We start from the raw sequence: 72,089 nt of genomic DNA, 5'->3' as shown, positions 1-72,089 counted from the left end.
ATTAGAAAAGCTTTAGCATACGAACTACATGATCTTGTGCTAGGCTTAGGATTGGGTCTTGTCCATCACATCATTCTCCTAATGATGTGATCCCATTATCAACGACATCCAATGTCCATGGTCAGGAAACCGTAACCATCTATTGATTAACGAGCTAGTCAACTAGAGGCTTACTAGGGACATGGTGTTGTCTATGTATCCACACATGTATCTGAGTTTCCTATCAATACAATTCTAGCATGGATAATAAACGATTATCATGAACAAGGAAATATAATAATAATCAATTTATTATTGCCTCTAGGGCATATTTCCAACAGTTATGAATGAAGAAGCTGCTAGGGAAATCTTTGCTTGCAATGATAGATATGATCTTAAGAAATTATTAGCTAAATGGAAGCAGCAGTCTCTTAATGCTAGAATGAAACCTGACCCTGCTTTTGCTACTTCACCTATCTGTGTTACTGATAAGGATTATGAATTCTCTATTGATCCTGAGATTATTACTTTAGTTGAATCTGATCCTTTTTATGACCTTGAATCTGAAACTATTGTGGCACATCTTACCAAGTTGAATGATATAGCTACCATGTTACTAATGATGAGAAGTCTCGCTATTATTATATCCTTAAGATATTTCCGTTCTCATTAAAGGGTGATGCTAAGACTTGGTAAAATTCTCTTGCTCCTGGTTGTGTGTGTGGTCCCCAGGATATGATTTATTACTTCTCTGCTAAATATTTCCCCGCTCATAAGAAACAAGCTGCCTTGCGGGAAATATATAACTTCATGCAAATCAAAGAAGAGAGTCTCCCACAAGCTTGGGGGAGGCTTCTCCGGTTACTTAATGCTTTGCCCGATCATCCTCTTAAGAAAAATGAAATACTTGATATCTTTTATAATGGACTAACCGATGCGTCCAAGGACTACTTGCATAGTTGTGCTGGTTGTGTTTTTAGGGAAAGAACAGTCGATGAAGCTGAAATATTATTGAATAATATGTTGACTAATGAAAATAATTGGACTTTTCCTGAGCCAATTCCTAAGGCAATTCCTGAACCAATTGAGCCAACTCCTGAGCCTATTCCTAAACCCACTCCAAAGAAGAGAGGTGTTTTATTTCTCAGTCCTAAAGATATGCAAGAGACAAAGAAATCAATGAAAGAAAAAGGTATTAAAGTTGAAGATGTTAAGAATTTACCCCCTATTGAAGAAATACATGGTCTTAATATACCGCCTGTTGAAGAACCACATTGTCTTGATAACCCTACACAGGTAGTAAAGGTAAATTCTCTCTATAGATACGATAAAGTTGAAATCCCCTCTACTAAATTTCATAGCCCATGCTTAGATGAATTTGATGACTTTATGGCTAGACAAGAAAGTTTTAATGCTTATGTTGGTAGAGAGTTAAAGAATAATGCTTTCGAGATAGGACGCGTAAGCGATAACTTGGCTAGAGTTAAAGGTGAACTCCAACTCATTAGCAAATATGCTTCTATGGTTACTACTCAAGCTGAGCAAGTACTCAAAGCTCAAAATGATTTGCTTGATGAATTAAATAATAAAAATGACTTTGCTGTTAGAGTGGCTACTAGAACTGGTAGAATGACTCAGGAATCTTTGTATCCTGAAGGCCACCCTAAGAGAATCGAGCAAGATTCTCAGAGAAATAATTTAGAGGCGCCTAGTTCTTCTAAAAAGAAGAAAAAGAAAAATGATAGAACTTTGCATGCTTATAGTGAACCTACTATAGACACACCTAAGAATCCCAATAATATTTCTATTTCTGATGCTGAAACACAATCAGGTGATGAAAATGAACCTAGTGATAATGTTAATGATAATGTTCATGTTGATGCTCAACCCAGCAAAAACAATGAAGTAGAGGTTGAACCTGCTGTTGATCTTGATAACCCACAATCAAAGAATCAACGTTATGATAAGAGAGATTTTGTTGCTAGGAAGCACGGTAGAGAAAGAGAACCATGGGTTCAGAAACCCATGCCCTTTCCTCCTAAACCATCCAAGAAAAAGGATGATGAGGATTTTGAGTGCTTTGCTGAAATGATTAGACCTATTTTCTTACGTATGCGCTTAACTGATATGCTCAAAGTAAATCCTTATGCTAAGTATATGAAGGATATCATCACAAATAAAAGAAAGATACCGAAAGCTGAAATTTCCACCATGCTTGCTAATTACACTTTTAAGGGTGGAATACCAAAGAAAGTTGGAGATCCGGGTGTACCAACTATACCATGCTCCACTAAAAGAAATTATGTTAGACCTGCTTTATGTGATCTGGGAGCCGGTGTTAGTGTTATGTCTCTCTCTTTATATCGTAGACTTGAATTGAATAAGTTGACACCTACTGAAATATCTTTGCAAATGGCTGATAAATCAACTGCTATACCTATCGGTATTTGTGAGGATGTGCCTGTTGTGGTTGCAAATGTCACTATCTTAACGGACTTTGTTATTCTTGATATTCCCGAGGACGATAGTATGTCGATTATCCTTGGTAGACCTTTTTTTGAACACTGCAGGGGCTGTTATTGATTGCAACAAAGGCAATGTCACTTTTCATGTTAATGGTAATGAGCATACGGTACACTTTCCGAGGAAACAATCTCAAGTTCATATCATCAATTCTATTGGAAAAGTTCCAACTATTATTATTGGAGGTTTTGAATTTCCTCTCCCTACTGTCAAGAAAAAGTATGATATTCTTATTGTTGGGGATTTTCATATCCCCGTTGAGGTAAATTAGTGTTATTCGAAATTTATCTGGTTCCGTGTTATTCGGAATGAGTTTGTTAACAAGACTTGATCAACCTTGTTAGTGGATCATTTTGATGATCATGAGATGGATGAAACTAGAAGGCACAACCTTCTGTGCCCTCTTTTTACTTTCTGTTATTTAGAATAAATAAAGCAAAAATAGTATTATCCGTCTATTTTCTGAATTATCCGTGCATTAAAAAATATCCCAAAAATAAAAGTGCTCCAAATGCCCTGCAAATTTAGTATGTTTTTTATGGAATATTTGATGGTTTTAGGCACTGAAAACACTGCAGGAGGGGCAAGTACCAGGCCACGAGAGTGGAGGGCGCCCCCCTATAGGGCGCGCCCCCCTGTATCGTGGGCCCCTGGTGGCCCCCCCACACTTATGCCAGCACCCGCACACTTCATCTTCTACCCAAAAAAATCCCCATCCAGCTCAAGCACGAGTTCTAGCTCGTTTTGCTGCGATTTTTTATCTCCTTGCTCAAAACTCCATTCACAAAACTACTTTGGGAGATTGTTGCTTGGTATGTGACTCCTCCATTGGTCCAATTAGTTTTTGTTCTAGTGCTTTATTCATTGCACATTTTTGCTGCATAGCTAACCATGTTCTTGAGCTTGCATGTTAAATTTATGAGGTCCCACGCAATTCTAATGCATGATATAGGCTCTAGGCACTTGTAGGAGTAGTTGCTACCAATCTTGTTTAGTTTTATTCACTTTTATTTTGAAGTTACTAAAATTTCAGAAATTTTCAGGAAATGTTAAGGAAATTTTTGAGGGGCTCTTCTAGCCAAGGCTCTCGGGAAAAACAAGCCAAAGAGAAGGAAAAAGACAAGTATAATCTTCCTCGCTTAGCGGAAGTGCGGTCGTGTGAATGGCCATGCAATGATTTCTTGAAAGAAGCCGGAATTCAAGAAGATTTTTATTCTTTGATCGAGACTGCAGGCCTCACCGGTTTCATCAACGACCGGATCGATCAGTATCTCTTACTCACTAATACTTTCGTGCAAAACTTTTATTATTATCCTAAGAAGTCACCGCCTACAGTATCATTTCATTTATATGATGAATTCAGAGAAATGTCTTTACGTGATTTTTGCGCGGTGTGTAGGATACCTTATGAGGGAGAATTAGAGGAACCCCATCGTAAAGATGTGGATGGCTTTGTTAATAGTATCGATGTAGAGGAGCCAAAGAAGGGTTCCGAGGCAAAAGTCTCTAGCATACACTTTCATGTTTTACGCTACTTTGCCATATTTGCTAGTAGATGCTTGATTGGTCGTGGAAATAGTAGAAACTTAAGTGTTCCTGATATTATCATTCTTCAACATGCCTTGCTTGCAGACAATACTTCTAGTATGGGTGACGTCGTTGCTAAACGGCTAGCCTTGAATCGTACAAAATGCCTCATATTTGGAGGTATCTATGATGCACGTCTTACTAGGCATTTTCAGATACCCATTAGGCATCTTGAGAAAGAGGAGACAACATTGCCTCCTCATATTTTAGATTACAAGAGCATGGTAGCACACAAGTTTATTGTTGACAATGAAGAGAGGATGCTCTTGTATAAACTTAGATTTAATAAGAAACACATTGAGATTATTATTTTGCCTGCGCCTCTGTTGTTTGATTTGCTTGCAGAATATTTTTTTGTCACACCGGAAGCGGTGAACAATCATCGAGCCCAAGCTTATACTCCAGAACCTGAACCTGAGACGGAACCTGAACTGGACCCTTATCGTGCATCATCTGTCCAGTGGGATACGGAGATGACCAGCCAGTGGTATCCTGATTACACCTCCCATTACACCGGGGAGAATAGCGGCGGTCCTTGGTACTAGACCAACTTAGGCCAAAAGCCTAAGCTTGGGGGAGTACGCATTTCTCACCGACTTTACATTCATGTTCACACACTAGTCGTCGGTGCTCATACTCTTTCATTATATTATCTATGATAGTTAAATTTCTTTTTCTAGTTTTCTTCTTGTGTTCCTGATAAACCTTAAGAAAAACCAAAAAAATTAGTTAGTTTAATTTCCATGTTTGTAGTAGAAATTAAAATGAAAACCCAAAAAGATTTCTAGCTCTTCTTCTTACTTGTTGGGAGCTTTCCCATGTAAATAGTTTTCTTTTCTTTACTTTACTTTGGGGGTCGAGAAGACCATATTGAAAATTTTTAGTGGCTCTCAGATGCATGATTGTTTATTTAACTTAGAGCCCATATTACTTGTCTTGTCTCTTGAGTTGAATGCTTGCAGATTTCAGCTTAGTCCAATGCACGTGCACTCTTATTATTATACACATCGTTCGGTCGTGCAAGTGAAAGGAAATAATGACGATATATGATGGACTTATTGAGATGAGAAAAGCTGGTATGAACTCGACCTCTCTTGTTTTTGTAAATATGATGAGTTCATCATTTCTGACTCAGCTATTATGAGGTAAACATATTTGCAATGACATTTAGAGATTATAGTTGCTTGTGCCATGCTTGATTAGCTATGAGTTATAATGGTTTACCTTGCGTGCCAACATGTTATTAGAATGATTATGATGTGGTATGATAGGATGGTATCCTCCTTTGAATGAATTGAGTGACTCGACTTGGCACATGTTCACGCATGTAGTTGAATCAAATAAACATAGCCTTCATGATATTTATGTTCATGGTGGATTATATCCTACTCATGCTTGTACTCGGTGTGAATTAATTTTAATGCATGTTTACGACTGTTGTCGCTCTCTCAGTTGGTCGCTTGCCAGTCTTTTGCTAGCCTTCACCTGTACTAAGCGGGAATACTACTTGTGCATCCAAACTCCTTAAACCCCAAAGTTGTTCCATATGAGTCCACTATACCTTCCTATATGCGGTATTTACCTGCCGTTCCAAGTAAATTTATATGTGCCAAACTCCAAACCTTCAAATGAAATTCCGTTTTGTATGCTCGAGCAGCTCATGTTACAACTAGGGATGCCTATATCTTCCATGCTAGGTGGGTTATTCTCAAGAGGAGTGGACTCCGCTCCTCATTCACGAGAAAGGGCCGGTAACCGGGTTGCCCAGTCCCATGATCTAAAAAGATCAAAGCAAATCAAAATAATTAAACAAAACTCCCCCGGGGCTGTTGTTAGTTGGAGGCACTTGTTGTTTCGAGAAAGCCATGGATTGATACTTGTTGGTGGTTGGGGGAGTATAAACCTTTACCATTCTGTTTGGGAACTTCCTATAATGCATGTAGTATGGAAGATACAGCCATCTCATAGTTGTTGTGTTGACAGCGAAAGTATGTCGCTCAAAATGTTATTCAATCTCTATTTTAAAATTGAGCTCTGGCACCTCTACAAATCCCTGCTTCCCTCTACGAAGGGCCTATCTATCTACTTTTATGTTGAGTCATCACCCTTCTCATTAAAAGCACTCGCTGGAGAGCACACTGTCATTTGCGTTCATTACTATTGGTTTATATTGGGTATGACTTGACTGAATCTCTTTTACCATGAATTACAATGTTTAGTCAGTCCTTGATCTTTAAAGGTGTTCTGCATTTATGTTTTGCGGTCTCAGAAAGGGATAGCGAGATACCATTTTGTTATATCATGTTATGATTGTTTTGAGAAAGTGTTGGCATCCGAGTTTTATTATTATGGCTCGCTAGCTGATTATGCTATTGATATGAGTAATTGTGAGACCTAAGTGTTATTGTGAGTATGGTTAGTTCATAATATTTGCTGAAACTTGAATGCTGGCTTTTCATGTTTACAACAACAAGAGCAAACAGAGTTTGTAAAAGTTTTTCTTTATCACCTTCAGTTTATCAACTGAATTGCTTGAGGACAAGCAAAGGTTTAAGCTTGGGGGAGTTGATACGTCTCCAACGTATCTACTTTTCCAAACACTTTTGCCCTTGTTTTGGACTCTAACTTGCATGATTTGAATGAAACTAACCCGGACTAACGCTGTTTTCAGCAGAACTGCCATGATGTTGTTTTATGTGTAGAAAAGAAAAGTTCTCGGAATGTCCTGAAAATCCATGGAGGCACTTTTTGGAATTAATAAGAATTTCTGGGCGAAAGGAATACACCAGGGGACCACACCCTGTCCACGAGACAGGGGGCGCCCCCCTATAGGGCGCGCCCCCTATCTCATGGGCCCCCTGGACCTCCACCGACCTCAAATCCAACTCCATATATTCACGTTCGGGGAGAAAAAATCAGAGAGAAAGTTTCATTGCGTTTTACGACACGGAGCCGCCGCCAAGCCCTAATTTCTCTCGGGAGGGCTGATCTGCATTCCGTTCGGGGCTTCGGAGAGGGGGAGTCGTCGCCGTCGTCATCATCAACCATCCTCCACCAATTTCATGATGCTCACCGCCGTGCGTGAGTAATTCCATCGTAGGTTTGCTAGATGGTGATGGGTTGGATGAGATTTACCATGTAATCAAGTTAGTTTTGTTAGGGTTTGATCCCTAGTATCCACTATGTTCTGAGATTGATGTTATTATGACTTTGCTATGCTTAATGCTTGTCACTTGGGCCCGAGTGCCATGATTTCAGATCTGAACCTATTATATTTTCGTGAATATATGTGTGTTCTTGATCCTATCTTGCAAGTCTATAGTCACCTATTATGTGTTATGATCCGACAACCCCGAAGTGACAATAATCGGGATACTTCTCGATGATGACCGTAGTTTGAGGAGTTCATGTATTCACTACGTGCTAATGCTTTGTTCCGGTTCTCTATTAAAAGGAGACCTTAATATCCCTTAGTTTCCGCTAGAACCCCGCTTCCACGGGAGGGTAGGACAAAAGATGTCATGCAAGTTCTTTTCCATAAGCATGTATGACTATTTACATAATACATGCCTACATTACATTGATGAACTGGAGCTAGTTCTGTGTCACCCTATGTTATAGCTATTACATGAGGAATCGCATCCGGCATAATTATCCTTCACTGATCCATTGCCTACGAGCTTTTCATATATTGTTGTTCGCTTATTTACTTTTCTGTTGCTACTGTTACAACTACTGCAAAAACCCAAAACTATTATCTTTACTTTTGCCACCGTTACCTTTATTATCATACTACTTTGCTACTAAATAATTTGCTGCAGATACTAAGTTATCCAGGTGTGGTTGAATTAACAACTCAACTGATAATACTCAAGAATATTTTTGGCTCCCCTTGTGTCGAATCAATAAATTTGGGTTGAATACTTTACCCTCGAAAGCTGTTGCGATCCCCTACACTTGTGGGTTATCAGCCATCTGCATTGTTGTGAGACTACCTCCGGACTAGCCGGAGCTGGAGGAGGAGGAGGAGGAGCAGGCGGAGGAGGAGGAGCGAGAGGAGCAGCATTCGGCTTCGATGAAGGTGGAGGAAGAGGAGGAGGTAGACGAGGCGGGGCAGACATAGCAGGAGCTGGCGACGACTTTGGCTTCAACATGGAGGACGCGGAGGCGGAGTTCGTCGTCGCCCGAGCGGACGAGATGGCGGAGCAGTAGGCCATCCTGGAGTCCATCCAGGATGAGGCCTATGTGGAGGCCAACCAGTAGTTCATCCGACAGGAATGGGCAGCGACCGATGCACTCTTTGATAAGGTCGGAGTGAAGATTGATGTGGAGGCCGACGCGGAGGAGCCGGAGCTGCGGTTGCGCCCATATACCTAGAGCCGGGCACAAAGATAGTGGACATCTCCAAAGAGGATTAGGGTAGTTGATCTACGTAGTCTGTAAAATTTATCTTGCATTCTTTTATATGGATTTAAGATTTCTCGTATGAGGTATCCGGATGTAGATGAGCAAATTTGATGACTGGCCGTCACTGCCAGATTTTTTGCCTAGTCCGGCTGTAGATGCTCTTACTCTCACCGTAAAAAGATAAGTTAAAATATAGGCTAGAAAATCTCACGTTAATAAACACCCGGCCTTTCATTCAACCAACACAAGCATACCGTATTTCAGCTTCCACAAAAAGAATAAGAAAAAGTAAACAACAAATAATCATCCTCTGTTTTGCAATGTTTTTCCAGTACAACACTCAACACTTATTGAGATGAGAAAAGCTGGTATGAACTCGACCTCTCTTGTTTTTGTAAATATGATGAGTTCATCATTTCTGACTCAGCTATTATGAGGTAAACATATTTGCAATGACATTTAGAGATTATAGTTGCTTGTGCCATGCTTGATTAGCTATGAGTTATAATGGTTTACCTTGCGTGCCAACATGTTATTAGAATGATTATGATGTGGTATGATAGGATGGTATCCTCCTTTGAATGAATTGAGTGACTCGACTTGGCACATGTTCACGCATGTAGTTGAATCAAATCAACATAGCCTTCATGATATTTATGTTCATGGTGGATTATATCCTACTCATGCTTGTACTCGGTGTGAATTAATTTTAATGCATGTTTACGACTGTTGTCGCTCTCTCAGTTGGTCGCTTGCCAGTCTTTTGCTAGCCTTCACCTGTACTAAGCGGGAATACTACTTGTGCATCCAAACTCCTTAAACCCCAAAGTTGTTCCATATGAGTCCACTATACCTTCCTATATGCGGTATTTACCTGCCGTTCCAAGTAAATTTATATGTTCCAAACTCCAAACCTTCAAATGAAATTCCGTTTTGTATGCTCGAGCAGCTCATGTTACAACTAGGGATGCATATATCTTCCATGCTAGGTGGGTTATTCTCAAGAGGAGTGGACTCCGCTCCTCATTCACGAGAAAGGGCCGGTAACCGGGTTGCCCAGTCCCATGATCTAAAAAGATCAAAGCAAATCAAAATAATTAAACAAAACTCCCCCAGGGCTGTTGTTAGTTGGAGGCACTTGTTGTTTCGAGAAAGCCATGGAGTGATACTTGTTGGTGGTTGGGGGAGTATAAACCTTTACCATTCTGTTTGGGAACTTCCTATAATGCATGTAGTATGGAAGATACAGCCATCTCATAGTTGTTGTGTTGACAGCGAAAGTATGTCGCTCAAAATGTTATTCAATCTCTATTTTAAAATTGAGCTCTGGCACCTCTACAAATCCCTGCTTCCCTCTACGAAGGGCCTATCTATCTACTTTTATGTTGAGTCATCACCCTTCTCATTAAAAGCACTCGCTGGAGAGCACACTGTCATTTGCGTTCATTACTATTGGTTTATATTGGGTATGACTTGACTGAATCTCTTTTACCATGAATTACAATGTTTAGTCAGTCCTTGATCTTTAAAGGTGTTCTGCATTTATGTTTTGCGGTCTCAGAAAGGGATAGCGAGATACCATTTTGTTATATCATGTTATGATTGTTTTGAGAAAGTGTTGGCATCCGAGTTTTATTATTATGGCTCGCTAGCTGATTATGCTATTGATATGAGTAATTGTGAGACCTAAGTGTTATTGTGAGTATGGTTAGTTCATAATATTTGCTGAAACTTGAATGCTGGCTTTTCATGTTTACAACAACAAGAGCAAACAGAGTTTGTAAAAGTTTTTCTTTATCACCTTCAGTTTATCAACTGAATTGCTTGAGGACAAGCAAAGGTTTAAGCTTGGGGGAGTTGATACGTCTTCAACGTATCTACTTTTCCAAACACTTTTGCCCTTGTTTTGGACTCTAACTTGCATGATTTGAATGAAACTAACCCGGACTAACGCTGTTTTCAGCAGAACTGCCATGATGTTGTTTTATGTGTAGAAAAGAAAAGTTCTCGGAATGTCCTGAAAATCCATGGAGGCACTTTTTGGAATTAATAAGAATTTCTGGGCGAAAGGAATACACCAGGGGACCACACCCTGTCCACGAGACAGGGGGCGCCCCCCTATAGGGCGCGCCCCCTATCTCATGGGCCCCCTGGACCTCCACCGACCTCAAATCCAACTCCATATATTCATGTTCGGGGAGAAAAAATCAGAGAGAAAGTTTCATTGCGTTTTACGACACGGAGCCGCCGCCAAGCCCTAATCTCTCTCGGGAGGGCTGATCTGCAGTCCGTTCGGGGCTTCGGAGAGGGGGAGTCGTCGCCGTCGTCATCATCAACCATCCTCCACCAATTTCATGATGCTCACCGCCGTGCGTGAGTAATTCCATCGTAGGTTTGCTAGATGGTGATGGGTTGGATGAGATTTACCATGTAATCAAGTTAGTTTTGTTAGGGTTTGATCCCTAGTATCCACTATGTTCTGAGATTGATGTTATTATGACTTTGCTATGCTTAATGCTTGTCACTTGGGCCCGAGTGCCATGATTTCAGATCTGAACCTATTATATTTTCGTGAATATATGTGTGTTCTTGATCCTATCTTGCAAGTCTATAGTCACCTATTATGTGTTATGATCCGACAACCCCGAAGTGACAATAATCGGGATACTTCTCGATGATGACCGTAGTTTGAGGAGTTCATGTATTCACTACGTGCTAATGCTTTGTTCCGGTTCTCTATTAAAAGGAGACCTTAATATCCCTTAGTTTCCGCTAGAACCCCGCTGCCACGGGAGGGTAGGACAAAAGATGTCATGCAAGTTCTTTTCCATAAGCATGTATGACTATTTACATAATACATGCCTACATTACATTGATGAACTGGAGCTAGTTCTGTGTCACCCTATGTTATAGCTATTACATGAGGAATCGCATCCGGCATAATTATCCTTCACTGATCCATTGCCTACGAGCTTTTCATATATTGTTGTTCGCTTATTTACTTTTCTGTTGCTACTGTTACAACTACTGCAAAAAACCCAAAACTATTATCTTTACTTTTGCCACCGTTACCTTTATTATCATACTACTTTGCTACTAAATAATTTGCTGCAGATACTAAGTTATCCAGGTGTGGTTGAATTAACAACTCAACTGATAATACTCAAGAATATTTTTTGGCTCCCCTTGTGTCGAATCAATAAATTTGGGTTGAATACTTTACCCTCGAAAGCTGTTGCGATCCCCTACACTTGTGGGTTATCAGCCATCTGCATTGTTGTGAGACTACCTCCGGACTAGCCGGAGCTGGAGGAGGAGGAGGAGGAGCAGGCGGAGGAGGAGGAGCGAGAGGAGCAGCATTCGGCTTCGATGAAGGTGGAGGAAGAGGAGGAGGTAGACGAGGCGGGGCAGACATAGCAGGAGCTGGCGACGACTTTGGCTTCAACATGGAGGACGCGGAGGCGGAGTTCGTCGTCGCCCGAGCGGACGAGATGGCGGAGCAGTAGGCCATCCTGGAGTCCATCCAGGATGAGGCCTATGTGGAGGCCAACCAGTAGTTCATCCGACAGGAATGGGCAGCGACCGACGCACTCTTTGATAAGGTCGGAGCGAAGATTGATGTGGAGGCCGACGCGGAGGAGCCGGAGCTGCGGCTGCGCCCATATACCTAGAGCCGGGCACAAAGATAGTGGACATCTCCAAAGAGGATTAGGGTAGTTGATCTACGTAGTCTGTAAAATTTATCTTGCATTCTTTTATATGGATTTAAGATTTCTCGTATGAGGTATCCGGATGTAGATGAGCAAATTTGATGACTGGCCGTCACTGCCAGATTTTTTGCCTAGTCCGGCTGTAGATGCTCTTACTCTCACCGTAAAAAAATAAGTTAAAATATAGGCTAGAAAATCTCACGTTAATAAACACCCGGCCTTTCATTCAACCAACACAAGCATACCGTATTTCAGCTTCCACAAAAAGAATAAGAAAAAGTAAACAACAAATAATCATCCTCTGTTTTGCAATGTTTTTCCAGTACAACACTCAACACGTTATTTTGCTTAATGACCCAAATCCTTTTTTGGTTATCATAATTGATATTTCTTGGTTGTCTTCAAACTGCCAGCAGTTCATTGTCAAAATCGGTAAAGTTTTTCTAAAATTGACCAACTTTTTCAAATTTTGGACTTTTTTCCCAAAATCGACAAACCTTTCAAATTCATGAACTTTTCTAAATCATGAATTTTGTAAATTTGCAAACCTTTTTTCTAATTCTTGAGTTTTTTGAAACCCACGTACATTTTTTTGTTTCACAAATTTTTAAATACTTCCCTAGACCAGATTTCTGTTAAATACTAGAAAAACCAGTCATGTTTTTTCTCCCTAGACCAATAGATTTCTACAGAACGAGTGAAAAAAGACAAGTTATGCCCCTGTGCCGCTGTGCGAACGAACAAACGATAGATGCGACGCATGCGAGCGAGGAACTGGCTTGGCGATTCATTGGCCGGCTCATGCCGTCGCGCCCCTATGCGCCGTAATGCTTAGCAGGTGCTAAAGGCGCCGATTAGGAGCTCTCATGTTTGCAGTCCAACTGTCAATGGAAGAGTGTGCTCTTTGGGTGTGGCAACATGATCGCCATTGGGTGTGGAAGGATCCATTCACGTATTTGTTTCTTTCCTGATGCCTCCCAGCCATACGTGTTTGCTAACATCATTATGATTATGTGTCCACCATCATGTTCTATGTTTATGTGTATTGAAATCTACTTATTGTACGAAAATGGTGAAGAGAGAGTTATGTGCAAATGTGAAATGCATGGATGAATGAATGCGAGACGATGGGCTTTCCTACGCGTTCATGCGAACATGGTGTAAAATATATAGGAGTGGGTAAGTGTAGTTTAGGCATGTCACATGAAGAGGTAGGTGGCGAAATTAATAAAATGCACAGGGTAGAGATGACAGCCCGGCTTCTATATAAACACATGCCATATTCCGCCATTCTGTTTCACTTATCATGAAGTCGGGCTTTGTGATCCAGAAAACTAACTCGACAGATTAGTTTCAGCAAGACATCCGATAAAATTGGAACGGTACAAAGAAGATTAGCATGGCCATAAAATTGGAACGGTACAGAGAAGATTAGCATGGCCCCTGCGCAAGGATGACACACAAAAAAAACAATATTTACATTTTCTTAAGAAAGGGCAACCCCAGTTCCACTAACATAATAAACAGTGTTCAGCAGTTCATGTACCCAAAAACAAAAATAAATAATAAAAACAAATTAAAAACAACGAATAACCTCCTCTGTTTTGCCGTGTTTTACCCGGTACAACATTCAACACGTGATTTGGCTTGGTGGCACAAATCCTCTGACAGAGACATCCCCAATCACATCCGAGTATAAAAGTGGAAGCACGCTCATCACCTTCTCCACCAAACCAACCCAATCACCATCGCCATCGCGGTTCGCGGACCACAGACCAGCGCAGCTAATTAAACTGCCCCATCTTCTAAGTTTGCTCCTTGCTAGCTTGCTTGCTCCCTGTCCACGCCAGCCATGGCCATGGAGCTCTCCAGCCTGCCGCTAGTCCTGCTGCTCTGCTTGCTGGCCGGCTCGTCGACGACGGCCCTACCGGCGCTGCCCGGGATGGACAGGGTGAGGCAGCAAGTCGACAGGGCGAACCGGCGTGGCCCGTCCATTGGACTCGTCATGTCGTACGTCGCCGAGGACACCGCGCTCCAGGCCTCCGGCTACTTCCGGCCCTGGCGTGTCCAGCCCTTCGTTGACCTCTACGGTGAGTCTCCGCCTCCCGTTTCTGATCCGAATCGCTTTCGGCTTTCCTGTAGATTGAGCAAAGCAGTGGGTGAGTTTTGGCATTCCTAGTTGACTTTTTGGTTGTTACCAGACAGCTAGCAGTGAGTGCTGAACTGCTGCTAACTGAACCAGACACCAACACACAACACAGAACAGAGTGGGGCAACAGGTAGAAATGATAGTGTGGTGTTTATCGACTTGAAATTTAGAGATGCCTGAAGCTGTGCGCACACGACGAACCTTACTGGCTCTGCAAATTTGCATGATCTGCGCTCACAAAGACCTGGACTCCCTTCCAAGACCAGAATGCAGATTGGCCCATTCACTCGTTTTGGATAACAGCTATGGAAAGGGGGTCCAGAAAGCGACTAGAAGGAAAACATGACACACAAGAAGATAACATACTCCATTAGAAAGAGAAAATGGAAAAGGAAGATACAATCATAACAAGTTCGCTGCTGTACCATAATCTTTTTTACATGTTCACTGATTTTGCTATTCTCCTGATAGGACTGACCTCTCATTCGAGCTCCATGACTAAGTATTTCAGTCTTTAATGCATATGTGTATTTATCTTCCAATTGCCTCAAGAATAGTCTCGCCTCATATTATTTCAGGACGGAGGTTTCACATCGGGAGTATTCGAGGTGCGAATGTTATATACGCATTGACAGGACAACGCAGGGTACTAAAACCTGAACTTCTGCATGTACACTCCTGCTGTTATATGGAGGAGCTCCTTTTGATTTATAAAAAGAAATCAAGAAAAATTACTTGTAGGCAATAAAGCAACAACATATGAATTCAAATATGAATTGTACTATGCTTACCCGTTACCACTATTTCTTTGTTCTTCCAGTTGAATGCAGCTGTAACTGTACAAACTCTCCTCGATGTCTTTACTGTGTCTGGTATTGTCCATTATGGCACAGCAGGAAGCTCTAATGATTCAATGTCATTTGGCGATGTCAGTGTCCCAAAGTTAGTTGCTTATACAGGTGCTTGGACATGGAAGGTACTCTCCTGTAATTAGCTTTTATTCCCCATTTCTTGTGCACTTTAAACTGTATGGTACACTAAAACAAGGGAATCACATTAGTAGAATGTAACACATCTGGAGTCGAAAGAGGAGATAATTTAAGAACAACTTGCCATTAAAATTTAGAAGATAATCTACCATCAACCATCTCACATGTTGAGCTCACTACTTAACAAGACCTCTGCTATTCTGATTTTGATTTTTCCAGAAGTTCAAGTCATTAAAAGAATCATCAACAGAACTAAACTTTGGACAATTTAACATCCCGGATGGAGGAGAGAACCTGCTAGGGTCTCTGAAATACAGAAATGAGGAGCTATATTCAGTTGGTAAGCCTATGGAAGAAGTCTTTTGGTTACCTGTCGACTCAGCATGGTTCAAAATAGCAGAAGGACTTAAGGTGAAAAATACACTATATTTCAGCAGTATAGCAAGGACAGGATTATTCGTAGTGACCACAGCCTAATACTTGTAATGTGGAATTTTTGTAGGTCAACCTTGAAAGATGTAATGACACTTTTTGCTTACCAAAAACGCCACAAGTGGTTCATGGGCTAAAAGGAGCATCAGCCGACATGTTTCTAGACAATGCAGAATACCGGAAGTTCCTTTTCAGAGAATTTGCGGTGTCAACAATAGATGAAGAAAGCGCAGCAGTGGTGATGGTGGGTTCCATATCTTATCTCTCATAGTCTTTACTTAAATATGTGGCAACATTTGCGCTGCATCATATCGGCTCAATCATAAAATTTAAGATATCACTAATTAAGAGCACTTAATGTTTCAACAGACAACAACATCTCCTGGCGTACCTGTGATTGTGTTCCGGGGAGTATCTGATCTGGCTGGAGGGGAACCAACATGGTCATCAACAAGCCTGATGAACCTGGCATCTATTAATGCACTCAAAGTGGCAGTGGAGTTCATCGCTACAATTGGCAGGCAGATGTCAACACCATCAGCACAAAGTTCAAAAAACTGAGACAAAAGAGAGCTGCCATGTCCATGGAGCAGAACTGTAGAATAGTTTTAAACAGCAATTGGAAACTAAATTCAGAGTGAGAAGTGATCCTTAGCTTCGAAGTACGCAAAACTTACAACAGAAGAATTAAGTATTCAACGTATACTCAATTGTAAACATGCATATGTCAATCCATTTTTAATGGGATTTTGGGATAATGTGGGAACAAAATGGTGAATAAAGGACAGAATGTTGTTACAGTCCTTGATATTCATTACAGAATACAAGATGTTGTTACATACTCATCTCACAGTCTCAAGTATGCAAAATGGTAAGACTTAAGTGTTAATTAGTTATCAACAGTTTGCACTCATCATGTACATCATCTAATTCCAGACGAGAATAAAATAGCAGTGTTTTCTGTGGTTAACAACTTCCATGTGCACTATTTCACATGAAGGTAGAAACATCATAATTGTTAAATGTGTTACAATACCAATGTAAATGGACTGGGATCTACAGAATGTTCCCTGAGAAGGTTAGATGATCATAAGAGGCAAAGAGCTGCCTGGTGCTTCAGAATTTGAGCCCTGATGCAAATACAAAAGGCACCTGCTAGACCTGTCAAAAAGTGTGGCAAGGTAATTCTGATCATCAATAACGAAAAATCATTTCTAGAGAGTGATGTGGTCACACAAAGTGTGCCACAAATAAAACTTAGTGAGTGCCTTAATATATGTTCCAATTAGTATAGTCCACATTATAGTCCAAATTCATAGGCTTACTTGTATAGTAGCTGGACAAAGTTTTATCATCTCAAAATCCATATTCAGACTGCCTTCAACACTTCACTACCAGTAGTCTCCACATGAACATTTACCATCCTTAAAATGGTGAAATCGTTGAATATCTCTCATGATTATTTCCCGTCCTGTCACCAGAGATATTAACTTGGTTGCATTGTGACAGTCGTTACAGACGCGGAGGTTCTTCTTTATCTGAATTGTTGTACCAGGGGTTGTGCGAATGAGCCCATATGCAATCGCAAGTTTCTCACTGTGTGTGTTGAGTAACTGTGCCTTGACATCATCTTCTACATCATGTATCGAATCAGTGTCCGGCACATACCCCACAGCTTTGATCTCTTCTATTAGCTTAGCCAACCTTGCATAAATGTCCTTTGCCTGCTGGTGATTTGTGCTTCCAGAATAGAAGGTATGAATCTCATTCTTGAGCTGCACAATACTCCATCCAGGAGTCTTTTGGAGGCCTTTCTTCTCCATAGCAGTTCTAACCCTTGCAACATCCTTCAACATTGAGGCATTTGCATAAATGTTAGCTAGGAGGACATGATACACACCTTCATCTGGCCCTAGCTCAAAGATCCTCTGCGCTGATTCTTCTGCCAATTCCACATTCTTGTGCAACTTGCAAGCGCCTAACAATGCACCATAAACACTAATGCCAGGGTCCATAGGCATCTTTTGGATAAAAGACCATGCTTCATCTAGCTTCCCAGCTCGGCCAAGAAGATCCACCATGGTACCATAGTGCTCCATCCCAGGTTCAAGCCCATAGCCGTCCTTCATGCTCGAAAAATATTTCCGCCCTTCATCAACCAAACCAGCATGACTGCATGCCGAGAGGACCGAAAGGAATGTTGTCTCGTTGGGCACTCTGCCAGAACTTTTCATCTCTTCAAACAGGTCAACTGCAACCTTGCCAAAACCATGTGAGCCGTACCCATGGATCATCGCATTCCATGTGATAACATGCTTCTCCCTTGCTGAGTTGAAGAGACTTCTAGCTATACTGACACGGCCGCATTTTGCATACATGTCAATAAGGGCTGTCAGAACATACACATCCTGATCTAGGTGCATCCTGATAGAGTATCCATGGATCCATCTTGCCTGCAGTGGATCTGAGATGTCTGCAAGTGCAGGAATGACACTGACGAGAGTGAACGAATCAGGCTTCACATTTTTCAGCTGCATCCTAGAGAAGAGCCTCACTGCATCTTCTGACCTTCCATTCTGTGTGCACCCGAGGATCATGGCGTTCCAGGAGATCCGTGTCTTGTAGCGCACCTCATCGAAAACCTGGCCAGCGAGGTCGGTCCTCTTGCATTTGGAGTACATGGTGATCAGCGCATTCATCACCGACACATTTGACTCCAGCCCAATTCTCATGAGTAGCTCATGGACACGTCTCCCCTCATCAAGATACCCAAGCTCACCGCAGGCGTGCAATGCTGCCAGCACAGATACGTCCGTCACATCAACACCCTCCCCCACCATCCTCTTGAACAGCATGAGAGCCTCAGTGGCATCCCCATTCTCAGCATACCCCTTGATCATGGCATTCCAAGAAACAGAGTTCTTGTCCGGCATCCGATCGAAGACAGACCTGGCAACCTCAACCGCCCCGCACTTGCAGTACACATCAAGGATCGCAGTGGAGACATTGACGAGCTCGTCGAAGCTAGCACGGACCGCAAACCCGTGCACCTCACGGCAGGCCCCGAGCGCCTGGGCGTCGGCGCAAGCGGGCAGCACAGACACCAGCGTGACGGAGTCGGGCCGCTCCCCGTCCTCCTCCTGCATCCGGACGAACATCTCCATGGCGGCCCCGGCGAGCCCGTTCCGCGCGTACCCGGCCACGAGCGCGTTCCAGGCGACGCGGTCGCGCACGGGCATACGGTCGAACACCCTGCGCGCGTCGCCCGGCCGGCGGCACTTGGCGTACATGTTGGCCAGCGCCGTGGCGGCGAGGGACTCCGCGGAGAGCCCCCGCGCGGCGAGCTGCGCGTGGACGGCGCGGCCGGTCGCGAGGTCGGCGCGCGCCGCGCAGAGCTTGAGGAGGGAGGTGAAGGTGCGGAGGACGGGGCTGGCGGACGCGGAGGAGGACATGGCGGCGAAGGCTGCGAGCGCGCCCGGCAGGTCGGAGCGCGCGGCCGCTGACCTTAGGCGCGCGTGGTGGTCGGCGGCGGCATGCCCGCCGGCGGGAGGAGTCGGCGACGAGGCCGAGCACAGCATGTCCTCTTGTATTTGTTTTTTTCTCAGAGTTATCCCGTCACAACCTCAGTCACAGGGCAGCTAAGCATCCGCACGAATCTCAATGCCTTTTTTTTTTCTTCTACTACTATTTCTTCTTTCTTCAATTGCATTGTTGTTGTTGTTTTTGCGGCAGTGTAGGAGAATTTTTCGTGTAGTATATAAATTGCGGTGGTGAAACTAAATGACTCGCGGAACAATTAGAGAACCCCTTTGACCGATGTTCATACAACACGTTGGTGAGAATATTCATCTCGTGTTGATTTTATGAAATGTTTTCTCACCATCCAATGCAATCAAGAGCAAGAGGGCACCTTTTATTTTAAGATTGGTCCGAACTTACGCTTGTCATTTCAGATTTGAGAGCCATAATCACCTAATTCTTTTCTTGGTTAGTGTATTTTGATGATCTTGTCCAGTGCAAGAGCCCGTCCTACTACCTGGGTGTGGGTGACATGTCCTATGGGCAGAGCTTGAGTAGGGAGGTGAAGGTGCGAAGAAAGGTCGGAGGATGTGGCCGCAATCCTCGGGAACGCGAGGGGCTGGATGGCAACATGCCTGGTGGCAGGAGGAACAACAATGGGGCTAAGCAAATCATCCCACCCGCGCTCATGTTTTCTGTCTGCAAGCACGCATATTCACATTCTAAAACATTTTTTATGATAGGTTATCCACGTATGTTTTCTCATGTCTATATAGACAACAATGCATGACCTCAATGTCTCAAGACAAACCTAAAAGTCAGCTCAGAGTTCGGTCTGAGGAGAAAATTGCAATAATAAGTAAATGTGCGAATGGTCCATGCTACACGTCATGGATTCATTGTACATCTTTTCGCCATAGAGATGTCATTGCTTCCGAGTGCCTAACTTGACAAGGTTATGGTAACTCGGGAGAGTAGAAAATGATGTCACGCCTGAGCAATACATGTTGGGGTACCGACTTTTATTATTTGTTACTAATTTTTTGATTAATATTTCACTAAGGGGAACATAGAGTCAGAGTAAATAAAATTGCTAATTACGATTAGAAAAAATAGAATAAATATCAAGCGTTATAGTATAATTTTGAATACTACAAAAAAGTAAGACAACATCATTGATGCACTCAAAGTGTTCCCTTCCTATTGCCTCCTATTCTCAAGCTACCTATTCTCTCTTCTTTATTTCTTTTCTTCTTCCTTGCATCATTTTCTGCTAATGAATGGTGTAGGGGAGAGAGAGAGAGTCAGTTAAGGCGGTGAAACTCAACGAAGCGAGGAGTGTGGAGAACACACAATCGATAGATGTGTGTGTATGTGCGCGCGCGTAAAGGGTTCATTATCTAGAGATGTTCTTTCAAGGAATGTCTTTATCAACAGTTTCCATATCAAAGCTACTCTAAGCACTATGTACACTTATCCTACGAGTTAAGTAGGCATACCCTGACGCCCGTCCCCCGTGCCGCTCCCGCGAGCGGCCCGGGCGGAACCCAAGATCGCTGCCGCCGCTCCCCTTTCTCGCCTTCCTTCTCCCTCGCCGCCGCCAGGGGATGCCGCCGGGCAAAGCCCGCGCGTGCGTCGGCGGCGGCGGGGCTCCCTCCCCCATCGCGAGGCTCCTGGGCGGCGGCGGGGCTCCCTCCCCCATCGCGAGGCTCCTGGGCGGCGGCGGGGCTCCCTCCCCCATCGCGAGGCTCCTGGACGGCGTGGGACGGCCGGCCCTCGCAGCGGCGCTCGTCTCGGTGGCAGGTCGGGCCACCGGCGGATCTGGGCGGGACTCCCATGCTTGGTGGCGGCGGCGTGGTCTGCGCGGGGCTCGAGCACGCGGGCTCCTCCTCATCCCGATCTAATGGCGCCGGCGCTCGGGCGTGCGGCGGGGTCCGCGAGCGTGGTCGGCGCGCGTCTTCCTCCCCGATCTGATGGCTCCACGGTGGCACCAGTGCTCGGGCGGTTGGCTTCGGCAAGCGGTGGCGGGCGCTGGGCTCTTGGCGGCGCTCCGGCGTGTGCAGGTGGCGGCGGTCCCTGTGCGCTGTCGGCGGCTCCGCCTCTGACCCGGACGACGCGGGGGTGGCGGTGGCCCGGCGTGGCCGGCGATCTGGATGCGGTGGTGCCGGCAGCTCGCTGATATGCCGGTACTCCAGGGTCTGCCTGGTGGTGCTGGTGGTGAGGGCGGCCCGGGCACGAGAGTTGGATCCCTTCGAACTGATCTGGGTGAAAACTTGCCTTCAGCTCCTGCTAAGGCCGGAGGTGGCGGCGCTATCTGCGTCGTTCCCTTCTTGAAGGCATCGCCATGGAGAAGTTCAAGGCCACTCTCTGCTACCTCCGGGGGAAACCCCAGATCGGATGATCGGATGACGACGGTGCTCTGGTGTCGTTCCTCCCTTGGGGGCGTCATTCTTGGAGGTACACGCGTGATCGAGGGACCAAAGGACGGATTCTTTGGTGGAGCGGTGCTTCATCCTACACATTGATGGCGATGGACCTTGACGGCGTGGCGCAGTGCAGTTTTGGGGTTCGCTGTGGGAGGATGGACTCGCGCAGGAGGACGACGTTGTCGGGCGTCGTGGTGGCGTCGATGGCAGAGAGAGCTGGCACACGGTACATGCAACAATACAGCTCTAAAGATGGTTTGGTGGCAGGTGGCTGCGGCGACCTCATACCCGGCAGGCGTCCTGGTTGAGGAGTGCGCCGGACTGGTAGGTGCCCCATACCCGGCAGGCGTCCTGGTTGGGACCTCAGGTCTCAGATGTTTAGGTTTGGCTGCGAAGTCTGTTTGGTATTAGGCCCAGACTATCTGCGCCCCTTCATCGATTGGATAGGTGTAGCGACAATTGTTGCTTAGACGGTGGCTTTAGTCTTGCTGTTGTATGGCTTTGTACGGTCTTGTGAAAATAATTAATAAAGCTGTTGTATGCATCGCCCAGATGCAGAGGCCGGGGGTCACCCTCCTTTTCTAAAAAAATGGAGCCAACTCATAAATGGAGTTGCTTTAGACACCATCATCAGGGGCCCTAGACACAAAAATGCCCAAAGGATTGAAAATAGATATATTAGAAGCACTTGCAAAAGGTGGTAGCCTAGCTAGAACGTTTGGTTCAAAAATGATAGCCTACTATGAACATTTTATCAAACTGGGATTGACGAAGCAACGATCAATATTTTTGTGGAACACAATCGAAGAAGAGCAAACAAAAGATCATACTAGCATAGAAGGGGTGTCTCTCAAAGACCAAAAACTGACATACTCCTCAAAGCAACATCGGAGGAGACAAATCCCTCACTTTGCATGAATAATCCTAAAAAGGCAAATACAAACTACCCAAAGGCTATTCTACCCTATTGCATTAGATTGTTTCCCTTTTTCTCCTATGCTTCTATGTGTTCACAGAGCCTTTTCTTGAGTAATAAATGCGCGCGCGCGTGGGGGGTGTGGGTGTTCCCCACCTGAATATATTTATCAAAGCGTAATGCAACCATAGCTGATTACATGTGTAACAGAATTACATAGGCATACAAGCACGTGGGGAGAGGAAAGAACGCCACGAGAAAGTGTGTTCCTTGTCAATAGTCTTACATGGTCTATGAGACCATAAATCCAAATCAGAGACCATAAGTCTGAGAGTATTTGCCGAGTGAGTGTTCACGGAGCGAAATGCTTGGGCATTCCGGATATCCCAGATCTTCCAAAGAAGAAGCAGCAGGATGAAGTGACATAGTGTATCAGATCATAAGCACAAAGCGTGGGCACAATGATAACAACATTGACAACATACATCCAGTAGATGCCTCGCGATGCTTGAATAAAGGAAAAGGCACCGCGAGCCTTATTGTGGACTAAAGGCATGGAATAATGTCGCTACTCTTTGAAGTGAAATATTCAAGGAAAACAACAAAGCCAGTGTTTATAGAAAAGGCCTTAAAAATAAAACATTAGATTCGAGGTCAATAGAATATAATTATATTTGATATATGAAATTAGCAATGGGCAATACAATTTTAGAAGAAAATTCAAACCAAATTATAGATCCAAAAAATTGTTATTAGGTATAACAATTTTAATATAAGAAATAGATGGTCTCCACATAGAGTCCATAAATAGCTAAAGTTTGCTTGGTAATCTTAATTAACATAGACATGTTTCATTATACAATAATAAACGGCATGAGTAAAATATAGATGAGTGGAAGCACTCATGAATTGTGGTCGGTGATGGAGTACATCATATACGTGCATATATAAAGGTCACATTCATCAGAACAACGAAAATGTTCTTTGTTTCCAAGAGAGTGTTCCTGATGAAGAAAGTAACATGGTTTGTGGTGACAATCACAAAGTGTAGAAGTAAAATTTCATATGTAATATCTCCATTCAGATGCTCAATTAAATAATAAAAAACAACATGTGCAAGACCGGGAACAGACAATGTATGACCGAACTGATGAATAGAGAATCATTTAGCAATTTCAATGATAAAATACATTACATTAGTTTCGTATACCATACAATTGAACGTTATTTTTTTCTTGAACCATAGAGCATATTACAGTAGAATGAGTGTTGTGAAAGCATTTGGATGCATGCCACTTCATTACCCAATAGTGTGAGATTAGTTCCACATACTGATGAGGAGATGAATGAAGAAAAAGGACGCAATGTTTATGTGTGAGGCATCAACATTTAAATTTAAAAGAATGTTGGTAATCGAGTGTTCCTTTGCTTGCCAGGAGATAATCAAGCGTTCCTCACATTGGCTTCTAATATATGAATGGAATACTACATGATAAAGTGAAGTACTAATATTTAAGTTAAGATAAAAATCAAGTGTGACATGATCGTTACGTGTAAAGTCTAGCCACGGAAATGCGCAGGTCACCCCGCTAGTTATATAGAACATACTAGCTGCTAATTATGCTAATTATGCACACTACTAACACATTTAGCCATTGTATCTAGCCAGTAGACCACGGTCTGACACCCAAGCAACAAACTGTAGGACCCAACACGCCAGCATCATCCTACTTCCCGATGTCTCCTAATCTTGAAGTTAGTTCTTCTTTGTATGTGTGCTAGCATTATAATTTAACTCTTGCTAGCTAGCCAGTAGAACTCACTTTCCGTTTCTTGCTAGTTTGGGTAGTTGTGAAGCTGGACTCAGCGTAAAATACGAAAAGAAAAAAAAACTTATTTGGACACAGTCACACAGGTAGTGAAGCGGGTAGTACTACCTCTTATATATATGCAGGTGTAGCTAGTTCATAACTTCATACTTCTAAACTATCAATATATATGGTACTAAAGATGGGCTATATATGGTTGTTGGAAACCCTTACCTCAAATCCAATCTTGGTAGCTAGGATCATTACTATAGCATAAAGAACACAGTAGGATCATCAAAGATGGTTATATCAAAACCCGTCTCAAACATATTGTAGATGGTTTATTTTTCATTTGTTTGCATAACTTACACAATCGGTTGTTAACAAACCCCGTTCTAGACATTGGACTCAAAGTAGCAATAGTTATGCACTCAGTTCATAAACAGAGTCGCCCACAGTAAACTAGATATAGCATGCGATTCTATTCAGGAGCCGTTTGGCGTTCTCTCCAAGGTGTTCTCGGCAAAAGCTTTAGAAACACAAACAACATGGCAAGTACAATTTGCCAACAGTAGCCAAATAAGTAAACAACTTATATTATCAGTCATCAGCTGCATCTTGTTTCCTTTCTCCTTCCCTCTAATGACTTGGAGTTCCTTTTCCCAGCCACGAGCACACAAAGAGTTTAGCAGGAGACATGTATTGTAGGCTGAACAATGAGTGTGCATCATCTAGAGTAAGCGGCACACTACTAAACAATAATTATGCTTCTCTGTTCTCTCTTATCTCGAGGAGAAAAAAGAGGAGTGAAGTGTAATTTTTCCTATATGAGTCTAATATACTGTCTAAAAATGTATTTGAATGGCCCGACTAATTACTATGATCAAGGAAGATGAGACTTTAGAGAAACAATGTGATATATCCTGCACTGATAAAGGTTATATATAAGGTAAACCACCGTTTGTCATAAATGAGAAGCTATCTCAAAACCAATCAACAATATATAATAAGGTAAACCAATTGCTTAAGGTTGGACGACCTACAGGGACCCACTAGTGTGGGGACGAGGGGGCACACGGTGAACAACCAATGAGGGTATGGGTGCATTATTTTTTTACCATGTTTATTAATCGTCAATCGCCTAAAAATTAAACCGATGGTCACAGCGTTGCTGCCGGAGGGAAGACCGAGGGTTGACAGGTGCATGTGCGGGATAGTCGCCGGCACTGGAGAAGAAGTGTGTGTGTCGGGGGCACGGGGGTGGGGGGGGGGGGGAGGTAGACACAAAGATTAAAATTGCCGGAGAGAGGATTTTGTGGCGGCCTCTTCTAGCAGCTATAGCGGCCGCTGTAGCGGCCGTCATAGTGGGCAATCATGGCAACAACATCAATTTTTCAGGCGGGAGAGATGATTTTTCGAGGTCTTTGCATATTTTGGAGCTCCTTACAGGGATTTGCGGAAGATTTTGTGGCGGCAGCCATAGCTTAGCGCAAGCCTCCCATGCAGCAGTAGTGCAGCTATCATAGCTATTTTTGTAGTCATTTAATTTCGCAGGGTAGAGGAATAGCCAATATGACAATGGCAAAGTAAAGGAGGCGGCTCGGGCAATGCGATACTAGCCGTGGTGGGTTGGTTCTAGAGGTCGGGTTGATGGGGACGGCGGCGGTAAATCGGCTAATGTGGATTTATTTATTTTTCCAAGGCAAAGCCAGACCTGTTTTTTACTTTTGGGGGGGGGGGGGGGGGCATGGTTATTTCACCTCATCTCTAACCCTGGATCAAATTGTCCTCCTGGAAATAAAATTGAAATAGAGATACCCAAAGGTGAATCGCCCAGAAGAGCAGTATAGAGTATCAACATATGATATAATACTACTACGGTACCACATACCAACTGCACTTTAAGAGATCCCCAAATCAGTACATATCAACGGACGGGCACAAACGTGACACATTTATGTAAGCACAACCGGTCACATACACATTATTATGAGAACCATCGCTGCACGCCATGGTTATCCGCTTGTCGTCGGCCTGACACTCTAATTGAAGGACTGTGTACACACGTGGCTAATTAGTCGTCAGGTCTCACTTTCTCCCTTGTCGTCGGCCTGACCGCCAGTTATTGTACCCACTCTTAGCAATCATAAAGAAAGGATTTTTTGTAAAAAAATATCATTATTACCCTCACACATTGGTACTGTGAGCTATCATAACAAAAAAGAAAAATTCTTGTGCAGTGACCGTACAAATAAAATTTAATCTGACCCGTCCTTTCTAAAAAAGTTGATCGACCTCCACAATGAATGTGGTCCCTTTCTTGGCCCGTGGGTGCGGCAAGTTGTATCACAACGACTGACCAATCGAAAACACTACAAATCGACAATATTTTATCATTATATATTTATATACTTCTCCGATCCATATTACTTGTCTTAGATTTGTCTAGATATGTGTAGCTAGACAAATTTAAGACAAGTAATATGGATTGGAGGGAGTAATATCATATCCTAAATTACATAGCTAAATGGTCGCTGGTTGTATCTAACTATAACAAATTCTTGGAGAACCATATATTTACAAATACGTAAAGAACGGAAATTTTTGAACACATTTCTATTCACTATATGAGGAAGGACACTATAGTGTTTGATCTACCCATGTAAAAAAGGACCGATATCTTGTTTCATCTCGCCAAAATTGAAAGACCAACTTCGGGATGAAGAGAAAATGCCTGCATGTCTTTATGGGTAAGATTTATAATATAATATAATTTACGTTCTGCAATGATTATTTCCTTTGAAATTGTTTATAGATATTAATTGCAGCACATGTGTATCATACATATAGGTCAGCCATCCGGATCCATTGTTGATAATACAATTATGTGCAGATGGAGTTGGTGTCTCTTGACGATGATGTTGTACGTACCTCCAGAGAGGGAAAAACTACGCATATTACTACAGTCAATTTGTCGTAAATGACACATCAATCTAGTGATCACATGAGCATATCACTATTGACACATTAAAAAGATTAATTTGCTTTTCTAGGCCATAACTGCAAATAAAATTTGACCCGTCCATTTTTAGACAAGCAGATGGAAGGACACAAATGTGGAGCTCTTTTTCAGCTGTATTTGACGGATGGATATACACAGTAAACAAAATGTCGCCTGAGCGCGAAAATCCAAATCTGATACCGAGCTGATATGCTCCCAGATGAACAGTGATTCAAATAAAATACCAAAAAAATCAAAAGAATCTGAAATTTGTACACATCAAAGATGAAATACTCTTCTAAGTGCTTGCCATTTTCGCACTGAAATGACATCTGAGGAGCTGGCTACAAAAAACAAACAAGCCGTGCATTTATTGCACGCACGTATCGATCTTGAATGCATAATCTTTTCTATAGCTAAGATTAGAATTGCTATATGCTACGCGTACGTCTTCAATGGTTGTGACAAATCTGCATCGGCGCTTCCAAGAGCGGACGCAATGGCTATGATCAGTGAGCGTAATGCGATGCATCTATAAATTGAAGTATTCAATAGGAGTCCGTGACAACATACCGGTAAAACATCTAAACTCGCACTTACTAAAAAGTGTCGTGATGCAGTCCAAGTAGGTCAAATTCTCGATGGGGTGCTATTTTGTGTAGACACATCTCTACTGCTGAGATATCGTAATTTTAGACTCATAAATCTCCACCATCCTTTTTTATTGGTTTAACAATATACAATAGATAATAATTTTATTTAGAAGTACATTTAAACCCATTTTATTACAAGTATCTTATTGAAGATTACGGTGATATGATGGACTACTCTGATCTTGCAACAATGCAATTCAGCAACCGTGTCCATGATTCCATGTAGCGCATTCAGACGTAGGCAGCTCAGTTAAGAGCTAGCTGTTGTAGGCAGGCTGCTTACTATGGCGTTGAGCCAATCTTCAGCAATGTAGTGGTAAGCTGCCTCCGTCAGGTGGACACCGCCCCAGAATAGATGAGTGGACGGATCCTCGCACGTTGTCGCGGCTTCATCGCCACAAGCGACCGAGAGGTTGTAGTGGTACCTCCCACATCCTCCACAGCAAACTCTAAGAACATCATCTTTTTTAATCCCTGCAACCACCGCATAACTGAACTCATCAACTTTTGCAATGTTCACCACTACTCTATTTTCTAAACCTTACGAATCAAGATTTGCATCAAGATTTATGCTGAACAATGAATTCAAAATGGTGTGCAATATGTCTGGACAAAACTCGAAGTGAAATGAATCTCAGGGCACTTCCAACAATGAAGAACATATAGACAGAATGATACCGACCGAATTTTTCAGGCGACTTGACCATCTCCATAACGTGGTTGAACAGGTCGGTGTGGATGATGGTCACATCGGGGTGCTCCGCACGCAGCTTCTGGATGGCGTCTCGCAGCATAGAGTTGTGGAGCTTCACGATCTCGTTGGGTTCCTTGAGACAGCCGGTGGTGGCATCGTATTCCGAAGCATCGGCATCCTCGAAGGTGACCAGGATCGGCGGCGCGCATCCGGATGGGATCATCCCAGGGACGACCAGAGTTTTCGCCCCATGCTCAATCACTCTCTGCTTGTTGCATTAGTTTTCATGATGTTAACATGCATGTACGCTGACTAAAAACAGCCGGAGTGACACGAGGAGCATGATGAGTCAAGTAGTCTTGCCTCGGCACCCATGGAGATGGTCTGGATGAGATCTGGCACGAATGCTCTGATTTCTTGCATGCTCTTCTTCCCGAAGGAGTAGTGGTAGTCGTTGATCCCAAACTCACCCACGAAGAACAGCGACCTGCCAAAGAAATCCTTGCACTCTGCAGTGAAGCATTTCTCCTCTTAGATTATATGTACGCGCATCAAGTGTTTGGTTAATGGTACAACGCTGTCCCGCAAAAAAAAGGTAGTACAACGGTTGGAAGATATATCATTACCATGCGTACTCAAACCCACAATCCAACTCATTATATGTCAACTTATGTTGACATATTCACCTTAGTGATTTATCTATTTCAAAACATTTTTTTCTCTGCACTTTGTTTACTGTGTATGTTCATCACGTTTGATATTCATCCATAAGATCTTGAATCCAACACTGGCCTGGGGTAGTTCTCCACACCCGGGTGGCAGCCGTTATGTAGTACTCCGTATTAATTTATGCACATTTTCAGTTCAATCCGCTGTGTGAAGCTAAGTAAATATATCACCTTGGTCCGTTTGGCACAAGGAAGGCTTGAGCTCCTCGAACCAGCCAAGCTGCACTTCGAGGCTGGTGTTGAGGGGGAACAGGCTGGCGCCGGGAGGGTCACCGATGTGGAAGAAGCTGGAGTTGAGAGCGGTGGCGCCACCAACGGCAAAGTTGGCGCCCTGCTGGAAGCTCCCCTTGTGCGACAGGTATGGTGGCACGAGAGGCAAGCCTAGGCCTTGAGCTGGAAATCATATGTCGATCACCTTGAAATACACATATATAGGCAGGGAGGGACGCTACTAATGATTGATAGATTAATTACCGATGAAGTCAATGATGAGGCGGCCGTTGCAGTTGCGGCCAGTGGGGAGGCCACCGAAGGAGGTCATGCCATAGGGAGGGCGCATCACGACGTCAAAGATGTTGTACCAGCCGAAGACGATGGGGTTGTTGCCTGTGTCCGTGAAGGAGTCGCCAAAGGTGAAGATGGAATCGAACGGCCCGCCACCGTGGAGGGAGGCCGCCTCGGCTGATGGGAGCAAGATGGCGAGCGCCAACGTCACGAAGGAAGCCAACACCAACCTTCCACCACTACCCATCTTGATGCCTCAAGCTCAGTGTACGTCCTTCGTGATGATGAGCTATGTATTTATAGGGAAGCCACCACCAAGAGCGCGCATGCATCGTCTCATTTGGCACGTTGCACGAGCAGGTTCACGTCTTTGTCGCACCATCTCATCCATTGTTGGCTTTGCATCACTTTCAATTGCGCAAAGCTATCAATGTTTTCAATGTACCGAGAGCGATACACTCATACAATCTGTAGATTAATTGTTGTGTCATATATAAGGAACCTAACATGTACTATATGGGTAGCATGTCTAGTTTGTTTGTCCCTATCTATATGGGACACAACGTCATCGTCAAGATATAAAGTGCTCCAGTTGCAGATAATTGCACCATCAACAATTGATCGGGACAAAATCGGTAGGATGGTTGGCCTATACATATCATACACACATTACTACGATTGATTAATATCAACAAAGATTATTTTTTAGGGAAAATAATGATAGGTAAAAATAAATTTATATTTATTATAAAGCATGTTGTAAGACATTCAGGCATATTATCTTTACAACTAAAAATTCAGTAGGAAGTTGGTTCCTTATTTTTTTTTTACAAGAACAAACATGGTATCCGTCCTTTTTGAGAGGGGAAGATCGGGCCTTCCTTATACATTGGGTAGAGATGTGCTTAAAGCATTCCGTTCTATCACGTACTTACTTGAATATATATCGCGTCAGAAAGTTTGGGCATATACCATCATTTAACCGTGCAATTTAGGATATGTACTATTTCAGTGTATACGGATGAAATGCCATCCATCTGCAGCGATTTCTACAGATCGGTCATTGTGATAAGATTTGCTTGATCCTCGCTAGGCCACGAGGCCAAGGAGATCAACATTTATTGTGTCTGACAATTAACTCGTTTACAACAGCCAATTCAACTTAAATTTATTGGTATGATAGCACACGGTAACACGAATCTGGCGACAAGAGCTCCACACTGACAGTAATAGTAGGCAAAATAACTGGCAACAAGAGTTTCACGTTGACGATAAGAGCAGGCACAGTAACTGGCGACAAGAGTTTCACGCTGACGATACGGCATACAAGCGTAAGTGCACCAAATAGTCACGTGCGCACACAGTTCTTCGAGGAAAAGCAATTTATGAGGCTGTGGGTGGGTAGTAGTGATGTGTAGAGATGCACTGATGGTTCTGGTAATAATGTGTATGCTGACCGGCTGTTGGTGCCTGAAATCCATACGTGTCATGTTGGGTTGGAGACTTGGAGTATACTGTTACATGAGAGGGATTGAAGAAGATGCGATGGACAAATGGTGTATTTGTTTCTATTGCATCCGTTAACAAGTGTTGAACTTGGTCTGTCCAAGTGTTTTCTTAGTTGTTTGCGGTGTCTTGTGCCTGGTGTTAGATGATTTTGGTTCATGCCCTGGTGTACGCCTTGGCTAGACTCATGGTCCTATTGGTTCTGTATGATGCGATGTTTTGTCCCATGGACAACAATGAGCATTTGAGAGTTAAGTTCAGTAAAATCATTTGTTAAATATCCACCTCGAGAATTGGCAAGCATCAACATGTCAAAAAAAAAACAGATGTGAAAGATTGCTATAAAATTACAGTATCTCCAGCCATTGGATCAATGTGGAAGCATTCTCATCTTCGTCTCACCATATTTATAGCCAAAGCATATACCATATGTTACTTGAGAACCATAAAGCTAAGATCGGTGGCAGCGACAAGATAACGTGTAGATATGATCATGGAAATGAAAGAAATCTGCTAAATTATGCATGTCTGCAAAGTGAATCAAATTGGTCATCACAAGAAGTTGGATGGGAATAAGGATGGGGCATCACTGGCAAAATTTACAAGTTTCGTTGGTTCCCATAGATAAGTCCAAACATAACTACTAGGAGAATCTGTGAAGTTAATATTTTTAACATTGTTTGTCACCCAAAAGGCTGAAGACGGTTCACGATCTCCATTTGCAACTCATTGTCCAATTCCTTCAAGCGGGCCTAATTGACCAAAAGACTATAAATCCTTAGTAAAAAGGGAATAATGTTATGTTTAGACAATATCAATAAATTATGTATGATCGGAAAGAAATAGGAAAGTAGGGAAGTAGATGAAATACGAGTGTCGTGGTCATTGGCAAATGGCAAGCAATCACAATGAATTTGTATAGAAAGTTACAAACTAATAACCTAATGTTTTCCCCTCAGATATGACACATTCATGGTATCAAAACTCGGAATGTAGAAATGATTTAGTTGAATAGATATGGTTTTGCCATTCTTTTAAACTGCCGACATAACAAGGTGTGTACTAAACTAGTGCTGCTTTTGAGGTAAACCAAGAGTGTGCCTTTCCTTAAGAACTGTGGAAAAAACTGCCGCCTAGAGGTACAGATGCACATGCAAAAGTGGAGTGCATGTTTCAAATGCCTATATATCATGGATGAAAAAATAAGCAGAATCTTGCACTGCTCCCACTCCAAAAAAATTACAATTGTTTAATGCCTACATGTAATCAACTAGTTTGGCGGATATAGAAATTTGGCCAGGCTTTTTTCCATGTTCACAAATGACAACTAACTGCAATGTAGGAAACAGACTTAAGTTGAGGTAGATTAAATGATAATTAAACACAAGTTTCACAATTATTTCAGCGATGTGGGCTACCACGCGGCAAAAGATGCTTAGAAATAAACTTTTTCAAATACTCAATTCAAACTTCCAACTAATATTGACAATAATATGAACAACTTACCTGCTCTATGTATCTCACTCTCACACCCTCAGCAGTCGTTATTCATACTATGAACTATGTCTGATAATGTGGACCTGCATCATTAACATAACAGAGGCTCCATTGTTAGTAGTGATACACATGATTACGTCATAACAGAGGCTGCATTCTTAGCAATATAATAACAGAGGTTGCATTTCATAATATTTCCGAGCTGTTAGTCCTTCAATGGATTGCTTCCTATTCATCTACAATCACAAGTAGGCAGCAGGAAACACGTATTTGTAAGCATTGTATAGTCTGCTTGGAATGAAGGAATATCCCAGGGATCTTGTTGTATAGTAATGCTCCCAACAAAAAAAAACATGTCTAGTTTCCCATTCTGATCAAATAATTCGACATTCTTTGCAAGTTTCACATTCGTTTGTAAATATAACTATGGCTCCACTAAATAGTTTAGTTCTTTAACATTTTGGTCAAATAATTACACACACTTTGGATGTTTCACATTCATTAACAGATGTGCAGCTCAACTCAGCGGTTTTATTCTTAACTGCTCGGGCGTACACATACTCTGGAACATTCATGAATATGCATCAGCAAACCACCAGACCAAGAAAGCTTCAAGATTTCCTAGAATCCTAAGATGCCATTTGGCGTTCTTAAGTAATTTGTATAAAATGTACAACCATTCTCATTGGACACAACGTTCAATAGATAGACAAAGTTCCAGACAACGGAATGAACCATACTAAAGGAATGTAAACATGTTAAAATCTCACCTTGAACTTTGTCCCGTGGATGCACTCGAACACCAGGCAGTCACCATGCACCAGCTTGTGGTTGATGGCGAACGCTTTCCACTCGGTCATGAGGCCACACTCGTGTGCAAGGTAGTACGAATCGGACTCGGTACCCTTCTCATCCACCAAAGTGATTCACTCATCACACTTTGGGAGAGGAGGCTACTACAGATCAACCGGGAAATCAGTCGGGTGTCGAGCCGTTGGATCCATCCCCTCACAGCTATTGGATCGATCAACGCATCGGCATGGTCCTTCTCCTTTCATTGCAACCGCGGCAAAGAAAACAAGCACGTCGCCGTGGGGAAGCAGCACTGCCCCGGATCCCAGCAGGAATTGCGTCCCCTCGCTGCTAGCGCGGAGATGTTCCATCGATGAGCAGCGGTGATGCTTCACAGGAGGACCACAATAGTGCGGCGGAGATCCATCGCAACAGCCCGGCAGCCGCCGCACTGCTTCACTTGAGCACCACCACCAGCAGGACAGTGCTCCATTACAGCACCCCAACGACAGTCGTATGCTTCATCGCAGCGTCACCGCCGTCGTGGCCGTGCTCCATGCCAGCACCCCGACGGCCGACATATGCTTCATTGTAGCGCCACCGCAACTGCCGCATGCTTCACTGCTGCGCCACCGCTGGTGCGGCGATGCTCCGCCGCAACACCCCGACGGTCGCCGCAAGCTTCACTGATGCGCCACCGCCGGCGCGACGGTGCATCGTTGCAGCATCGGCTGCCCGTCATAGCTCCATCGCAGCAAGTGATGCTGCACCGGCAGGTTCACTGCAGCACTCCCCTCTGCAGCAGCGAGGTCCTCGAGTAAAAGGTGCGCCGACAAGACGCGAGCTGCCGGAGCGGAGAAGCGCCGGGTGCGAGATGAACGAGTGGAGGAAGGTAGGGGATGAAGCACCTGACACAGTGCCGATGGCTTCACTGCATCACTCCCTCTTGCAGCAGCAAGATCCACGAGCATCAGTGTGACGATGAGACGCGAGCTTCCGGAGTGAAGAAGCATTGGGTGCGTGACGCACGAGCGGAGGGAGGTAGGGGATGAAGGGCCAGTTCTTTTGGGCAATTCTCCCATAATTGACCCCCTCCCCAGCTTCTCCCAGAATTGCCACTCCATCTTTTTTTACAATTCCTAGCTAATTAGACCTTAACTATCTAGGAATTGTAAAAAAAATATGGAGTAGCAATTCTGGAAGAGCTGGGGAGGGGGTCAATTCTGGGAGAATTACCCAAAAGAACTAGCCCAGAGTAGAGAAGGAAAATGTGTGGCTCGTGTGAAAGGATAAGGAGAAGTGGAGGAAAGGTGTGTGGGGCCCAGCGTGACGTGTGTCGAGCGGAGGGAGCGGTTTACGCGAGGAAGAAATCATCCGACTGAACACAAATGTTTTCCTTTGGGAGATGCTTGGTGCAGAACTGCTTGGGGAGGCCCTGCAAGTAATCCAAATCGGCACCCAACAATGATTGTCCGTTTGAATCAGGGAGTGAACTGAATGCAAGTATGCAGTGTAAAAAATTGTGTTTGTGGGAAACTGCTCGACACCCAATACAGGTGTGGCTATATCATATATATAGACGTACGTCAAGCGTACAAATACAAGATTACATACTATATGCAGAAGCTATGTAATATTGTCTAACACCCTCCCTCAATCTTAATTGTGGCCTGAAGTACAAAGCAAGTTAAGATTGCGCCTACAACCTTCAAACTGAGGTTGTGGAAGTGGCTTCGTGAAGATGTTAGCAAGTTGATCTTTGGAGGAGATAAACTTGATATGAAGAAGCTTCTGTGCAACACGTTCCCTCACAAAGTTATAGTCAACTTCGATGTGCTTGGTACGAGCATGGAAAAGTGGATTAGACGAAAGATACGTCCCACCAATATTATCACACCAAAGAACCGGTGGCTACTCTTGAGAGACTCCCAACTCTCTCAACAGAGACCATACCCAAATGAGCTTAGTTGTGGCATTGGCAACCGCCTTATACTCTGCTTCAGTGCTACTCTCAGACACTGTGGCCTGCTTGCGTGCTCTCCAGACGATCAAGTTGCAACCAAATAAGATAGCATAGCCCCCCGTTGATCGCCAGTCATCCTAACTCTCAGCCCAATCTGCATCAGAGAACGCCGAGAGAGCACTCGAAGAGGTAGACCAAAGATGCAAGCCATACGAGACAATATGAGAGATATGGCGCAGTATACGCTTCATAGCTGACCAGTGTGAAGTCCGAGGAGCATGAAGATACTGGCACATGTGATTTACCGCATAGGAGATGTTCGGCCGTGGGATAGTCAAGTACTGCAGACCACCAACAATACTGCGGTACTCAGTAGCATCATCTGAAGGAAGCAAAGCATCATCCAAGGCCTATAACTGATCAGTCGCAGACATAGGAGTGGTAGCATACTTGCGCTACAACATGCCAGTGTGTCGCTGCAAGTCCGAGGAATACATATGCCGAGTGAGAGTCAGGCCAGCAGGGGACCGTAGAACCTTCAGACCAAGGAAGTAATGGAGAGCACCCAGATCCTTGACAGCAAAAATGACCACTCAGAGCAGACAGCAGATGATCAGCGGAAATCATTGAGGAGCTGATAAGAATAATGTGATCAACGTAAACCAGCATGTACATAGTAACCTCAGGATGATGGAACGTGAATAGAGATGTGTCAGCAGTGGACGGCGCAAATCCAAGATGTCGAACAACCGAGTCAACTCGGGCATGCCATGCACGAGGAGCCTGCTTAACTCCATAAAGCACCTTAACAAGACCACACAAATGATGTGGACGAGTAGGATCAACAAAACCTGGAGGTTGCCGCATGTAAACCTCTTCCTCCAAGACCCCATGAAGAAAAGCATTCTAAACATCAATCTGACGTAGAGACCACCCTTTGGCAACAACCAAGGATAGAAGTAGGCGAATGGTGGTAGGTTTGACAACTGGACTAAAGGTATCCTCATAATCAAGACCATACCATTGTTTAAACCCTTTGGCCACCAACCGTGCCTTGTATCGCTCAATAAAACCACCAACATGCTTCTTTACCTTAAATACCCACTTGGAGTCAATGATGTTGACACCAGAAACAGGAGGAACCAAGTGCCAATTATCATTCCTCTGCATTTCCTGAAACTCCTGCTCCATGGCACTGCGCCAATGAGGAATTTGAAGAGCCGCCTAAAAATGCCAAGGCTCAGCAGTGGGGTCAGCATCTGTCTGTGCCATACATGTCGCAATCCATGCAATGTGCCTTCAATGCGCTCCTTCGGTCGAACAATACCACTCTGACTGCGCGTACGAGGACGCAGAATAGCGGGAGGCGGCGGAGGTGGCGGCGGAGACGGGGTTGATGAAGATGGCGACGACGACGCAGACCGCTCCCCAGATGCAGAGCCAGTCGCTCCAGGCGACCGGCCTGTTGAGGAAGGCGTGGATGCCGGCTAGGCCAATGCGGGCGGGGACGCCGGTCCGCCCCGCGGCAGAGGCTGGCTCAACTAGCTCGACCAGCGCGTGGCCAGCGCCATGCTGGACTGAAGTGGCAGGGGCCTGCTCGGCCAGCCCCGTTGGCAAGCCAGGTGACGGAGCGACGTCGCGAGCGGGCTCAGCTGACATCCGGGGGGACGCGGGCGGCTGCTCATCCAGAAGCTCGAGGCGTGCTCCACACCTAGTACCTGCACCATGGTTAGGTAGCAACAAGGGGGTATATGCAGCATCAATAAATTGACCAGGCAAAGGTAAAACAGATTTCTCAGGGGCAGTGGGAGTGGTGGAGGTGATCGGAAGTGCGGAAAAAGGAAAAACATTCTCATCAAACACCACATCACGTGAGATGTAGACGCGGTTAGAGGGGACATGAAGACACTTGTACCAATTATGAAGAGAACTATAAACAAGAAACACGCACTGTTTAGACCGAAACTTCAACTTGCGTTGGTTATATGGACGAAGATGTGGCCAACACGCACACCCAAAGACCTTGAGAAACGTATAATCAGGAACTTCATTCAGCAAGAGCTCAAGTGGTGTTTTCATCTGATGGAGTCGTGTAGGGAGTCTCTTAATTACAAAGCATGTGGTGGAAAATGCATCACTCCAAAATCGGAAAGGAACGGAGGCATGAGCAAGTAAATCAAGACTAGTCTCGACGATATGACGATGCTTACGCTCAGGTACATCATTTTGCTGATGTGTGTGAGGACAAGACACACGATGTGTAATTCCAAGCTTATTAAAGAATGCATCGAGGTTGTGATACTCACCCCCCGATCGGATTGCACATGAATGATTTTATGACTGAGTAGACACTCAACATGCGCTTGGAATTGTAAGAAAACATTAAACACATCAGACTTGCGTTTAAGAAGATAAAGCCAAGTGAACCGACTGTAAGCATCAATAAAACTGACATAGTAATTATGACCACTAACAGAGGTTTGGGCATGGCCCCATACATCCGAAAACACAAGTTCAAGCAGTTTTTGACTACACGACTCGAGTCATAAAAAGGAAGCTGATGACTCTTGCATTACTGGCAGGCATCACAAACTGCATCAACATGTTTATTGGACATGACTGGAAGCTCATTACGATGAAGTACATGGCGAACGATGGGAGTGGCAGGATGACCAAGGCGCGCATGCCAATGTGATGGTGACACACGAACGCCGCTGAAAGCAGTAGGAGCTGGTGGCACATCAAGTGAATAGACACCATTATGGCGCAGTCGACCTCTAAGGAGTACGTCCCTCGTGTCCCAGGCCTTAACAAAAAAATGAAAAGGATGAAATTCAGCAAGAAAATTATTATCACGAATAAGTTTAGGAACTAAAAGCAAACTACGTGAAACAGAGGGAACACAAAGGACATTAAGAAGACACAATTGTGTGGATCGATGTGTAAGAAGTGCTGCCTGACCAATATGTGAGATGTGCATACCTTCCCCATTAGCAGTGTGAACCTGATCGTGTCCACGGTACGGCTCCTGTGTAGAGAGCTTGCCCATCTCACTCGTCAGGTGATTGGTAGCTCTCGTATGCATGTACCAAGATGCATCAACTGGATAGGAAGGAGTATGCCCCTGCTCATGACTCACCAGGGCAGCCTGCTTCTCATTACCCTTGCCATTGTTCTCGATCCCCAAGAAATCCTTCTTGAAGCAACGATGACAACGGGAGGCAAGGTGACCATCAGGCCCACACAGCTGGCAGGGAACTTGAGCACCACATGAAGGGCAACAGGCACAGACTCGACCTCCCGTGGAGGTGGTGGTGTTCCGCGAATTAGGCATGGTCGGCGGAGGTTTGCCACCAGTTGGTGGCTTGTAGGGCTTGCCCTTCCCACACGTTGTAGCGTTGGAAGAAAGGAAACTCGGTGTAGAGTGGCAAGTCTGGATGCGTTGTTCCGTGGCGAGAAGACACGCATACAACTCACGCGGCTTGCTGGGAGTGTCGCGACCATTGATTTTTTCCACCAAATTATCATAGTCATCACCCAGTCCATTGAGCACATAAGAGGTGAACTCCTCTAGGCCAAGAGCCTTGCCAATGGGGCAAGAGTGTCAGCCATGCCCGTCACCTTGTTGAAGTAGTCGGTGGCGGTGAGGTCATTAAGCTTCACCTCCCCAAGTGTAGTGCAAATAGCGTGAGCCCGCACCTGAGACTGCGAAGCAAAACTGGTATGAAGAGCCGTCCACGTGTCCCGAGACGTAGCGGCGAAGATGACCAGCGACGAGACCCCTTCCGTGAGAGAGGACTGGATGGCAGAAAGGATGGCCTGATCTTGAGCCACCCACGCATGATGCCCTGGGTGATATGGTGGGGCGGACTATATATAGAGTGCCATCAACAAAGCCCTCCAAGTAGCGACTGCGGAGAAGTGCAAGACCCGAGCACGCCATGACAGGTAGTTATCCGTCGTCTGTTTCATCGGGATGAGATGCGCGAAGTAGAACGGCGCAACAGGTACACCGTCATCAGAAGGCGGTGACGGTGCATAAAGGCCCAAAGGTGAAGAACCACTTGGTAGCACGGAGGAAGCCACCAACTCTGCCGACGGACCGCCGTATGGCGCCCCGTACAAAGATGACGCGCCATAAGGAGACACAGTCACCAAGGCTGTCAGGTAGGCATAGGCCAACGGCATCGCGAACGAAGTCGTCCATGGAGTAGCTGGTACGGCGCCGTAGGAACCAGCCGCTGGCGGGTGCGATGTGTGTGGAGTGCCGTGGGATGGGTGGCCCGCTGGCGGGAGACCAGCGCTGTGAGGCGAGTGGCCCGTTGGCGGGTGTTGGTACCCCCACCAGAGTGGAGCCGCGAGCGGGGCACCGTAGCCCCCAGGGCTCGTGTACACCTACGGAGGCGGAGGGCCCCGGCTCAGGGTGGACCACACGAGCGGGCTTTTTGGCCCGCTCGTGGCCCGCTCGGTCCCCGCCCAGCTTGGTCCTGGCCCGCTCAAAAATACAGCCGGTCCGGTCTGTGGAATATGGACCGAAAAATCTTCGCTCTGGTCCGGTTAAAGCCCGGTCCGCTCGGTCGGACCGAAGAAGAAGCCCATGTAGACGAGGCAGCGCCGCAGATCGTGCTCACGCGGCCATCCGCCTCCTCCACGCGATCTGCTGGTGCCTTTTTTTTTTCCTTTTTTCACAGTCGAGAGAAAACAGAAAGAACAAGAGAAACGGGGTTATCACATAATCACGGCGCCATCCCACGATTATTTGTTGCTACACCTATGGGAATAACTGCCCACATGATTCCTTTGTTTTTATCAATCTAATAACATTCTCCATGATTCACGTTCTTGTTTCCTATTAGTTTTCAATCTAAATATCTCCATTTGTTTTGTATGGACTCCACACTGTTGTTTCCTTTTAATCGTGGCTAACGAAAGAAACAGGCTCGATCCGCAAATCACGGTGCCATCCCACAACAACCTCCACGTCCAATTCGATCCACTCATCACGGCGACGCTGTAAACGGACAATCGTGGGCTCATGCACCTGATAGATTGCTTGCATGCAACAAAGAAAACTGCTAAGTAAACATGCGCAGGTTCGTGGCTAACACCACTTTCCACGGCATGTCGTCTCCCTCTCGCCGCTGGCTCTCGCGCACGTCTTCCACCTCACCAAAGCACCCCCTCCCTCTCCCTCGCGCCTCTCTCTCCCCTGCCCGGCCGCGCTGCCCCTCTCTCCCTCGTACCCTCTCCCTCACGCGTCACGCCGCCGCGCCTTTGCCTCGCGCCTCCGCTCCCCCACTCCCCCACGCAGTCACGCCGCTCCCTCTCTCCCCCGCGCCTCTCCCTCGCGCCGCCGCACATCAGGTGCATCTTCTCCGGCTCCGGCCACCGTGCTGCTTCTCCGGCCACCTCTCAGACATCCGAGGCCCACATGGTAGTGACTGGACATCGCCGGGACCGTGAGGACCGTCGGTCCGCACCGAGCTTCACGTCCCCCGGTCCGGTCCCTGAAATCAGGACCGCTGCACTGCTCGGTCCGGTCCGGACCGGACCGTCGGCGGCCGGTCCAAACGGCGGCTCTGACCGGGACCGGACCGGCCCGGACCGTGTCCACCCTGAGCCCCGGCCAGGAGGAGGATCGGAGCCGTATGGTGCTGGCGGCGGGGCGGCTCCATAAGGCGCTGGTAACGGGGCGACTCCATAAGGCGCTGGTGGCGGGGCGACTCTGTAGGCGCTGGCGTCAAAGGAGCCAGGATGCAGTAGGGCGCCAGCTCCATCGAATGGGGGCGGCGGGGCAGCAGCCGCATGGGTAGCGGCGGCCACGGGATCGCCAGACAGAGAGGCCAGTGGCCTGGACTGCAAAAACGGGGAGTCCGGGGGGGGGGGGGGGGCGCGGGGCGGCGGAGATCGCGGCGGTGGCGGCCAGAGCAGAAGCCATGGAAGCGATTGGGACGAGGCGGAAGAGTACGATCGAAAACCTAATATGCTACCATGTAAAAAATTGTGTTTGTGGGAAACTGCTCGACATCCAATATGGGTGTGGCTTATTAGAAGCTACGTAATCTATACTCTATATCTATATCTATTTTATATCTATTGTTAGAATTGTGTCGAATATTATTGTACAAGGTAGGTTACAGTTGGACTTGGTATTGGACTGTGTGTAGACAGGGTGGGAGTTGTGTCCTAATAGGACACCTGTATCCTAGACCTCTCATATATATCGGGGGTAGACACACGATGTAACCTATGCCAACATAATAGCACGGGCACGCGGGGGAGCCGGCGGTGTGTACCGGCGCCCGGGTGGCCGGGGTGCGGTATTGTAGCAGTGTCATGGGGAGGAGCGCCCGTAGTCATGCCCCGGGGATGTAGCCATATCGGTGAACCTCGTTAACAAATCTCGGTGTCGTGCCTCGTGTGATTGCTTGGTCCTCGGTAGATCGACGGAGTGCCTCGGATTATTCTAACAAGCGGTATCATGAGCAAGGTTCGATTTGAGGGTGTGATGTGTTGATCTAGAGGAAGGAGCGGAAGAATTCGTTGAATCGAGTTGGTCGCCTGACGGTGAAGATTCGGTGGATGACGAAGATATTGCTCGAGAAGCAATCGGAAACAGCGGTTAGCAGTAGCCGGGAGTCTCGGCGAGATTGGATCGGTTGGACTAATAAAAGCAGTGGCAGCGGATCGATCACGTGGCCGCCAGGACGCGATCCAGAGCATGCAACGCAGGCGTTGGACAATAGCGTGTCGCGGATCTATCTGTAGATTGGATCGGTAGTTCTCGACGAGATCGGATTACAGCGGCAGCATCGGTTTGCAGCAGCAATTCTCAGGGAGGACGTGGAGGCTAGCTGGTGCTTGCGATAACGCCGGCGGCGTGTTCCGCGCGAGGTGGCATCGATGGAACGCAGCAGGCGATGCGATGGAGCGTGCAGCAGCGGCGTGTAACGCATGGCCCCAGGCCCAGGCGTGCAGAAGGACCAGGCAGCGGAGCAGCTAGGGATGGCAAGGCGTAGCCTGGTGCAGCCCAGGAGCAGCAGCTAGCTGTTCGGTCGAGGTGCGGCGCTAGAGGAGGTTGGGTGCATGCGTGTGATGTCTGAGGGGCTGCGTGTGCAGATGTGGTGCAAGGCCGAAGAAAAATCTGCTAGTGCATGTGAGATTTGTTTATGGAAAAAAGGCAGCCTGCAATTGGTAGTACGTGGCTTTGTGCTTGGGATAGCAACATGACAAAAGAAAAGGAGTGTTGGAAGTGATGGCGCACATGCTTTGGAGTACCATGGAGGCTACCAGGAAAATAAATTTTCTTTTTGGGATGTTTTGCTAATTGCACATGGGGTTCTATCAGGAGAATGACAGGTTGGTGACGTGCATATAAGGCTCGGAGGTGTCTGGAGCGCGTCATGGCAAGGATCATGCATAGACAGGGCGTCAAGCAATGCACTGAGATGTGCGGGGCGGACAGAACGCAAAGTGGAGCATGGTTGCAGTCGGATATTTCGGCTGGGTCGGACTAGATTGTCTGATGGACTAACATGGATGTTGGTCAAAGCAGAAGATGGTGGTGATTTCAGCGACGACGACATAGGAGCGTGATGCTGATGGTGGCCAATTTCTAGGACGTGGAAACACGTGGTGCATGCCTGAGGGCTTGTGCGGCTTCGACAGACTATGGCGCAGGGTTGATTCAAGATGGTGCACACATCAGAGAGCTTGAAGTCGACAGGGCGCAAGGTAGCATAGCGCAGCTACATGGAGTCATGTTGAAGGTGGAGCTGGAGTCTGATGGATGACTACACTCTGAGCTGATGGAGGGGCTACGGTGTAAATGCATGGAGAGTCGGAGTCTATTTCAGCGGGATAGCGAGAGACACGTGGATTAGACTGGGTACCAGTGGTCTGATGGTGACGTGATACTCGGCATCGGTCGGTGATGATCGGTGGTTCTCTGCAGTGGGGGTTGAGGCAGTGGGGGCTAGCTACCCGGGAGACTCGACCAGGATAGCAGAGGCTCGACGCGGTAATAGCGGCGAGGCGTGCGGTAACCACGGGACACATCAACAGGCCAAGGCACTGGTGGTCAGACATGTGGTCAGGCAAGTTGTGCAGGGGTGCTGAAGCAGTGTTGACGAGTATCAGATTCGAGTTGGTGACTGGGTCTATCGGTGCCGGTTGATGGACAAGAGTTGACCATGGAGAATCTGAGAAAGTGGCGAAAAGTCTGGAATTGTCAAAACAGAAAGTACATGGCCGTATATTCTGTGGTGTTCAGTGCACATGGTAAAGTGCGAATGACAAATATAGAAGGAGGCGGAGTTATAGCTGTGAGACATGCCAGAGACTATCCGAAAGAAGGGTGACACAACTGCAAATTTGACTCAGGGTGACACAGAGCAATGGTGAAATTCCTTCAAGTTTCAGACAGATGGTCAAGAAAGAGCGGTGATGTTGAGTTCAGCTAACTCTTATATGTGGCGTCCAATACGTGAGTTGTTCACTTTCACGCAGACAGTGGTCGGTGTGTGATGGCGTTGAACGGATTCTCCGGAAGTTGGGACCACGGACTAGAGTAACAAGGAACTTAATTTTGCTCGAGTGTTGACTGTGGTCAAGAAAAGGAGGGACTACAAGTTGCAGGTGGAGTCACATGGAGTCTGGGAGTAGCAGCGGTGCTCATGGCATATCTCAAGTCCAATGTACAAGGAGGTTCGGTGCATGGATGAATTCAAGCTGGTGAAGAATATTCGCCAAGGTGGAGTTTGTTAGAATTGTGTCGAATATTATTGTACAAGGTAGATTACAGTTGGACTTGGTTTTGGAATGTGTGTAGACAGGGTGGGAGTTGTGTCCTAATAGGACACATGTATCCTAGACCTCTCATATATATCGGGGGTAGACACACGATGTAACCTATGCCAACATAATAGCACGGGCACGCGGGGGAGCCGGCGGTGTGTGCCGGCGCCCGGGCGGCCGGGGTGCGGTATTGTAGCGGTGTCATGGGGAGGAGCGCCCGTAGTCATGCCCCGGGGATGTAGCCATATCGGTGAACCTCGTTAACAAATCTCGGTGTCATGCCTCGTGTGATTGCTTGGTCCTCGGTAGATCGACGGAGTGCCTCGGATTATTCTAACATCTATACCTACTATTAAAGGGAGGTGATATTCTTGGTTTCGTCCCGCTTAGTTTAGTTCTGCTTCAATTAATTTCACGCACGCTATTATCTTGGTTTCGTCCCACTACGAATCGGCCACACACAGTTTGTCCAACTGACCAAGCTAGAGATATGAGAGGATTTTCTTCTCCCGTTACAACGCACGGACCTTTTTGCTAGTATTGTCTAACATGCAGTAGTGGAAGCCTTTTGCTTACTAGCCAGAATCCTCAGGTGACGCGAGACTGGGTCATGGCTTGACAAAACTGGGATGTCGGAGGTCCAGCTTGCCCTGCAGCTCCTCGGCCATGTCAGTGGCATAGGTTCTGCCTTCTTCGGTAGCGTAGACCCGATCAATCAAGTCACTCCTTATGTTGTGCGTCCTGCTCCCTCCACTCGATCGAAAACAACCAAGAAATCGTCGAGTTACTAGGTACGCATCAAATGCTCGCTGGAGAGGAAGAATCGGTCGAGACATTACCCCTCCTGATCTTCTTCTCTAGAACATCACATGTATCCTACTCGAGCAAATACACGAAAAATGCAGGGGCTGTTTGGACGGTGACCAACTCTAGCCTTACCAAAAAATCGGTCATGCTCACGATATTTGGCTAGCATTTGGTCTGCTACCATTTTTGGATCGCCATCGTCGATTTGGGCTTGCCCGTGTATCGTTTTCGCCAACTCGCGGGCGAAACAGTGGCATGGAAATGAGCTGCCAAAATGTTGTCCGCCAAATCTGGCGCAAGCCAGCCACCGTGATATAAAAGGCATAATTGATTTTCCCCCACCTGTTCGCCACTTCCCCCCATCTCTCTTCTTACCTTCACGCACGGAAACAAGCGCCCTCTTGATCTACCATCACCGGGCGGTCGCATTCCCGCGGCGCTCCTCTGGCGGCCGGCGACGCTGCTCCACCTCTCGTCCTCCTCTCTGAGTCAAGCTACGCTCCAAGGTCAGCCGCTCAAATCCCCATTAACCCTATTCCGATGCCCCTTTTTATGTTCTGATTTGTCAGCTCAAATCCCGTCATCCCCTTATAGATGTATATGTATTGTACGGAGGTGCTACTTGCTAGATCTGAGATATTGCTTGCTGAATCCTCTTCTCTGTTTGCTGGAAGTAAAAGTGGCATAGGACTGCCGTGGGACAAAATTACTGTTATGACCTCTCTGGCTAACAAAATCCCGATTTGACCTCGTTTACAAAAAAATTTCGTTTCTGACCTTTTTTGGTGACGCCAACATCACTGGCGTCTGGGTTGCGAAGCAGACGCCAGGGACCCTGAAGAGACTGCAAAATGGATAGGTGAAAAAAAGGATTATCCGGAAAAGGTTGATGAATGGTTGCAGTTACAAGCAAGCAAGTCTTCACGACAACAAGTTATCATATTCGATAGAATTGAAATGATCTATCAAATTGATGAGCCAGGTGGCACAACACGAGATGGTAGACAATATGGTGGTGCTGCATTTAAGGTGAAACTGAAGACTCGGTGGTGTCAGTGCGAGAGGCCTAGTAAGTATCATTGGCCATGCTCGCATTTGATAACGGCGGCGAAGGCGAGAAACATACATGTTTGTGATGGAAAAACCGTGCGGATGCAAGAGTTCCATCTGGAAGCTACTAGGTTGACATGGGCGCCAAGATTTCGCCCTTTCTTGGACCAATCACAGTGGCCTGAGTACCATGGCCCTCATATTAGGCCAGACCCTCTTCTGAAGGTGGAGACGAAGGGTAGAAGGAGAACTAAGAGGTTCAGGGGTGATATGGATGACCTGGTTGGATACACAGGAATGAAACAATTTGGTAGCGGTCATTTCATGGAGGCTCCTGACACTATCAACTGTGGGGTGTGTGGTGAAGGGGGACACAATGACCGGACATGCAAGAACAAGAAAACCAAAAAAAGAAAAACAAGTCGTGAAGGTGGCACCGATGGTGAACGAGCTGGAAGAGGTGACGGTGGTGGTGGTCGAGGAAGCACAAGTGTCAGAGGTGGTAGTGGTGGTCGTAGAGGGAGCACAAGTGCTAGTGGTGCTAGTGTTCGTAGAGGGAGTACAAGTGCTAGAGGTGGTGGTCGAGCTAGCACAAATGCTAGAGGTGGTGGTCGAGCAGGCACAAGTACTAGAGGTGGTGGTCGAGCTAGCACAAATGCTAGAGGTGGTGGTCGAGCAGGCACAAGTGCTAGAGGTGGTGGTGGTCGTAGAGGAATGGTTGATAATGGATCGGCCTTTGGTTATTTGCTTAATCCAGATGGTTGATCTAATAATAATGGTATATTATTTGTTCATACAATTCCTAGCATTTATTCATTTACTGTATTTACGCATTTACTCTCTTTATGTCTTGTGCTAACAATTGTTCTTTTTGTAGGCATGGCTTCATCCGGTTCCAGGACGAGGCCGCCGTGCGCGGACCAAGAGGACATGCCGAAGACGTGGATGGAGGCGAGTTTGGACAAGGAGAAGGAGAAGGATGTGCCCACACCAACATGTTGGTGTGCTGATGTTTGCAAGCTGAAGGTGTCCACTGACCGCAACAAGTCATGGACGGAAGGTAGAAGGTTTTTCGTGTGTCCCAACTATGCACATGATCGTCGAAGGCCAACTAACGCATATGACATACCACCGGTATGTTAGGTGTACATACAAAAAACATCAACAAGTTGTCACTCATATGTCTAACAAAAACATGGTTTATATGTAGTCCCCTCCTCTACTTTGCAAGTACTTCACTTGGATAGATCACGAGGTACCAAAAGATGTCCAAGAGGACCAACGTCAAGATTGGTTACAGAGGCAGCGCCTATTCGAGGAGTCCTATGCACGGGGATTGGAGCGGGAGCGTCGTGAGCGCAAGAAGCGTGAGGAAGAGAGGGCACGCAAAGAGAAGGAGGCTCGTCAACAAGAGAGGGCAAGAAAACTTGCAAGGGCTTGTGATGCACGAGAGGAGGACGAGGCACGTGACAAGAAGGGAAAGTGGCCCCGTACTACTCAGTAGACAAATGGAAAGGAACCGGCGTCGATGATGAACTGTCTAGACTTTGTTTAATGTATGAACTTGTTATTCGAGACCTTGTGTGGTCATGAACTACTTATGTCATTTGAGACTATTTGAGATTATGTGCAAACTATGTTCGTCATTCGATACTAGTTAGTATGCTTTGTTCATATTTTTGGTTGAGACTAGCATGCTTTGTTCATATTTAACAGTGTTTGCTACAAGTTGCTAAGCAAAAACTTTGCAAAGTTGTGTGCAAAAACACCAGGCCCACACCCAGACGCCAGGGACCCTGGCGTCTGGCTTGCTTTGCTTGCGCAGGTGACCAGACAGGCTGTCTGGTGTGTCTGATGGACAACCAGACGCCAAGGTCCATGGCGTCTGCCTCCCACACCCAGACGCCAGGGACCCTGGCGTCTGCCTTGCTTTGCTCGCACAGGTGACCAGACAGGCTGTCTGGTGTGTCGCGCAGGTGACCAGACGTGTGTTTGATGGACATCCAGACGCCAAGGTCCATGGCGTCTGGTTGTCCATATCCAGACGCCAGGGACCCTGGCGTCTGGCTTGCTATGCTCACGCAGGTGACCAGACAAGCTGTCTGGTGTGTCTGATGGACATCCAGACGCCAGGGTCCATGGCGTCTGGTGTCCAGAAAGCATTCTTGCAGTTATCTGTCTGATGGATAAGATTCGAGTGGATAAGATTTTGGGCCCACCTCTAGCCCTCTCATCCATTCATCTCCACCTCTACCCCTCTCATTTCACTCATATCCACCCACTCTCACCTCTAGCCCTGCCAACATCACTCCCTCGTCCAGCACCCTAACCCCCCCTCAGATCTCTCACAGATCGGTCCGGTTTCACCGTTGGATCTTCAGGATTTCGAGACTAGAAGGTAAATCAACTCCACCCCCATTTTTTGGTTGGTTTAATTTATCATACTTTTGTGAAAACCCTAGTTTGTTTTCCTCGTGGTTTAATGTATCATAGGTTAGCTACTAAGAGATTTGTGTGTTGTAGATGGCTAACGAAACTCAGTGGGTGCTTAGCCCTGTTGTTCATGTGCAAGGCTTGTCTCCATGTATTGTGCAAGTTAGTGAAGTGGACCTCACTTTCGATTGGTTGAAGACTAAATTCATGTTGAAGCAAGGGTTGAAGGAAGAGGATTTTGTGTACTACGTCAGCAGGAGGCAGCCAGATGGCCCCGGAGAAAGAAAATTAGTTGACATAACTGATGATGACAAGATTCAAGAAATGCTGGAAGAATGGGAATGGAAAAGGGTTGTTGACTTGCATTGCTACAGGAAACCGAGTTATATGTGATATTCATGTCGTTTCAACCATCGTGGTCATGAACTACTTATGTCATTCTAGACATTGTATGTGATGAACTTCTCATTCGAGACTATTTGTGTAATTTGAACTATGTTTGTAATTTGCTATGTCATTCGAGACATTGTATCGTAGACCATCGTGGTCATGAACTATGTTTGTAATTTGAACTATGTTTGTCATTTGTCACTATAGTGGTATGAAAAGACTATGCAATGCTTATGTATGTATGTTATTCGAGACTACAAGTGAAAAGACAAAACTACAAGTGAAAAGAAAAGTGTTGTCTGCACCAGGACCAGACGCCAAGGACCCTGGCGTCTGGCTCCCCTGCTTTACCCTGTTTCTGGTGTCAGTCGACTGCCAGACGCCAAGGACCCTGGCGTTTGGTCCCCTGACTTACAGCCAGACACCAGGGACCCTGGCGTTTGGTCCCCTGACTTATAGCCAGACGCCAAGGACCCTGGCGTTTGGTCCCCTGACTTACAGCCAGACGCCAAGGCCCCTGGCGTCTGGCACCTTGTGCATATAAATGACTAAATGAGTCCTCCTTATGATAGATTTCATGGCAACAATTCACATAAAACACAGGAAACAACAGATTTCATAGACATCACAGGAAACAACAATTCACATAAATCACATCATTCATGTCAAACATTCATAGCAACTTCATGAATCCGGTGCAACTTAATCCGAACGGCAACAAGTTCATGGAAAGAAACGACAACAAGTTCATGGAAAGAGACTACACCAAGTTCATCGAAACAAACTAGAACAAGCTCATTGAAACAAACTACAACAAGCTCACTTCTTCCTTCCTCTCTTCATGATATCTGCAAGTGTATGCTCCTCCTCTTCGCTAGCCTCCTCCGCCTCTGCATCATTGTTGGACTTATATCTTTGCATTCCCGTAGGCATAAATTGATGAGGATACTCCAGACTATGGAATTGAGTGTTCCATATCTTCTTTCTACCTTTCTGGCCCGGTGTCTTAGCTATTGCTTTGCCTTTTTTAGAGCGGGCATTGCCTTGTGTCGGTTGTGTAACCTATGATGGTTGTCGAGCATCAACATCATACTCATGATCCTCTTGATGTGTTGCATCATACTCATGCTCATCATGATGTGTTGGCTCCTCTTGATGTGCTGGCTCCTCTTCATTGACCTCCTCCTCTATGTCCTCTTCGTTCTGGACATAACGCCGTTTATTAGCTCTGGCGGCGCGGCTACCTGGTGCATACACGTCACTGGACTGAGCACCATGGCAAGAAAGCATAGCTGCCATCTTATGGAACCGCTTCTTGAACTTCTGCAACAACACAAAATATGCTATGATATGAGATGCAAATAACTAATCCGCAAAAAGAAACTTTTATAATATATTGCGACTAACCTCCATCGTGCTCCTAAGAGTCCTCTCAGATAATGCACCACCAGGTGGATGACTCAGTGCAACATTGGCATCGTTGACGCACAGAAGCAACTCTCTGCCCTGCAATTCATGAACACACCAAACTTATGTATTTGAAAGAAGACAACATGATGCAAGTATGTTAGAATAGGTCAAACAGACTACCATTTCGTCATGCATCGGTGCGTAGTCAACATGAGCCCCTCTGGTGTCTCTCACAGCCATGTTGAAGGTATGATAACCTTCTGCAGTCTCCGGGTCTTCAGACACCAACTCCGACCACTCCTCGTGAGTCCAGCCTGGCTTCAGCTTTAACCGGTAACGATCCGCATACCACACTTGCTACTTCTGATATGCTGACTGATTGTGAGCTCTATTCTCTGATTGCACTAACGTATCTCTTTGATTCCAAATTTCTATCCACGCACGGTGTTTGTTTGCCCAATCCGATATATCCTGATTGTTCCTTCGATCGAACCTATAAATGATGCACGGGACAAAGCATTAGCAAACATTGACTTATTCAATGCTCTACTACATACTCAAGGCATGCTTGCTTACCGATGCAAAGATAGCATTTCCTCCTTGCTCTCCTCAATTGGAATACCTTGTCTTTTTCCAAATTGTCTTGCCACACGGTCTACAAAGTGCCACTCGACTGCGAAGAAGCATATCATTGGGCACCTCGCCCGCCAAAGATGGCTATCACGCATGCACATCTCATTAAGATCAAAGTCACGATCTTCCACATAAGCAGAGGCGGAGCCAGCGTTAAGCCGTTGGGTTCAGCTGAACCCAACGGTTTCCCCGTGGCCCTACGTGCGTAGGAGTATTTCTTTGGTATGAACCCAACAGAAAATCGTCGCTGAACCCATCAAACCAGGATCGCACGTACAGAAAAAGGAAGGAAAGAAAAACAGGATCCCACCCACCCACGTACTAGCCAATCGAAAGCCCAAAAGCCCAAGTTGAGTGCCTAGGTCCTCTCTTCGTTCGCCAATTCCCTGTACGAATACTCGGCAGCCGCCTCTCGTCTTTCTTGATCGCTCAATGACTTCCCAAAATAACTCAACAATCTCGTCTCTCTTGCTCGGCGTTCCGTCGTGGATTGGTCGCCAGATGCCAGCTATTGAGCGACAGGCCAAGAACTAATCCAAATTCGTGGTAATGAATCACAATCTCCACATCTCCTCTCTAGTCTCGTATGTCACTATAATTTTGATTTTTTCCCAGGTTTTCTAATTGCTTATTCTCTATACTTTCATTGATCTATACTGTGGAACAATATTTCTCAACTAAAAATCAATTTCCAGATATAGATAACAATACAGACACATCAAGTCCAGTTGTTAGACCCAGGCAAAGTGCATCAAATACCGATGTTGCAAGCAATCCGGCTGATCGAAAAATTCTAAGAAGAAATATGAGATTAGGCGAACATATCTAACCATAAGACATTACAGGATACCACCTGTGATTATTCCTAGAGCTTCATTGGAGTTGGAGATGCTTCACCAAGATTTAATCTGGAATGATTTTATGAATACGGTGGTTGACTTAGTATAGTGACAAGATGCATACGATCTTTTGTTATTGCTGCTATATTTTAAGGGATAACAATAAGGACAAGAATGAGAGTGAGTCATTAGAAATTAATGGTCATTTTCTTCAATGCTTACAGGAAGATGAGACACTTTATCTGAAGCTATGAAGTCATTTGGTCCTGAACTGGCTATAACAGGTATGTCGTGCACTCTTCGGTATTTATGTAACATGATATATGATAAGTGATATCATATTTCCAGACATTAAGTTATTTTTAGTGTTATAATCTTTGTTGTAAGATGATATGAAGTTAGATTTTACACTTAACAAAGTGGTACAGCCTGAGTTCCAACCAGCTTCCTTGCAGAATTATTATGCTGGGGTAGCCTATCTTGCGTGGGTGTTTCCAACACTGGATACACCTGTTTTTACTTAATTAATTTATATCAAATCTTCACAGCAAAGTCGACAAATGAACCCAATGGCTAAATTTTCTGGCTCCGCCCCTGCACATAAGGCAACCAATGTACCTGCAAAACAAAGAGATACATTGTTAGCTACATAAGTTTCATTCTTGACTAAATTTTATCTCATCGAACTTCTCAAAACCTGCTCAGCAGTCAAGGTGTCCAGCTCGTTCATATAGCACTTGTATCGCACATGCGAGCTTCCTGTGTAGATTGTCACTTGTTCCCAATAGTAAGCAAGCGTAGGGCGCCGATATGGATCATCATCATGCAACCCGTCATGATTACCCCGTGGGTTTGCCATGAGGGGGTTCTTCAAATCGGGCCGTCCAACCGGGATCCGCTCCCACATCCACACGGATAGGCTCCAAACAAACCCAGACAATGAGGATGTACCTCCCTTCCTCCGACACGATAAGTCAAGCTGCAATCAAACAAACATGTTAGATATGGAGGCGCATGACAAATGCAAGATAAATGGTTGCAAATATCTCTTACCTGACGATACAAATATGCTAGTGCGGCCGAACCCCAGCTATACTGGGTATCCCAGTTATTAAGTAGCTCCAAGAACATCCAGAGGGCTGAGTTCCCGGTTGCATCTGAGAAGACTACCTTGGTTAGTACATACCAAAGATAGGCCCGCGCGTACTGCTGCATAACCACGTCATTGGCACCCTCAGGGCACGGATTGGTGTTTCCTCTGACCAGTTTTAGCCAAGAATGCCTCACTCTCGCGGTATCGGCCTTGCCTTCCTGAGGGTCCTCGGGCTGAACACCAATTAAATCGGCAGTCCGTTCTCGCCAATTACCCACGCTGACACGACCGGTAACAGCTTGTCCGTTGATAGGAAGGCCGCTTATCATAGCCATGTCCTATAGGGTCATCGTTGAGTCTCCGGCCTCCAACGATCCACAAGTGCGGTCAGCGCCGCGTGGTTCACCGGCGGAGTGCGTCGCTTAAACTGCAACACGAATGGGAGAAGACCCAATCTCCGAATGTAAGGCTCATAGCGCGGGTCGTAATCAAAGTCATCAGCGGAATGACCCCTCATGCGCATAGCAACTACAAGCTGCAAATAAAGTGATGTTTTAATAATCAATACAAGAACACAAATGAGAAACAACGAAAATTGACCCAGTCTTGCTTCTTACCTGTCCATTCTCAATGGCACGAGCACGATGCTCCTTATCCCACTCATCGATTAATCCGTCATACCAAGGTCCATCACCATCCGCCATCCTACAAAAAAAATCACAAAGATCTATGAATACATGAACAATATCAAACAATTTCCTTCTCCAAGTTTATGCCATATGAAAACACCATTCTTCTCAAACATAACCACATCATTTCTTTCTTCTACATATGCACACATATCATCTAGAGTACCAAATTTCACCATCAAATATATTTCATAATCATCATCCGCCATTCTATTGAACAAATCATGTCACACACAATAATCAAATTTCATCATCTCTTTTGCATAAAAAAATTTGCCATCTATATATTCAACTATATTGTCATACCACTTCACATTTTTATCTTCTTCATATGCACACATAATTATTCTCAAACATACCAACATCATCTCAATCAAATAAATTTGTCAAATAATATGGTGTCACATATGCAAATACATATCATCTAGAGTACCAAATTTCACCATATCTTTTGCAAATATAGTATGCCAACAATAGGATTATCCACACATACACACATCATCTATCAAACCAAATCCAAAGTCTATTTTACATACACAAATCATATATTCATCACCCCTCTTAATTCAAAAAAAAATCCTATGGACAACATATACACAAAACGGAATTGATTTTACCTACATGTTCAACTACACATCATCTACTGCCTACCTAATCATCTATCAACTACAAAAAATTTCCTAAAAAAAGAAACCATCTACTCATCTAACATCACCTAGTGTTGAATAATGCATCCAACAAAAGAGGGGAAAACAAAAACAAATTGGAGGGAATGGGGGAGAATACCTCAAAGAAGCTTGGGGGGGCTCAGATCTGTGAGTTTGAGGGGTTGATGGAGTAGATCAAGGGGGGGGGGGGGGGGAGGGAGAGAAGGGGCTACGAACTGCCCCCTGTTCGTCGAACCAGACGCCAGAGAAGATGAGATTGGGATGGGTGGGCTGGCCCCGCGGCGTTATCCACTTACCGGGGCCAGACGCCACGGTCCCTGGCGTCTGGCCCCTTTGCCACGTCAGCAGGTCAACGGGCACGCGGGCAGTGCGGGCCAGGGGCCAGACGCCAGGGTACCTGGCGTCTGCTTCGTAACCCAGACGCCATGGACCTTGGCGTCACCGAAAAAGGTCAGAAACGAATTTTTTTTGGAACGAGGTCAAATCGGGATTTTCTTTGCACAATGGGTCAGAACAGTAATTTTGTCCACTGCCGTGCCTGTTGGTTTGCTCTGAAAGTAGTATGGTCTGTTCCCTTTATATGCCATACAATCTCTATTTTTAGAATATAATGGCGGATTTTTTGAAGCTGGATACACATAGTTAACTACTGAGACATGATTTATTTTTTTTCCATTAAGGTGCATTTTTTACAAGTTGTGTATCCCTGTTAGTATTGGTTATAAGCAGCTTTTTTCGCGGGAGGTTCTAAGCAGCTTTGCTTTCTAACATGTATCTTTTAGCAGGTAATCATTTGTAATGATGTAGCAAGTTAGCTCATTTATTTTTTTGTACATTTCGTACTAACCCAGATGGACATGGATCAACAAAGATATTACTATTACAGCATGTTAAGGCTGAGAACTCTATCTGTTATGGTTCTTCTCAAGGCCCTCTGGTATAGAAGCAGAGATGGTAGAAAATTTAGAGGTAAAGGTAGGAAGTATGGTCCATTAGTTCGGAGAGACATCTACAGAACTAATGTACTAATTAGGCTCATTGACACATTGAATGCAACATGCGTCAAGCAATTAAGGATGACTTGAGCTGTATTTTACAAGCTATGTAATAGGCTTAGGCAGAAGGAGTTATTAAGTGACACATTCCATGTTTCGTTAGAGGAACCGAAGGAACAGGTTGCAATGTTCCCATACATGGTCGGTCAGCATCACACAAATTCATCCGTTGGATTTTGGTTCTGGCGATCTGGTGAAACAGTGAGCAGATATTTCAATATTATCCTAAGTGCGATGGAGGAGTTAACACGCGATCTAATTTATATTAGATTGACGGACACGCACCCAAAAATCACTAGCAGCGCGAACAGATTCTACCCATACTTTGAGGTAACCCTTAGACCATAGATTTTTTTACTTATTATACAAGATCGACCTAGTCCAAGCTTGACATGAATTTCACTTTTTAATATTCGTAGGGATGCATAGGGGGACTAGATGACACTCATGTTAAGGCTTGTGTTCCTGCTCACACGGTGGACAAATTTAGGGGCCGCAAGTCATATTCCTCCCAAAATGTGCTAGCAGTTGTTTGTATGCTGTCTATGCTTCTAGTGCATTTGTTTAATCATTTTAAATGGTTTGTGTTGGTGACCTATCTGCAGGTCATGGGGAAGCAAAAGCTCACCATAAAGACCGAGGAAGAGTCAAATCCTCGTGAGAAGTACATAACCTGGACTGACGAGGCGACAAGGTTTATGCTTGATTGGTATATTGAGCTTCGTAAGGACAAACCTGCAACTCTCAAGTTCAAGAAACAACACCACCTGCACTGTGTTAATGCTCCGAATGGCAAGTTTTCTCTCGGTGTCACTCAAACCCAAGTGGACCGACACTCTCCTTCATGCAAGGAGAAGTGGGGTTGGGTGCGTCGCCCCATGGCCAATAGTGGCAATGGCTTTGACATGATTAATTTCACATTCACACTTTCTGAGTCAGAAAAGCAAAACCTAAACGTAAGTTTGTATTACCGTGTTATCTTGCTTCTATCATGGTCTAATCTGACAATAAGTCGATAGGCTGCTATTGTCCTATTCACTGTCTTTTATTGTGTTTGCTTAATATTTTATCATCTTTTGCTTTACCTTATGTGCAGAAAACTGCAGGCAATTATCTTACTAGACCCATCAGGTTCTTTCATCAATTGCAAGAGTTATTCTCTGACCAGTCCCATGTTGATGGCTCTCTAGCAACTGACCAAACCACTGCCAATGTGGATGATGACAGTGATGACAGTGAGGAAGTGAGGGAACTTGAGGCCAATCTAATTCCAGTAGACAGCGATGAAGCTGACTCCGATACTATTAATCGTCACAGTCCTAAAGTTGACTTGGAAGGCAATTCTTTAAACAAGAAGTGCAAGCATGTGTCATCTTCACCTTCCAAGAGGCCAACTAAGAGGAACGCAAAAAAGAAGGGCAAGATATCTAATGTTGATATGGCAGCCAGTATCAAGAAGCTAGTTGACTCTCTTGCATCTCCTATTGTTTCTGTGCAACCAATGCCACCTACCGATTCATCTGCAAACCTTTGGAAGCGGATAAATGCCCTTAGCATACTAGCTAAGGATAAACTTGAGATTGTAGCATATCTATCCAAGCAAGGCCAAGACATCTTCCATAGTTGTCTGAACTATGCTGATGAAACAATTCTTGGATAGTGGGTCCGTAGCTTCTTCGAGCCTCTGTTTCAAGAAGATGGTGGCAACGGTGGATCTGCAACTGCTCACTGAATGGTCACATGACAAGATAGAGTCTGTGGCTTCCTTTTGTTTATATCTCTAGGAGCCTGGGTAACATAGATCATGCATATTTTGTCTATATAGAGTAGGCTGGGTGCATCAAATTTTGTTTATATGGAGCAGGCTTAGAGAATGTCTGACTAGTATGACTTACATGGTCTGGTAAAGACTTGGTTATTATGTGAATTTTATTTAGCCTCCTTGATTAATCTGATGTATCGAACAATATATGAGTTATCTAAAGTATTAGTTGAACCATGTCATTTTCAATTTCTGAAAATGCATGCTTACAGTTTTGTGTCTGTGCGTGTTTGTAAATTGAAAATTTGTATTTATGTCATGTGATATATATATGTGAGGTAGTATACATATGTGTTTTTTTATTAACTGGCATGCATTTTGGAACCAAACCAAACACAGTTCAATGAAGGTTGCCAAATATTTTGCTTCAAACCAAACGGTGGCCAACGGCTTTGCCAAAAAGTTGGCAAGTGCAGTGGCTTACAATCCAAACAGCCAAAACCTGACATGTTTTTGTATTACCTTCGAGTTGGCCATGCCAATAATTTGGTAAGGCTAGACGGGGCACAATCCAAACAACCTCTAGAATTTCTCAGGCAACCTCACCAGGGAAGGAACGAAACAGCCCCCAATTCCTCTAGTGACACCGCCCGATCCGAGGTTCAGAGTTCCCCCTGGAGCCACACGACGGGCAATAAGAGCCGCAACGACGCCTTCAAGAAGGGAACGAGCAACGCCGCTGCCGGTCCGTCCGAGGATAGAGCAGGTTTTCACCCCGGCCAACATTCACCACCACAGAATGGCACTCCCCGACAACCACACTGCCCATGGCCATCGGGCAGCACCGAGCGACGGGCTCCGCCCATGAGCACCGCGCTACACCACCAGGGCCGCCGCCCCGGCATCCAAGACCTAGATACCGCCTCACCCGATACCTGCCACTACCCCAACCGAAGAGATGATCGGATCCCAGGGCAAACAAGCCTCCATCGATTCGTCATGCAGCACTGGGCGCAAGACGAGCATGGTCTTGCTGCCGAGCGCGAGACGAGCGTGGTCCTGCTGCCGGGCACGAGATGAGTGCTTTCCTACAGCCGGGCGCGAGATGAGCTCGGTCCTGCAGCCCGAGCGCGAGACTAGCGATGGGCCGCAGCTAGGAGAGCCATCCCTTCAACGAAGATATCACCTAGAAGATGAGGAGATAGATCGAAGGCCGACACAAGTGGCCTACGGACGAGCCGACGCCGGAACTTGCCCGCCGTTGCCGCTGCCGACCTGCCAAGCTACCGTGGAGCCACCCACGGCAAGAGCCGCAACCACACCGGGCCACGGCCGAACCCGCGCCGCCCTGGCGAGCTCCAAGCATCAAAGCCACCGGGCACGCACCCGTGTGACCAGCCCAGCAAGCCGCCATGGGGCCACCACCATGCCGCGCCGCAACAGATCTACGGCACAGGCCCGCCACCATCCACCAACGGACCGACGCTGGGAGGGAGTAGCGCCAGACCCACCACCAGCAGAACCACCTACACCACATAGAGGCCACCGGCACGGGGAGAGCAGTCACCCCAGCCAGCACCACGCTAGTCAGGGAAAACCACAGAACCTCGCCAGACAAGCCCGGCCGAGTAGGCCGTCTCCGGCTAGGCAGGATGGGATTAGCCACTCCACCCGCCGCCAACCAGAGCCGCCGGCGCCTCCACCACGCGCATCCGCCCTGCCACCCACGCGGCCAAGACGGCCAGCACCGCCACATCTCGCCGATGATGCGCGCCCACCGGATCCGAACAAAGGAGCCCAGATCCACCGCCAAAACTGCCAGCCGCCGCTCCCCACGGCGAGGAAGACGGAGAGGAGGGGGCCGCCGCCCCAGCGCCTAGCGTCGTCGCGCCGCAGAAGAGGCCAGAGGGCCAGATCCGCCCCGGAGCGCAGCTCCGCGACGCACGCCTTGCCGTCCAGGGCCGGCCTCCGCACGCGACCGGAGAGAGAGGCCCGCCGCCGCTGGCTGCCGCACGGGCTTTGCCCGGCGGGGTCGCCCGACGGCGGCGAGGGGGGCAGGAGAGGTGGGGGTGGCGACGGCGGCGTTAGGTTTCACCTGAGCCGCCACCCCTAGAGAGAGACGCGGGTGGGAGTCTTCACGGATCTTCTTTTGAGCTGCTTGGAGCAAAACTGTTGTTTCGGAAAGCTTTCCTCAAGCCATTTACTACCTGCTCCAAGTAGACCTACTCCTTGCGGATCGCCGCCTCGATGATGACGACGCAGCTGCCGGCTTGCACAAAGCCCTCTTGGCCGCCGCTACCGTGGCCTTCCAGCCCAACCCCGATACTCAAGCAAAGATTTTGCAACGTCTTTGTACATGTGATGTGCGGATATTGTAGTGGCCAACTCTCCCCTGAGGATGATGTTAAGAGTGTTGCCACACTGGGCCGGTAGGGTTCTCGGCAACATTAGCTTTGCCGGTAGGGTTCGGGCCGAATACCTTGGGCCGAGAACAATACTCAGCAAAGACTTCGCCGAGTGTGAAATGGCTTTCGCCGAGTTTTTTGTGTACTCGGCAAAATCAGAAATTCCAGTAGTGAGCCCCTACTTCTTCCCTCTCTTTCTATGTGGCCCCTGCTTCTTCCCTCTCTTTCTATGTGTTATATCCCTATTTCACTGCCCAAACGGCATGCACCAACATCAGCTACATAAATTAGTTTTAAGTTCGAGTTACCAACTGGGTTTAGTAGAACTATGAACTTACCAAGGTAGAGGTTCCATTTATCCAGCGCTAGTTCTTTGATCACGTTCTTCAGAGTCGCTAGTCGGTCCTCGACGAAACTATTAAAGCGAAAAAAGAAAGAAAAAACACAATTGTCATTCCTTGATTATGTTGAGTTCAAGGTATTATTATCCATTGCATAATTTGTATATCGAACAATGATTCAGATGAGGCAACTTTTGATCCATGATATACAAATAATCTTTCTAAGAATCAAGACAGAGATAAATAAGGCGGTGTTTGGTTAGACTTAACTTTGGCTTTTATTTTGATTTATAAGAAGAAGAAAAAAAACATATTTATATGCTCTTGGTTTTGATTACGTATTGTTAGATGATGGTATTAGACAAAAGCCAAAGCCAAAAACACAAGAATAGGTGGGTTTTTTTTTGCTTATAAACCATACTCCGAAAGCCAAAGTTAAGCCTAACCGAACACACCTTGAGGTATCCCCATAATGTTCAAAGAATTAGTTAGTTTGATTACCATGTATACAGTAAACATAGGTTACCAAGTAAACAGGGAAAAATTATGACCAGCTCTAAATAGTATTATGTACCAACTAGTTGATTAGGTAGGGAAGGAATATTTATATATTATTCACCGGAACTTAGATTTCGAATGCGGTACATGGTATTAAATTCAATTCAATCATGCAAACGATGGACTTACTGAAGTGTTAGACCTAGGTGTCCTGGCATTTCCTGCAACTGCTGGAGAACTTCAACCTTCGGACTGAATAATGAAATCACAGAGTCAGTAAGAAAATCCTTCATAAGTGAAGGAAATAGGAAACTGCCTTACTAACCAAGTACCAAGGCCATATATCCTTCAACAGGGAAAATCTGCACCAGCCAGTTCTTTAAGTAGTGCTCCAGCAAATCTACTCTGAAAGACAACGAAAATGTGTCACTGCATACTGATGCAAGAACTATTAGTATGCAATTGGAATGCACTATAGAATTAATGTATCACTACGTACTGATGCATCAGTAGGTAAAATGTCATTATGGGGTTGAAAGTGGATGTGTGTTGAACTAATCAGGGAAATTATATATTCATGAGGAAGAGCATGCTGAATTGGACATAACTTGGACCCTTTTTTCCAATGAACATCTTGTTGAGTGAGCATGAATTGAACTGGAGATGTTGTTAAGGTACATGCTTAAGAATAATGAATGATCAGGTAAGATTTGAACAAAAATTGTGATGAAGAAGTTTTGAACAATAATTAGAACTTGCCTTTCTTTCTTGTAGTCTGCTACAGTAAAGAGGGAGAAGCACGTACTTGTTCATAACAACATGGTCACCAACACATAAGCCTCTGAGGTGGTAATAGATTGGGCACTACAGATACATAAATAGGGAAATTTAGTAGGAAATAAGATTGAGCTGCTGATTTGGACCGGAGTAAAGAAGGATAGATGCTTATCTACCTCCATTTCATGAACAGGATGGACCTCCATTGGGGTTTTCTTGGGTGGGGGGAGTTGGAGAGGAATGGAGAGAACGAGCAGCAGTACATGTAGTCCCTATCGATGGTTAAGGTCGTCTAGTTCCGACTGTTGGTGTTAACCATTGTTGTTTAGTAGTTCATCTAGTTTATTTCCGTTTGAGTTTGTTGAGTCTAAGTCTAGTACAGCGATGCATGGCATCATGGTGAAGTGGACTGATGGATTAGTAGAGGTGAGACCTGATCGTCAGTCAAGTGGACCAGGAGTTGTGAGTACATGCAAGTACTAGTTAGATTTAGTCAAGAACTAGCTTAGTGGTCGTTCTGTTAGTGTGAAGCTGCATGCACCCGTGTAGTGTGGAGTCCCAGTAGCCAAGTCGTGATCAGATGGACTTGGAGCTAGAGAAGCGGATCGTGGTGCCGTTGTGGACTAGCTCCTTCGTGGCAGTGACTCAACGTGTGTGTGTGGGTAGTGGTGAGTACAAATCGGAGCAAGCCGGTGTGTGGCTTGGCCGGTGCGTTTGCTCCCCTTTAAAAGGAGTTGTAATCAGTTTGTTTCATTAAGCAAAAAGAACAAGAGAAAACAGGCAGAGGTGCGTTGCCACCAAAAGCTCTGTGTGTTCTTGTGTGCTGTGTGTGTGCCTGCGTGAGTTCGTCTCCTACCCTGGGCAGAGATAACACCGACAACCGGTGGGAGGAATGTCTAGTAGGAGATGCAAGAAAGAAGATCTAGAGGATCACACTAAGACAGGAAGAAGATGAGCGAAAAACAGTAGCCACAAAGAAGTTGAGACGTGTATGCACTGTGCAACCCAAAATAAATGTTGGGTAACTGGGGTGACTGTTTGATGCACCCGGGAATAAAATAGTATCTACATGCGCGCGCAGTCCAGGTAAGTTTCAGAAAGCAGAACGGAAGCATGTTCCGATGGAAAAGATTGAATTGATGTTCTAGTTTCTTACAGAAGAACTTGACCAAACAAAAAGTAAAACCGTGGGAGTAAAAATGAAATCAAATGTTTCAAAATTCATTGCAGTTGGAAGAAAGGAATCTCTATAAGATTTTTCTTTAAGGAAGGCAAGAAATGCTTCCCAAAATTTTCAGATTTGATGATACAAGGATTGAATTGGCAGATCGAAAGATAGATATTTGACAGACACCATCATGTATCATAGGAAAATAAAAGAGTAGGAAAAAAGAGTTTAGATATTATTCATGGCAAAGAGGATGGGAAGAAGCTCTGAAAGGATAGAAAAACATGAACTGGTGAGTATAAATCGCATAACAGAAATAAATTGAATATAAGGAGAAGGAATAGAGAATGAGAAGGATTAAAGGATTGAAAGTAAGAACTCAAACGGCGCGAAAAAGAAGCATACGAAGACATTGGACTGGAAGAAGGCAGCAGGTTAACAGTGGAAAGGATTAGAACAGAAAAGGGAGATCGAGACTATGACAAATCAATGTTGAGGATATCGCTTATCGTTAGCGTCTCGGTCAGCTGGGGATTAGAGATTAATCAGAAATCAGACGAAATCAATTTTATCAATTGACTATTAATCGGCCATTATTTATACAAATCCCTGGTTTGCGGCTCTAAAATATGCTACATTCAATAAAAAATAATATTGGACATAAGTGTTTACTTGATTCCTTGCCTTTTAATCTTTGTATAGTGACAAACAAAACAGGACATCTATACATATTAGCTAACAAGGTTTGCAAAACACAAATAAACATAGTTCTTGCACACATAGTGCTATAAATAGGCCCGATTTATTGGTATATTCCCAATAAACCATATGTCAGAGTGATAAATCGGTCCTAAAGATAAATGGTGATGATATGATGTAATCTTATCGGTCACCCACCGATTAGCGATAAATCGGACGATAATTCGCTGAATCGGCCAATTTTTTGAACAATGCGACAAATACAGAAACGTAGAAGTACACCTAGAGGACATATGTGTACAAGACCGACATGTACAATTGGACATATTCGCATGCATTCATAGCCTACAAGCATTACCTATATTTAGCGAGTCAGCCTGTGATTAGATGGTTAGGAGCATAGTTGTATCGTCAGTCCATCAGAATTCAAGTCCTAGACTTGGCATTGATGCTCGCGTTATTCTTGGATTTATTTCAGGCTTCCGATGATGTTCGTTCAGCGCGAAAAGACGTTCCCGTTGATTGCGAGACGCGTGTGGTGACTTCATAAAATCGCAAGATGTTATGCCAGCTCAGTCTTTTAGAGGTGCTTATAGAAGTAGCGTGTGCGTGCGTGCGTTCATATGGATGAATGTATGCTCGTGTATATAAGCGACTTTAATTGTACTGTGTTAAAAAAACATTACCTATATTTATATACAATTTTCTAGTCCGCAACAATGCACAAATAATTTTCTAGTCAGCGAGCGAGCGAGTGAGGGTAAGTAATTTGATCGCACGTTAGTTATCTTAAGAGATGGAGGATTGTGCACCGTAGCATATGAATCACCGACAACCGAATCAAGGTTGACAGTTCATGCCCCATCTGATCTGATCCGATCCGATCCGATCGTAGAGAAAGGGTTGATTAATCACTAGCTACTTAGCTAGCCACTCCACGAAGTTTGAATTGCTAGCTTGGAGGAGTTTCTTGTTGAAATTGAAGGAGCAACGTAGCAGTTGCGTGCGCATGTAGAAGGCCTCGATCATGATGCAAGCTCCACAAGTAGAATACTAACCAATCTCTCCCTAATAATAAAGCACGGATTGGGTCTCCGGGTTCACCGTCGCGTCTTTTTTGTAAAAAGGTCCCTATAGTTTTGGAATCCAACCCGCATTACAGATCGAATCGAACTGTAACGAAGGGAAAAAAACGCAGCCAAGCTCTGCCTCGTGGCGCTCCGCTCCGAAATATGCTACAAGACCGACATGTACGGTTGAACGTATTAGCACGCATTCATAGCCTACAAGCATTACCTATATTTAGCGAATCAACCTGTGATTGGATGGTTAGGAGCATAGTTGTATCGCCAGTCCATCAGGATTCAAGTCCTAAACTTGACATTGATGCTCGTGTTATTCCTGGATTTCTTTCAGGCTTCCGACGATGTTCGTTCAGCACGAAGAGATGTTCCTGTTAACTGCGAGATGCGTGTGGTGACTTCATAAAATCTCAAGATGTTATGCCAGCCCAGTCTTTTAGAGGTGCTCATAGAGGTAGCGTGTGCGTGCGTGCGTTCATATGGGCGAATGTATGCTTGTGTATATAAGCGACTTCAATTGTACTGTGTTAAAAAAAGCATTACCTATATTTATATACAATTTTCTAGTCCGCAAAATTGCACGAATAACCATTGAGAAAGAACAATTAACGGTGCAAACGAGCGGTGATCCTGGGCCAAGCAGATGCATGGCTTGCACCAACGCGCCGCTGCGAATCTTTGTCTATTTATAGTAGCATATTTTGCAGGCAGCGTCAGCGAGCGAGGGTACATAATTTGATCGCACGTTAGTTATCTTTAGAGATGAAGGATTGTGCACCGTAGCGTATCAATCATCGACCACCGAATCAAGGTTGACAGTTGATGCCCATCTCATCTGATCCGATCCGATCCGATCGCACGGAAAGGATTAATTAATCACAAGCTAGCCACTCCACGAAGTTTGACTTGCTAGCTTGGAGAGGTCAAAGGGAGTTTCTTGTTGGAATTGAAGGAGCCACGTAGCAGTTGCGTGCGCATGTAGAGGGGCTCGATCATGATGCAAGCTCCACAAGTAGAATACTAACCAATAAATAATTATCGTACTATCTTAAGAGAACCAAATTAAAGAAGAGAAAACGAGAGGCTAGCACCCATGATGTACTGGCAAGTGTCCTTCCATAGGTGATTCTGATATGCACTTCTAAATCATAGACATCTACGTGTGTGCAAACAAATACATGCGTTTTTTTGTCTCTCTTTGCAAGGCTGGTTACGAACGTCTTGGTCTCCTGGATACACCGCCGTACTTTTAATATTTCAATAGGTTTTTTTTAGAAAAGGAGGATGACCCCCGGCCTCTGCATCTGGGCGATGCGTACATCCACTTTATTAATTATTCTCACAAGACATTACAAAATCAATACAACAGTAAGACTAAAGCCGTTGTCTAAGCAACAAACTGTCGCTACACCTATCCAGTTGATGAAGGGCGCAGATAGCCTGAGCCTAATACCAAACAGACATCGCAGCCAAGCATAACATCTAAGATCTGAGACCCCAACCTAGCCACTTGCCGGGTCTGGGGCACACACTGGTCCGGCATGCTCTCAGAGGCCGCCGCCGCCAACTGTCACCGCTCCATCTTCAGAACTGTACTGATGCATCAACCTTGCTCGGTCCAGCTATCGTCGACGCCACCACGGCGCCCAACGGCACCTCCTCCCTGCGCGCAAATAGCTGAACACGTCGCGGTCGCCACTGATACACCTCAGCGCCATGCTGCCAAGTATCACCAGCCGACACAGCTTGAAGTCCTTGGAGGATCTGTCGTGCGTAGCACCTGCCGACCAGGCATGACCAAGCGTAGCACCTGTCGGTCAGGCATGACTTGACATCTCCACCGAAGCTCCGTGCAAGACGAAGCCGCTCCACCTCCTGCCTCTTACTTCCAGCGCTGCTCCACAAACAATTCTCCCAAGAGAGAAACGACACCGCAGTGCCGCCATCGTCCGATCTGGAACACCAGATCCTAGGGTTTCCCTCATAGCAGCACGAGTGGGTCGACAGTAGTTACACGACGATGCCTTCATCAAAGTAACGGCGTAGAACGCCGCCATCGCCTGCCGTTGGCTCGGTTTTGACCGGCAACCATGTCTCCCCAACTCACAGCCGGGACTAGACGATGGATCTCGAGATCCGATCACCAAGCTTCTGGCCGGCCACCGCCCACGAAGAAGATGACCACCACCACTGGCAACACCGGCCAGAACAGATCTGCCATGGGTGCCGCCAAGCAGTCCACCAGGCCCTCTACGCCGCCGCCGATCTAAAGCGAGATGACATGCCGCCGAAACCGCATCGCGCCGCCGCCCGATCCAGGCCAGCCGCCGCAGCAGCCGCCTGTGGACCGAGGCAGGGCCGACCGCCGCCGCCGTCGAAGCCAACGCCGTTGCTTCTAGATCGGCCGCACCTCCACGCATGTTGGGGTCCCGTCACCCCTGAGACACGGGAGGGAGGAAGAGCCCCCGCCACCGCCTTCAGCCTCCGGGCGCAAGCCGGCGGCGGCGGGAGGAGGGGAGGAGGATGGGCTAGGCCCCCAGCGGCGGCTAGGGTTGGGGAGTCCGAGTCGCCCGAGCGGGGGGCGACCTGAGCGGTCTCATATTTCAATAGGTATATGGTATGGGAATTGGCTCATCGCTTTGCCTTTTCTCTTTTCTAGCTTTGTGTGGTACTCTCTCCGTAAAGAAATATAAAAGCATTTAGATCACTAAACTAAATGCTTTTGTATTTGTTTACAGAGGAAGTAGAAAGCAAACGTATGTGATATCGAGACCTGACTACGTGAATACTTCTTTCCGCAAATCACAATTGTTCTTTTGAGCTCTATTTCTAATGTTACATCTAAACCATTCGTTTTCTATCGTTTTAGTAGTATAGTAATATGCTAGAGTAATAGGTAGATAGATAAATAGATGTTGTTCTTGTTGAAATTGAAGGAGCCACGTAGCAGTTGCGTGCGCATGTTGAGGGCCTCGTTCATGACGCAAGCTCCACAAGTAGAATACTAATTATCGTGCTATCTTAAGAGAACCAAATTAAAGAAAAGAAAACGAGAGGCTAGCACCCATGATGTACTGGCACATGACGATCCGGTATTTTTTAGTTGTTTGCAGTGTCTTTGTACTTGGTGTTAGATGATATTGAGTCATCACCTCGTGTACGCCTTGGATAGAGTCCTGGTCCTATTGTTTCTATATGAAACGATTTTTTGTCTCATAGACAGCAAATGAGCATTTGAAACTTAAGTTCAGTATAAACACTTGCCAAATACCCAGCTCGAGAATTGGCATGATTTTTTACCAGTCTTTCAATAGTCATGCATTGTCCATTCACAGAAATAATTCAACTAGAGTTGATTTGTAGTTAATTTCTGATGTGCTCCCTAAATTGGTAACCCATGTACGTAAATTTTCTTGTGAACCCTCTCACCGCAGATCTTGTGCTCTCATGAATGAAAGGTGAGCATTCCTTAAAAGCATAAGTATCCGTTTCCCATCCATGAGCTGCGGGAGCCAACAACCATCAGCCATGTGCCATGAGCTGTCGTCGGTGGCAAGCAACTTAGGCTGGTCATAGTGGGGAGTAACTTAGAGGGAAAAGGATTTTTATTCCATATTGAGAGAGTTACAGTCGAGAGGTAAAAGATCCTCAATACATGGTGGTCCTACATGCATCCACAGCCGTGGTACACTCTATACGACTATAATTTACCGAACGATCCGCAACTCTATTTTGATCCCTATTCAACTTCTGAGGAATAAACTCCCTATGTCTCATCAACTCCTTAATTTCAGCCACAAGATGACCATAGGCAGAACGAAGAAGTTCGTTCCCTGATAGACATAACAACGCCTCACTTGAGTCAGATTGAACGATGACCGGAAGAGTGGAATGTTGTATAGCTAGCGCCATCCCTTGCATGATTGCATGAATCTCAGCTTCCAGAGAATCGTTACAATTGAAAATAAACCGATATGCTGCAAAAATAAGTGAACCGTCATGTCGTCTAAGAGTCATTCCTGCCGCTGCCGCGCCAGATTGTACTGAGAAAGAACCATCAACTGATAGAGCAACATACTCAGTAGACGGAGGAAGCCAAGGTTTAGGACCAGGGGCAGGTCTCACTTCAGGCAAAGCCCAATCAGCAACCGGCATTTACCTTTAATTATTTGCTCTGTACTGAACCTTTTAGCATCTTGAATAGACTTCACATAACTTTCCAAAAAATCAACCGTAGTTGTCACCGGGGAAACCTCTTTATCATGAGTAAGATCATTACGTAATTGCCAAATACACCAAATAAGCATAATCATACAGTCAGGCTCTGCATTGGTACAGTTAATCAACACGTTCAGTAACCATTCTTTGCCACTATTAATAAGTAGCTGGTCCTGGGGGAGCAACCAGACCTTCCTCATGGCCTCCCAGATTGCATGTGCATGGTTGCATGCAATCAAAGCATGGTAGCTATCCTCATCAACAATACCACAAATTGGGCACGTACTGCGCGTCGCTAGGTGCCTATATTGCATGCACTTAGCAGTAGCAAGTGCTCCTGAAGCCGCTCGCCACGCCGTATGCTTCATCCGCAGTGGCACCGAAGATTGCCATATCAGGTTCTAGATGGGTCGGTTCCCGTCAGGGTTAGCGCTGGACGCCCCTCCGGCGAACTGGTCATCATGCACTGTTGTCGCCAAGTGGTACGAACTTCTAACTGAGAACATGCCATTCTTCTCCGGATGCCAGGCAAGGAAATCTTGACGTTGTCTCGGCGAGGTACGGATTTTGAGGATTTCACATACATCCATCGGCCAGAAGTGGTCGTTCAAACGTTGCACCATCCATGCACCATTCTTATCAACAAAATTGGAGACCCGATTGAATCGACAATTCCTTTTAGCTGTAACAGGTCGGAAATTATGGCCACGGGGAATCCAAGGGTCCCTCCATGTCCGTATCAAAGAACCATCTCCAACCCGCCAAATGATACCTTTTTTAACCAGCTCTAGACCATGTTCAATACCCTTCCATACAGTTAAAGGATTTCCAGTAAAAACTGTATCCAACAGGTTCCCATTGGGGTAGTACTTCGCACGTAATAAGCGAGCACACAAACTGTCTGGAACATCAAGTAGTCGCCAGGCCTACTTTGCAAGCAATGCCTGATTAAATGCACGCATGTCACGGAAACCCATACCACCTTTGGACTTTGGGAGTCTCATTTTATCCCAACTCAACCAAGCCATCTTTCTTTTACCTTTCTCCACTCCCCACCAATATTGCCGCATTAACCGAGTGAGATCATCCAGAACAGACACCGGTAATCGGAACACACTCATAACATAGGTGGGTATGGCTTGTGCAACCGACTTAATTAACAATTCCTTACTCGAAGTGGCCATAAACTGTTCACTCCAGTCAACAAGTCTCTTCCGTAATCGGTCCTGCAATGTTTCAAAATTCCCCTTATGCATTCTTCCTTCAGGAACCGGCAAACCAAGGTACTTAGGATCAAAAACCTCTTGCGACACCTCCAATATAGACTTAATACTCGTGGCATCCGGTAACAAACAATTATTGGAGAAGAGGATGGAACATTTTGCAGGTTTAATAAGTTGCCCTGTTGCCGAAGCATAAGTGTTCAACAAACCTCTCACCAATGTTGCTTGCTCCACGGAGGCACGAAAAAATAGCAGTGAATCATCCGCAAAGAGGAGACGTGAAATAACTGGGGCTCTCCGACAAATCTTAATCCCTTCTAATCCTTCAACAGCCATAGACTTACTGAACAAAGCAGATAATGCGTCAGCAACAAAAAGGAATAGGAAGGGAGACAATGGATCACCTTGTCGCAACCCTCTTGATGGAGTGAAGGACTCCAATAATTTACCATTGAATTTGACACAATATTTCACCAAAGTAACACATGCCATAATACGATTAATCCACCCCTGATCAAAGCCCCATTTAATAAGGGCTTTCTCCAAAAAGACCCAGTCCACACGATCATACGCCTTTGACAAGTCTAACTTGTATGCACACAAAGCAGGGGAGCCCTGTTTCAAGGACTGAATATGGTGAATGCACTCGAAGGCGATTATGGAATTGTCCGTTATAAGTCGTCCCGGAACAAAAGCGCTCTGATTATCTGAAATAAGATCCGTGAACAAAGGACGTAATCTATTCACCATGCACTTCGAAACTATTTTGTATAACACATTACACAAACTAATCGGTCTAAAATCCTTTAGTTCTTTAGGATGTTGAACTTTAGGAATTAAGACGATCGCCCTGTTGTTGACACCTTCTGGCATGACTCCTGTTTCAAAAAAATCAAGCACAGCAGCGACTATTTCAACCTTAAGCACTGCCCAATTGCGTTGAAAAAAATGTGCCGGGAACCCATCAGTACCTGGCGCCTTTAGTGGTCCTATTTGAAATAAGGCGTTAGATATTTCTTTCTCTGTATATGGTTCACACAAAGAAGCATTCATTTCAGGTGTCACCTTAGGCAGAATACAATCCAACACCGACTCAGGGGAGAGGGTGGGATCTTTAGAAAAAACCTCTTTGAAATACGAGGTTGCCATACACTCCATATCCGTTGGAACATTACACCAAGTAACATCCGTCCGACGAAGCCGTTGAATGTAATTACGACGTGACCGCCAAACAGCTCGGCGAAAAAAGTATTTAGTATTACGATCGCCTTCTTTCAGCCATGTAATACGGGAGCGCTGTAGCCAGAGCATCTCCTCCCGATACAATAACTCATCCATCTCATTCATTTTGGCACGGATTAGGTCACGATCAGCTGACTGCAATTTCAGCTCCTCCAGATCAGCTCTAAGTTCCTCAATCATTTTAGTGACGTGACCAAAGTTCTCAGCACTCCACTTGTGCAATCTTGCCATGACTGATTTAAGGGAGTTTGTGACCTCCCCCAAGTGACTAGCAGGCCTTGATTTTGCCCAGGCATCAGCTACAACTTCTGGTAGTGCTGAATGTCGTTCCCACATGATTTCATAACGTAGTGGAGGGCGCTGTCTTGGAAGGTCGGCGACGACCTCAAGCTGCACAAGTACCGGACAGTGGTCGGAGCACGGCGAGGCTAGGTGCAGCACCCTTGCCAAAGGAAATAAGTCCCGCCATGCGTCGTCGGCAACTGCCCGGTCAAGCCTTACCTGGACGTTATGATCTCTAGACTGTCCATTGTCATATGTATAGGGGAAACCAGAGAACCCTAGATCCTCCAACTCACACACCTCCAAGCATTGCCTAAACGCCAACATTTGATTTTCAGATCTCGTACAGCGGGATAGGTGTTCATGTTGCCACATAGCCTCATTAAAATCTCCGCAAACAAACCACGGGTCTTGTGAAACAGCACGTAATCTAGCTAGATGATCCCACATCAAATGACCATCTTCCACCCGAGGTTCACCATAAATAAAGGTACCCCGCCAACTGACATTAGTACCATTGTCTATGACGTGCACGTCAATGTAACGTGCACAACTATCCATAACAGTCACCGTTAAAGCTTCGTCCCAAAATAAGGCCAAACCTCCACATCTACCATTACTACTAACACCACTGAAACTCTTTAGTCCTAGTCTCCATTTAAGCTTCTCCATCTTTTCTTTAGTTTCCCTCGTCTCTGAAAGAAAGACAAACTTGGGGAAGTTGGCTTTTGCAAGGGCCAACACCT

The 72,089-nt window shown here is 45.5% G+C and overlaps 3 protein-coding genes and 1 non-coding gene across 7 annotated transcripts; 2 read left to right on the top strand and 2 right to left on the bottom strand.

Annotated features, from left to right (window-relative positions):
* Nucleotides 1-13,589: 13,589 nt before the first annotated feature.
* Nucleotides 13,590-13,694, top strand: LOC123088811 (U6 spliceosomal RNA). Its single transcript, XR_006442118.1, has one exon. It is a non-coding gene; the product is annotated as a U6 spliceosomal RNA (small nuclear RNA).
* Nucleotides 13,620-16,576, top strand: LOC123088234 (bark storage protein A). Its single transcript, XM_044510430.1, has 6 exons — nt 13,620-14,296; nt 14,934-15,001; nt 15,176-15,331; nt 15,564-15,755; nt 15,847-16,020; nt 16,146-16,576. Exons 1-6 carry the CDS (start codon nt 14,059-14,061, stop codon nt 16,335-16,337), a joined length of 1,020 nt encoding a protein of 339 aa, XP_044366365.1. The 5' UTR covers nt 13,620-14,058; the 3' UTR covers nt 16,338-16,576.
* On the bottom strand, nt 15,170-19,408 carry LOC123088232 (pentatricopeptide repeat-containing protein At1g11290, chloroplastic). 4 transcript variants are annotated; one of them, XM_044510428.1, is made up of 5 exons: nt 17,102-19,408; nt 16,813-16,937; nt 16,168-16,284; nt 15,884-16,077; nt 15,170-15,392 (listed from the first exon to the last, which is right to left on the bottom strand). In XM_044510428.1, the coding sequence occupies exon 1, from the start codon at nt 19,352-19,354 to the stop codon at nt 17,168-17,170; it is 2,187 nt and encodes a 728-aa protein (XP_044366363.1). In that variant the 5' UTR covers nt 19,355-19,408; the 3' UTR covers nt 15,170-15,392; nt 15,884-16,077; nt 16,168-16,284; nt 16,813-16,937; nt 17,102-17,167. The 4 variants fall into 4 exon arrangements, with proteins under 4 accessions (XP_044366363.1, XP_044366361.1, XP_044366364.1 ...); XM_044510426.1 differs by having other exon boundaries at nt 16,168-16,937; XM_044510429.1 differs by lacking the exon at nt 15,884-16,077.
* An 8,718-nt stretch (nt 19,409-28,126) lies between these two features.
* LOC123088231 (GDSL esterase/lipase At5g45910) lies at nt 28,127-30,280 on the bottom strand. Its single transcript, XM_044510425.1, has 5 exons — nt 29,996-30,280; nt 29,693-29,914; nt 29,157-29,302; nt 28,782-29,058; nt 28,127-28,573 (listed from the first exon to the last, which is right to left on the bottom strand). The coding sequence occupies exons 1-5, from the start codon at nt 30,270-30,272 to the stop codon at nt 28,350-28,352; spliced, it is 1,146 nt and encodes a 381-aa protein (XP_044366360.1). The 5' UTR covers nt 30,273-30,280; the 3' UTR covers nt 28,127-28,349.
* Nucleotides 30,281-72,089: the final 41,809 nt, after the last annotated feature.

Source organism: Triticum aestivum, chromosome 4A (genome assembly GCF_018294505.1).
Source record: "Triticum aestivum cultivar Chinese Spring chromosome 4A, IWGSC CS RefSeq v2.1, whole genome shotgun sequence".
NCBI lineage: Eukaryota > Viridiplantae > Streptophyta > Magnoliopsida > Poales > Poaceae > Triticum > Triticum aestivum.
Note: the sequence above shows the minus strand (reverse complement) of the source record. Positions and strands in the feature narration are given on the sequence as shown.

Bases quoted from the DNA above. Each gene is read 5' to 3' on its own strand.
- LOC123088234 (XM_044510430.1), top strand. From the start codon at position 14,059: ATGGCCATGGAGCTCTCCAGCCTGCCGCTAGTCCTGCTGCTCTGCTTG. The intron at 14,297-14,933 runs GTGAGTCTCCGC...ATATTATTTCAG, and splicing joins GCCCTTCGTTGACCTCTACG to GACGGAGGTTTCACATCGGG. The intron at 16,021-16,145 runs GTGGGTTCCATA...ATGTTTCAACAG, and splicing joins AAAGCGCAGCAGTGGTGATG to ACAACAACATCTCCTGGCGT.
- LOC123088232 (XM_044510426.1), bottom strand. From the start codon at position 19,354: ATGCTGTGCTCGGCCTCGTCGCCGACTCCTCCCGCCGGCGGGCATGCC.
- LOC123088231 (XM_044510425.1), bottom strand. From the start codon at position 30,272: ATGGGTAGTGGTGGAAGGTTGGTGTTGGCTTCCTTCGTGACGTTGGCG. The intron at 29,303-29,692 runs GTGATATATTTA...GCTTCACTGCAG, and splicing joins CTTGTGCCAAACGGACCAAG to AGTGCAAGGATTTCTTTGGC. The intron at 29,059-29,156 runs GCAAGACTACTT...TGCAACAAGCAG, and splicing joins CCATCTCCATGGGTGCCGAG to AGAGTGATTGAGCATGGGGC.